Genomic DNA, 72089 nt, shown 5'->3' on the forward strand with positions numbered 1-72089 from the left:
TTTCATTTAGCGCCCCGCGAAGCTTAGCCAATGTGGGATGGGGAGGGACATACGTACTGTACATACAAACACGGGACATACTGTACGTATACAGACAAAGCCAGATGTAGGAGTGGTTGGCACCGCCCAAAATGTAAATCTTACCCTGAGAGTGTACAAAGAGTTATGGACCTGTAAGGGTTCGATTAAGACATTCTCACAGACCCGCAAGCGTCCATTTGGTTCGATTTGTACACTCTCAGAGAGTTTACGGACCAGTAAAGGCGACTGCATTCTTCACAGAGAGTCTAGTCTCGCGAGCCAGATGTTTGCCTCCCACCATTAACAGATGACAGCTTGCTTTCTCGGCTTTCTGGAGGTGTAGTTCCAGATACTATAGCATTCAGAGATTGTGGAATAGACGTGTGGCTATGCAAGAGTACAGAGAGCCCAACAGAACACAAAACTCTTTTGTCTGCCCTGTCCAAGGAAAAATAAACCTTGGTACGGGCAAATGTGTACCGGTATATTGATATACGTTCATACTGCCAACAAATTGTGAATTCCTAAACTCCAGAACCAGTAATCTAAATAAATCAGTGATTCTCAACCTGTGAGCTGTGAGGATATTGCAACTGGGCCCCCAAATAATGGGCAAAATGCAATGTTTTGATCAAATAGATTATATTAATAGTAACATAATAATAATGCATTTCTCTTAAACGTGTTTTGTTTTTGTTTTTGATCGGCTTATTTTGTTTTTCTCACTTCTCTTTCTCAGTCTGGAAATCATGCCATTTCCAATGGGCGGGAGCAGGGTGGGATGGGTCCCTAGGAGCCGTGCCTTCTGATTGGTCTGTGGTGCGGGGCGGGACAAGTAGTGGGCATAGACATAGAAAGGTAGACGCCTCCTTTGGCTCTGGGGCATATACATCGGGGGACCAAGGGAATCCGTGTGCATCGCTTCCACGTGCGTCACACATACGGAAGTTGCTAGGCCAATCAGAGGCAGGTGGGGGTTTGTCTTTACGTACGCAGCCTGTAAGAACAGCTGAGCCACGCAACATCGGAACTGGCTCTGTTGAATTGAATTGATACGTCCCGGAGAAGACAAGCTGTGATTGGCCAGTAGTCACTTGACTGGCAGCAGTCCCTTCGTTTTTACAATAATTGCACGTCGCTCCAATGAACTGCAGAGGCGAATGAGGCATCTAGCTTTTTATATCTGTGCCAGTGGGTTTCAATGTAAAGTCTGTGGGCGGGGCAGGACAGAGCCTTCCAATGTAAAATTCGAGTCTGACTTGCCTATAGCGAGTAATTGGTTAAGTTTGGAAATTCGTCTCAAACAGGAGGATAGCCAGACGGAGTAAGTAAAAAAAAAAAAAGAACGACAACAACAAAACAAACACAAAAAAACAGCTGAACTAGGATTTGGGATTTCAGGCTAGATAATTGGTAACATAAAAGTATACTACATTAGTTCAACTGAAGCTGGAACACAAATCAATTGATTGATCATTAACAATAAACATGCTTTGAAAATGTAGGAACTCGTACTCAGCCAACGTCTCTTCAAAACAATAGTCCTGCTTTTTCACCGCAGGCAGGAGGATGAAGCCTTGGGCCGAACGCCGAAACAAAACTAAATGTATCACAGCCACCTCGAGGCTGGAATGAGTGTCTGACCAATCACAGTATAGCCAGACTACTTTTTGGCTTGTCAGAACTTCTGAGAAGGGCAGCAGAACAGCAGAACGTCTGCATGATGCTGTTCAGCTTAAAGATGGGGTGCCATGATTTCTTCCCCCTCTAAGATGTGATGATCAGGTATTATGATTATACTGGGAGGAAGATTTTTTCCAAAAAAAAAAGTGTACAGAAAGTGTTAAAATTGTGTTTTTATATGGCTACACCCACCAGTTCATTAAGTATGCCTGGTTGTCAGGTGGGTGGTGAACCCTCCCTCAAAGGGGGAGGGGATATGATTTTATGATGATTAAATCTGTGTTTTTTGATCGGGCCTTTTGACTCAGTGGCTTTCAGCTTTCAGGAAGAAACCAAAAATACACAGGGAAGGCAAATGTGCAAACCATAACCCCACCCGGTGGTCTATTAGAGTAATGTTAACTCCATAGACACATACAAAACAGAAAAAGTACAAAACTATGGCACCACCTCTTTAAGTATACGCAGCTACCTTATCGTCTCTTTGCGTGGAAACCTCATATGTACACCAAACACCAGACTTTTCAGGATTCAAATGCAAAAGTAGCAGATCTACAAGCTTGTGGATCTGCTACTTTTGATGCTTTTGTACGACACTGCATGTTGTATGATCAAGTAGGGCGAAAAAACACAACACACTGCATACGGTATCTCCTTGTATGGGCCGTTCTGTCCGTGACATCAGCTGTGGTAACATCGGTCTCTGCATACCTTCTATGACGTTAGTCTTGTGAGACGTTAGTCTATACTGCATACGAGACTATGCATACATGGAGACTTACACACAAAGTCAAACTTAGGAGCGGTTAGCACCGTTCAAAAAAAACACAAGCACGTAACAATAATGGAGAATGCCCGACAGCAACGTTATAAGGGTCCATTTGGACGCCCCTGGTGGTCCCCGGACCTCATGTTGAGACACAGTGCAGTAACAGATAATGTTTTCTTTGGGGCAGAAAAGCTGGGGTTGGTTGGTTTCGCGTTAAGTTCAGCATGACCTGCATTAGGACGTAAGTGTACAGAACACTCTGTCTTTGGTCGTTGATGATGGTTTCCTCTGTGTGTGTTCACGATGAACCGTCTATTTTAGTCTTCCTAATAATAATGTCACAGTCTGTTCCAGTCCAATGGGTCCTCGATGACGACGGCAGGAACGCTGTTGATGCGTTGCCAGGGTGACGTGTGGGTCAGGGTGACGTGGGCGAGTGACCGTTGTAGGAGATCTGCGGGATGCCGTTGCTGGAGTTGTCCAGGACCTCCTGTTTGGACACATTGAACATCTTTATTTGCGTTCACATTTAACAAGAAACTCTTGAACACAAAGAAAAGTGTTTCAAATCAGGATACAGATTATGGACATTAGCGAGGCTTCCAAACATGAACACAGCCCAGTTTACATTTGTAAAGCTGTATAATAGCATCCTTAAAAAGTTGGCACACACAAAGACACGCGCACACATGTACAGTCGCACACACACACGCATGCACACACGATAGTGTTGCGCAAAAGTAGCAAAAACGTTTTCACCGTTTTCGCCATTTTGTTCTACTTCCGGGTTAGCCTGACACTCAGCCTGAATTGACATTTCGTTTCACTTCATTATTCAGTCTGAACTCGCTTCCCCCCAGGGCGATTGCAGGGATGGGCGTTGCCAAAAAGAGGCAGTCTTCAGCGATTGGTTCACCAACCAACACATGACTGGCTGGCTAGTGGCTAGCCTGTTGCTTGCTAGTGCTACTTGCTAACCAAAGAAACAGTCAGAATAGGAGCACTACGAACTAGTAATCAAACACAACATAACATGCCTGCTACTGGTGTTTCATAGTGAGATCGATACGATCGCATTTTACCGCAATTTACCGCATTTTACCGCGACGCGATGTGCGGTACGGTACGGCGGCGGCGCTGGTGTACTTGGAAACACACATGAGTTCTGGGAAACCCCCACCCACGCCGATCACAAGACGCTGATTCACGACGCTGATTCGCCGATCGGATCTTCAACCGAGGCAGGCCTCCTCAATGAGAGCGATTCTAGACCTGAATCGCCAAACAAAAAAAACAAATGGGTGTGGCTAGCGATTCAGGGTCTGGAACTAGGCTACTTCCAGGTGTCTTTCGACTTCCTTCACAGGTGTTACCGATGATACTAAAGAAGGGTCTGTTCCATTCTGCTCAAACAGAGTCAGGGTGCTGATATTGTGCATGTTGGCTCACTGGAAACACTCTGCTACACCAGTGGGTCTCAAAGTGTCCTTGAGTGGGTTCCAAATGTCCCCATACAGGTGTGTAACTCTGACAGTATAAAAGGAAGCAAATGGAACCGCAAGGGTCCATTTGATTCCATTTGTTGATTCCATTTGTACAGAGTTATGGGGGTCCTTGAAATTAAAGAACCACTGTACAATAAATCAAACAGAGCCTTCATTAGTATCATCAGTAACACCTGTGAAGGAAGTCGAAAGACACCCGGAAGTAGAACAAAATGGCGTATATGCATAGAGCCTATTGCGTGCCCAAAATAGGCCAAACACTTCTGCTGTCTAGCCTCGAAGGCTGGACACAGTGGACAGCAGAAACATTTGGCCTATTTTGGCAAAACGACCCATCACTCATCTAAATGTTATTGGTCTAAGAGGATATCTGTCGCACCAGAGAACTCAGTGCCCTGGTAAGAAAAGGTTTATGTCCAAAATAGGGACTATAGTGAGACTAAATAATAACAACATGGATCAATTTTCCATCCATACCCTGAAAAGTTAACAGTACAGACATACAGTACGCAAGTATGCATCATAGTTTTTCTATTCCTATTCCTTGTCACGCTAACCAGCAACCATTAGCCATGCAGAGTCAGCAGATACCGGTAACTGTCTCTCGGTGAGTCAACTCTCAGCCCGGCGCCGCCGCAGGCTAGAAACGTGTCACGTCGTGTCATGTTCATGTTGGTGTTGTACCTTCTCGGCCATCTCGTGGGAGTGGTGCAGCGAGTGTTCTCTCTCTAGGAACATCCGCTGCTGCTCCGAGCTGGCCAGACGGCATGTCAGCCAGGTGGACAGGGTGCAGGACGAGATGCCTGGGGAGGGCAGGGGAGGAGAGGAGAGGAGAGGAGAGGAGAGGAGAGGAGAGGAGAGGAGAGGAGAGGAGAGGAGAGGAGAGGAGAGGAGAGGAGAGGAGAGGAGAGGAGAGGAGAGGCATTTCTTTGTCACATTCAATTTACAGTTAGGCATTTAGCCGATGCTCTTAATCCAGAACGATTTACAGTAAGCAAGGTAAACACAAGGTAAATTTACAATTTTGGCATTTCGCAGATGCCCTTAAGAGACCCAAGGCTCTCAATTTAAAGGATGCCAGCAACAAATGGACCTGGCATCTGTCTAATATGCTATCTAGATTATAGCCTTTACATAAGCCTGCCAAGGCTAGGACAAGTGCTACGGGCTAAGGTGGAATCTGAAGAGGTGAGTCTTCAGATTAAGGCGGAAGATGGATAGTGAGTCTGCAGTTCTAACTGCAACGGGAGTTCATTTCAATATATTGCTTCAGTAGTGTTCAACACAATTACTCCAATAACAAGGATCGTCTGGTCGCACCCATAGTGGAGTTGGAGTGAATAGAATACACTAAGAATACGATAAGCTCGGATCGGGTTACAAAATTGACTAGGTGCAACTAGGGATACGTTACGATATTGACAGATGAGAAATGCAGCTGTGCAATATTTTCTTCCCATTTCAGCGCCAATAACTTCTGTCAGACTAATTGTTTGACCAACACAGAGTATATAGAGTTTCTAAAGAGGGTTTTCTGTAGGTTTGGCGGAGTATGTCGCTAGGGTTCTAGTACAGTAATGTTGGTTCGTACCAAGACATGCCAGGGTCATGGCCGCCAGGTGGATGGAGTGCATGGAGTCTGGACGTTTACTCAGCGCACGGACGAACTGGAAGTTGAGGATGCCGCCGATCAGACCGCAGATACAGCAGGCCGAAAACAGGATCATCTGAGATGAGAGAGAGAGAGAGAGAGAGAGAGAGAGAGAGGAGGAAGAGGAGGAAGAGGAAGAGATATAGGAGGAATGAAGAGGGTAAAGGAGTGAAGGTGAGAGGGAAAGGGGAGATTGAGAGAGAGAGGTAGGGAAAGAACACGAGAGACAATCGAAAGAGAAAGCAAGAAAAAGGAGAAAGAGTGACAGAGAGACAGAGAGAACACAAGAGAAGAGTGGGTTTGGGCAATCACAGACATCACAGACAGACAGACAGAGCTCAGTTTAAGTTATACTGCAGACTGTTATGATCTAGGCTACAGCTTGTCAACACACTTCAAAACGTACGTGAGTACTTCAATTCTCGCACAAGTAGTTGAGATAAAAGCACGCCTCCTCTCCTCCGCAGCACTTCTGATGAGTCCTGCAATCTAGACTGATGGCCAAAACAAATCCCACTCATACATTTGACCGCATTCCAAGTACTTTGTCTCATCCAGGGATATTGCAGAAGCAGAGACTTTGCTTACTCCAGAGAGGGGGTGTGTGTGTGTGTGTGTGTGTGTGTGTGTGTGTGTGTGTGTGTGTGTGTGTGTGTGTGTGTGTGTGTGTGTGTGTGTGTGTGTGGGCAGGATTAGTTTACACAACACTCTTTAACCTTGAGCTAATAGATTCTGCCTGCTCAGGGGATAATTTGAATCTTGACCTTAATGTAAAAATACTGTGTCAATTCTTGTTTTCACTAGAAACGTTGTTTCCACATTGTAACCAGTGGCAGAGACAGCGGCGTAGGAACGGCCGGGGACACGTACGTTTTGTCCCCCGTGGGCCGCGGACCACCAGTTGGGCTGCCGCGACGCTGAAATCCAAAAAGGAGAGGAAAAAAGCCTCAAATAGGGCCGGCACTAGGACCACGCGGACGATATGTGCGCACAACCGGTCTGGCCGACACGCAGTCACCAGTGACCAGTCTCACCGCCCATCGGCCCTAATAGAGACAACTGGGCCGGCCCGGTCCATTATACATTGTTATTAAGGGGGGGTGGTGGAGTGATTGTGACTGGTAGAGGGAGGTTAGGTAGAGACTCCATTCCCCCTGCTCAAGTGGTTTGCTCCGTGTCAACGTAACCCGTTCAAAAAATGGTGGCGGGATAGAGGACCAGTGTCCAGTGCTCAACCCTTAATATTATAACTCTATGGCTCAACCGTGCGTGCAAATTGCGGAGAAAGTAAGAGATAAAAAACGAAAATATCTGGAGGCAGATGCAGCCCAGCAGCAGCCAACTGTACTGAAAATAATTATTTTGTCAGCGAGGACGAGGAGGTGTCGCTACCGGCCAGTAGTGCTGTCTACATCGGATGGTCTACCCACAGCCAAATCACCTATTGTCGGGGAAGTGGAGCTATCAGACTACTATTACTATTAGTCTATTACTATTCTATTACTAGAAGCTCGGCCGCCCGAAACAACGTTGGAACGGCCGCGGCCCAAGAAGGAATAGGTGAGGTGATGATGATGATGATGAACACGGAGCTTTATGGCAATGGAAAAAGAGACTCTTGTGTGTTTGTTGAATAAGGACTGCATCGTCGCGGAGAATAGCGCACTGCTGCCACCCGTTTCGGATTATATCATTCCATACGATGGCCGCTTATCACGTTTTGTGCACCGAGCACTGCGACGGATGCTCATTCAATAAGGTAGGATATATAAACAAGTAGTTTATTATTCTATTCTAATTGCATTGTGCCTTTGGTCAATTTGTTGGGCACCACTTGGGCATGTCTAAGCAGCTCTCCACTGTGCGTCTTTACGCACAGTGCCAGCACTGTGTTGGTGTGTGCGTTGTGTTACAATGATAGTGCTTTAGTTTTGGCTGCATGGTCTTTGCGTGTGAATTTGAACTTGATGTGAGTTATGCAGTGGTCAGTTATTTCCGTCTGGTTTTGAACATGTGTCATGTGTCTGTGGTGTGTGAGGCTGACCAACACACACTGTTGGTGATATTAAGTTTAACACTGTCCTGGTAGTGTGTGTGTGTGTGTGTGTGTGTGTGTGTGTGTGTGTGTGTGTGTGTGTGTGTGTGTGTGTGTGTGTGTGTGTGTGTGTGTGACTGTCTATGTGTAGTGTGCACGTATGTACATGCTGCGCTGTGTGCTAACTCATTATTACACACCAGAACCGACCTGGAAATGCACACAGAAACCCAAACCAAACCGAATTTTCGGCCGATCCAACCCGACCCGATCCGATTTTTCGGCGGCCGACTGTGTCGGCCGCGAATGAGACCGAAGTGGGCCGTTGTGGGCTGGGCCGGTCCAAATCGGACCCCCGTACCTGGGGACCTACGAATACGCCTATGGGCAGAGACATGCATCTGTACGTAGCATTGTTGTTGTTAGCCCTTCCCTTAGTTGTTGTTAGCCCTTCCCTTAGCACTGATTAGTGCTATGCTCTGTAGCAGCAAAGTAGACTCAGCACTCAACTGCTCTCTTTGTCAATCAAAATCGCGGAGCTGGCAGCTAGTGAGTGAGCCTTTCTGCTTGAGCTCCGACGTTGTGACAGCAGTGGGTCGCCCTTCATTGATTAAAACCGGAGCGTCTCCAGCGTTGCCGTTGACGCGACGCTCGACGCGGTCGGTGGAGCCGGGGGGGTTAGACGTTGGTCGTTGACGCTAGACGTTGGTCGAATCGCGATTCGTTTTTTAAAAGATCGATTTTAACCGTCCCCCAATTAAATCGATTTAAATCGATTTTTTCGTGAATCGTGACAGGCCTAATATTTCGTTATGATGGTCAAAATAAAAGTTTTGAGAACCACAGTCGCTCTGAATTAAGAACGTCTGCTAAATGCCTAGATTGTAAACTACTGAACTCATAAAATGCCACAGTCTTGTAGTAAATCAGTATCATACATATCCTGAAGCTGAAGACGTAGGCCTACCGATTGGGTCTAATGATCAAAACGAGAACATTATAAAATCTATAAAAACATTTTATAGATTTTTTATAGATTTCCACGTTGTAAGGCCAGTAAGGGACAAGATGACCCCCGGCCACTTTCATTATCACTGAATACACCTTTAACTTATGCTCTACCACACCGTTTGGACAACATTACATTTTATGAATAAAAAATGCTCCATAAGAGATATTGTTTAAGATGCATAATTGATGATGTATGAGCGTGACGCGCAAATTTAACAAGAAACTGAAAAGACACTAGCATGGAGCCCTGAGGGGCTCCACCTCAACCCTATGGGCTTGAAGTGGTTAAGGATGTCATTTGTTACATAAGCCATGGGCATCCCCAGCAATCTCCGCAGGGTAATCCGATTCTAAAAGTCATTTGCAATCTGACTACGCTGTTTCGTACACTTGCCGATAATTGGAGTGCAGACGCGCGAGCACTTGTTTGTGTACGTGCGTGTATATGTGCTTGTGTGCGTGTGTGTGCGTGTGTGTGTGCGTGTGTGCGCGCGCGCGTGTGTGTGTGTGTGTGTGTGTGCGCTAGGTTATCTCTCCCGCGTGCCCGCAGAGCCGCTAACCACATGGAAAAAGGCCGGCTCAGGTTTCAGCCATTACCCGGGGCGAAGTGTGGAAAACAGCTCGCAGGAGACCCGCGCCAAAGCATCCCAATGCAATCAGCACCCCACACTGAGACGAGAGAGACTGGAAAGAGACAGACAGAGAGGGAGAGAGAGTGCGGAAATAAAAGGGTAGAAACCGAGAGAGGATGAGGAAATGAGAGAACGGCCAAGTGTGGAGAGCAGAGGGTAATAAAGAATGATGAGCGAGGGAGAAAGGGTGAGCGAGAGGGTGAGGATGGAGGAGGAGGAGTAGGAGGAGGGGGGGATGTCTCCGTTACAGCACAGCGTGCTGCTGACATTGATCCATCATTAGCACCCTCCCCAAGGGAGACACAGAGACAGAGACACACAGAGACAGAGACAGACAGATCAGAGACAGAGACAGAGACAGAGACAGAGACAGATCAGGGAGCAGGGACGTGCAGAGAATGTTACAGAGGCAAGGGATGAAATTTCTAAAAGGGCCTTTTGGTGAAAATATTGAAAATAGCAGACCTCCAAGCTCACAATGTGTCGCGCTGAGACACGTTGTGAGCTTGGAGGTGGGCTATTTTCGATGCTTGATTTCTACCCAGAGAGGGCAATTCTTTCAATGCTGCATTCAAGGTCAGGAGAGGCCAGGACAAGGTAATTGAATGCTGCCTTCAGGTATGGCATGGAAACGAGGCATTTTGCATTTCTTTCACCAGAGTAAAAACTGCATTCATGGTCTGGATATAGGGCACTTTAGACAGAAGGATAAAAGGGCAGGGGCTCAAGCCCCCTTTGATGTGTATGTGTGCACGTGCCTGTCAGAGAGGGGCAGGTGATGACCGGGGGAGAGAGAGGTGTTTCAACACACAGCAGTCGCTGAGACAGACACGAGGCAGAGGGCGGACGGGGAGAGACAGAGAGACGGAGAGGAGAAATGGAGACATGGCAGAAAGAGGAGAGGAGAGGTGACTGGCTGTCTCCTCAGGTTTCCCGTTGACATCTTTCAAAACGTTGTCGCGCGTGTACAGTAGCTGCTGCTCGGAGGGCAGACCACACATATAAACACGCAGCTGCACAAGCACACGCCGATTCCTCGCACAGAGACTAAGTAAAATGTACCTGAGTTGCGACTGTACTTTACTGCAGTGGTTCTCAACCTGTGGGTCGGGACCCCCAGGGGGTCCCCAAATTATTTTTGGGGGGTCCCCAGATGATTAACTTAATGTTCAACATTGTTTTCTCACTCAACAGTAAACCAACCAAAATAAGGTTTAAGTGTATAGAGGGTATCTGCACATTTCTAAAGTGACAATTTAAGGACCTTTTGATAGCTCTAAAATGTCAGATTAAACATGGGCCAAATTGTCAAATATTAGAGGCAGAAATTGTAAAAATAGATCTGCTATTTTCACAATAGAACCGTGTTATACAAAATATAATTGCTCAACGCTTAGTGCTCGTCAAGGTGGGGGGGTCCCCAGTTAAAATATGATTATTTTGGTGGTCGTGGCCTGAAAAGGTTGAGAACCACTGCTTTACTGTACCGCTTGTTCCCCTGTCTACATACACTAAATCTCTTTGTGGATCAGCTATTTTGGGCTAATGTTCCCCACAGTAATAATAATGATCGAACTCAGGCTTGAGGCCGTGCCATTGGGAGACCCCTGGGAACTCCTCCCTCATGTGAGTGGAGACTGGACTAGAGCATCATGATTTAGGAGGTTAACCAACCTCACCCCTAACACGCCCAAGTCGTTAATCACACGAGGAGAGAGATATGCCGATAGGAAGCAGAATACACCATATTTTAACTGGGCACAACCTGTCCCTGACAAGCACTAAGAGTTGAGGAACTACATTTTGTATATCACGGTTCTATTGGGAAAATAGACAAGCTCACGAGTTGGACTAAAAGATGGATATACCAAACAAACTACTCCAAACTAAGCAAAACTATGACGCATCAAGGGTTCTATTGGCTAGGTCCTAAAATGATGCCCTTGAACTCTGGGAATTATTTTGGGTTACGACTGTTTCCGGTATAGTTCCAGCCAAAGTGTAGTCTGTCTGATGGCGTCGTAGGTTGTTTCCGCTCCCGACCGGATCAGAAACCCAAAAATGCTACTGATCCCACTGTCATAGTTGAATTAACACACCAAGGATTTGACTCTGTATAGCTTTCGGACAGAGGTAGAAAGAACATGGATTGAACTGCTTAACAAGCACATAAAAAACAAACTGTTTGCGTGTGGTGTGTGGGTTTGCTCGTGAGTGAGTACGAGTGTCTACTGTATTTTTATTGTATCCGCATTATTGTACGGTTCAATATTAGGGTTAGGTACATGTATTGCTTACTTAGCCTGCTGTATACTACTACTATGTTTATTGTTGACTGTGCACTTTTAATTCTCTACTCTTCTTATTCTCCTAGTTCTGCTGTAAACACCCTGGGTTTTCCCTTGTGGGGATTCATACTGTAAAGTGTTTGTCTGCTCTGCGGAGATGCTGGATCCTTATCTAACCCAGACGTTTCCCCAGACAGAGACAGTGTGTGTGTGTGTGCAGTCCAGTACTTACAATAAGGCCAGTCCTCTTCCTGGCACACACCACTCCACACATCCCACACAGCAGGAACTGAAAGAGAGGATATATATGCTTCAATATCAGTTTTTAGGACACATTTCCATGCTGACACAACATAACATAAGGCATTTAGAATAGATGTTCTCCTTGTCTAGAGCAACTTATGATAAGCAAGGTAATCAGTAATCACATACTGTATATATACAGTATATCAAATGCAGAGAGAGAGTGTGTAGTGCGCCAGTAAACTATAGGATTGCAGGTAAGCCAGGAACCTTAGAATCATCTACTGTATCTAAAGTAAACAATATACCGGTACTGTCCAAATAATACTATATACATTGAAACTATACCAGGTAATACATGACTGACTGAATGAATGAATGAATGAATGAATGAATGAATGAATGAATGTCTTTGTTTACAACAAACCAAAACAAACGTGTGTGGACTTACATCAAGAAAATCATCATAATAAATATACTTATCCTACCAATCCAAATTCAACGACCGAAAAAAAAGGAATAGGCTGAAGCACAATGCTTATTCTTTGCCTATCCTTTACGATCAATTAAACTAGCATCAAAACAAAGCAAACACGCATGCACACATGCACGCAAAGAAACACACAACTGCACATTCACAATCCCATAAAACACACAAATCCTCCCCCAATACACACATAGACACACACAAGTACCAGCCCCGCCCCCCCTTCCTCATACACACCCATCACATTCTTGCAGGAAGATCGTTAGAACGCATTCTTTCTTTAAAACTCGGCCATTCAGCAGCTATTTTCTCTCTCACCCTATGGGGCTTTTAAGCCGTGACATCATTTTGTAGGCAGAGGAGAATCTGCCCCCAGAGCATTTTCTGTCCCTCGCTATTTCAAAAAACAACGACTAAAGTATCATTCTAACACTTTCCTTTCAATAACAAAGAGAAGAAAAATGTGTAAATAGTAAAAATAGTAAAAAGATTCACGGAAACTGGGGGCAGAAATTCTCCTCTGCCTACAAAATGATGTCATACTTAACAGCCCCATAAATAGAGAGTGTGTCAGCCTCCCAGGCTGCATTGGGAGCCATAAATATTGTCCTGAATGTCACAACAGCATCAGAACCATGCTGGAATGCAGCAGCGTTCTCCAGCGTGTGTTGTGTTATTATGGCCCGCACACCGAGACAATACGAAATTGTTTACAATTAATGTACAGGTATAGAAAATAAGTGGTTAATCAGACTAATCGATTTAGTAGTAATAAAAACAAAAGCTTTTTTTGCTTTTTTTTGGTATAATTATTATTGTCAGTTATATTGTAGTAACATACTGGACCATACTGATTGTCCAAATTATATTTCATTCATTAAAAAAGTTACGCTTTAAGTCAGTTATTGGTTCTAAATGTAGGTTAATTGCCCAGCCCTAAATGAACCGCATGCTGTAGTATTTCACTGTGAGTTGTTGTTGTTGGTGTGTGTGTGTGTGTGTGAGTGTGTGTCGCGCGCATGTGTGTGCGTGTGTGTGTGTGTTTGTGTGTGTGTGTGTGTGTGTGTGTGTGTGTGTGTGTTTTATTTGATATAATGACCATGACAAAATATTATACATAATGGTCTACAAGTAAAATGCCCTAATGGTGATTAGCGACACAAACTTGTCGTCGTCGCAGTTGGCACAATACATCTGAGGGAAAATGTGGGGGATAACTTCCTTCTTGTGTTGCTGCTTTCACACTCACTCACATACAGTAGCTCTGTGGCGCCTCCCTGTGGCTGACAGAACATGAGCGTGACATGAGGTGTGACTGACTGACACACTCAGGGACATGAGCTGGTCGTTTTCATACTAACTGCGACATGATGTATACTTTGTCGTATGTTGCGTATACCAAAAATAGCCAGATATATAAGCTCACAGCATGTTGCATCTTCCACATGCTGTTTTCTGGTATTTCCTACAGTGACAGATAATAAGAGAGTATGTAAATGGCCACACTTTTAACCACTTAAACCCGCTATTCTTTGACTGTGGTTCCCAATAGGGGTCTGTACTCGGCCCCTTCCTTTTTTCCCTCTTTACTGAAGTTTTACGGGCTTGTAAACTGCTATTCTTGCATAATGTTCACCTGTTTTTGTCAAACGTTCGCCTATTATGGACATGCCCAGAATAGGGACTCTAGGGTTCGAGTATACTTAAAAGAGGATTTAACACCTCTCGTCTACCCTGACCAGAGGGGATGCCCAATACGATCTTCTACGACTAAAGAAATAACATCAATGAATAATTAATCCTGTTTTATACGGCACTGTCTGCAGCGAGCAGTGTGTCAGCATAACCACTTCAACCGCATAATTGGTTGAGCTTGAGTCGAGTCCCTCAGGGCTCCATGCTAGTGTCTTTTCTGTTATTGTGGGTAAAGCTTCCGCTGAAAACAGCCGATCGACAAGCTCACTCATGAGATAGTCCATCTGTTATTTTCTGCGAAAGCTTTTCCCGCACAACATGGAGGAGTAGTTCACCCCCAAAATGAAAAATGTTCTATCGATTGCTCACCCAATGGAGACTTCATTCATTCATGGATATTTTTTAGTTTTTGTCGCATTCCTAAGCAGATAATTTGATGGCCAGCAGTGGTTCCCCATGGAGACACAAAGTGCCTCCTTTGTTCCCTATGGAGACACAGACAAGAGTCTCCTCAAACTATTGGCTTAGGAATGCGACAAAAATACAAAATATCCAGGAATCCAAGTCTCCATGGGTAATCCATAGAAGAAAAGTCATTTTGGGGCGAACTATCCCTTAAAGGGAGTAGGGCTGCATAGGAGCATTTCCTCAATCCCTTGGCATCTTTTTTGGAGACAGATGAGTTTATAGCAGAACACAATAAGATCTATTGAAAGGCTATGTATTCTCCCCCGGCAGCAGTTATTAGCCTATTATATCGTCACTGTCGGGGAGAAACCTCGTATCTCCAAGTTTCAAATCTGTCACACTATTGAAAATAGCAGATCTACAAGCACACAACGCCTCGTGATGCGAGGTGTTGTGTGCTTGGCTATTGTGTGCTTGTAGATCGGCTATTTTCACTAGTTTAAATCATTTTAAAAATGATACCTACAAAACAAACAGTTTTGGACATACAAGGTTTCCACCCCCACAACAACAATATCTAAGTGGAGAGAGAGAAGTGGCTCATAGTCTTACAATGTCCAGTCGGATTGAAATTCAACCTAATTTGATCTGGAAGAGCCCGTCCCTAACAGCAGGGTCTGTGAAGGAGCGTCTGGTTTTGGTGAGGTGACAGGTCTGGTCTGGGGTGGAATATAGGGCCGGCTGAGTCAGCAGAATGCTGCTCCAAGCGTGCATGGCTTCCACGCATTGCATAACTGCTCTTCAGCAACTTTATATGCATGCACGCACACGCATTGCACACGCACGCACGCACGCACGCACACACACACACACACTCTCTCTCTCTCTCACACGCACGCACGCACGCACGCACGCACGCACACACACACACACACACACACACGCACACACACACACACACACACACACACACACACACACACACACACACACACACATCAATCCAGTGATTGTTCGTGTGCAGACACATGTCCGTATCAGCAGACCGCAGTGTGGAAAGTAGCTGAATAGATTTACTCAAGTACTACTAACGGTACTTTTACCTGAGTATGTTTATCATTGCATGCTCTATTTTTGGAGTAATTTACATGCAGGCTGAGTTTAACAATATAAAGTATGCTAAGCAACAAATACATTTTAATGTATAATTATAGATGAAGATAATATCCTATTGATGGTTGAGATAACCCTTATCAGCTACAACAAATGAATGCATCAATAATTGCAATGACGTAATGGAAATGTAAATTCTTGTGCTTCAAGTATATTTTCATTCCTCAGTCATACCTTTAGCTTTTGGCTGTTTTCTGTGGTGAAGCAGAATGAAGCAGAATATCTGAGTACTTCCATCCGTACACACCCATACAAACAGTTTCAGCGTATAAATATATGTATATAATAAATAAGTGTGTTAAAGTATATAAAATGAAGGCAGATTATCTGCACATTAAAATTAATGTGCAGAAAAAAGCATGATACTTTGAAGTGTCGACTGATTTTACTGTAATTACAATCCCCCTGCATGGATTTAGGACCATGCATGTGCATTTACGCAAAACGCTAGTTATAAACGCAAGTCAATAAAGTTAATATCTCAATTGAATATCACAGGCATGTTGCTCTTGGGGCATGGACAAGGAGGAACTCAAACAAACTCAAAGGCTTTAAGCCCATTATTGGAATCCTTGCCCTGAAGGGATTCCAATATGTGACGTGATGGGGCTACCCCTGCCCCATCCCATCAAATCCCATCACACATCATTATGTAATGTATATTTTAATTGCTATAGGGTGCAATAATATAATAATGTGGAATTGTACTTGTATGAATGCGAGGAGACAGCTTCGAGGGCAGGAGTAGGGCATGCAAATCAAACATGAATGAATTCTACAGACAGTGTCCGGCAAGCAATAAGCTGATTAATTAACTTTCTGCTCAGCCAACTGGCAAAATCTAGACCACTGGGTCTCAAACTGGGGTCCAGGGACCTTCATGGTTCCTGTGCGATGTTTGCCGTTATCGGTCAATATCGGTATCTGCAAATTCAGCTGACATTAACCGATGGCAGTAGCCGATATTTAGTTGTTGATGAACATATTTGTGCTGGCTATGTTGGTATGTGGGTTAAATGCAGCCTACCAAGAGAGTACAGTTATTTCTTATACGTTGATTTATTTGTTTCCCTGGCCCAAAAGGGGAAATGATAACACCAAAAATGAAATAAACTAATATCGGTATCAGCCAGCTATCGGCTAAATTGTTATATAAACATGGAGCATCCATAATTTAAACCCAAGAAAGCACTGACTATGGCTTGTTTGCATTGGGATTTGGGTTCCTTTAGTAGTCTATACTCAATTCAGTGTAACTCTGAGAGTGTACAAATGGAACCAAATGGATCCTCACAGGTCCATTTGGTTCCATTTGTACACTCGAGTTATGGGGGTCCTTGAAATTGAAATATTTGAGAACCATTGATCGACTGATGATATCAGCTTGTCCACTGTCCTTGTGATAATCTATGATTGGGACACTTTCATTTCTCAATACACATATTATCCAAACTATTTCTAGTTAGTGTGGTTATAGGGCAACGCACTATTGTTCTCTCCCAACTTTATTATTTTTTTAGTATAAGACTTTATAGAGTAGCCTAAACCCCAAAACCCCCAAAGTCCATTGAGCTCAATGGAGGAGTGGTGCAAGCTTGAGGATTGGTCAAGCGACATCTTCCAGACTATACATAGGCAACCACACTTGCAATTTCCCAGAATCGCATCTTTCTATAGTTGCAGTTTTGTTTTGACTTCTTCAACTTTGACAAACACACATGCGGCACTGCATGCTTAAATACTTCACCCAGGGTCAACCACAACGCACACAGAGTCCGCTCCACACCGGCGACGCGTCGCCCTGCTGGGGCTTGTGCTCACCGCGCACCGAGATGATGCCCACGGCCCCCAGGACGATGCTCGCCACGCCCAGTCCCACCTCCACCACCGACAGCAGGAGCAGGCTCCACAGGATCTTGCGGCTGGAGCACATCCTGCCCCGGGCATAGCTCCAGTCGGAGGGGGAGGGGATCGAGGAGGAGACTGGCTCGGAGAGGAGCCCGCTTCTTGGCGCCTCTAATCCATACACCCTGCTGAGGAGAACGGCCGGCGGAAGGTCTGAGTGCAGAGTCAGAGTGGAAAGTGAGTGAAAAAAAAAAAAAAAAAAAAAAAAAAAGACTGAAACAGATGGAAAGTTTCAACTGGAAGGAGAACGCATGAAGATGACTGCTGGTAACTTGTGTGTGCTAAGAAAGCGCTCCTGTGTGAGACTTGCGCATGGTGAGGTGCTCTTCAAGTTACTCAAACACGGCACTGTCGCTGTCCAAGGGGCTTAACACTATGAGGTCGCTGTCCAAGGTACTTAACACTGTTCTGTCGCTGTCCAAGGTTACTTAATGCTGTGCTGTCGTTGTCCAGGCCACTTAAACAAAGTACGGTCGCTCTCCAAGGTACTTAACACTGTATTGTCGTTGTCCAGGGTAATTAAACAAGGTAGGCTACTGTCGCCCTCCAATTTCCTTAACACTGTTCTGTCGCTGTCCAGGGCACTTAGCACAGTGCTGTCGCCATCCAAGGTACTTAAATACCCGCGCGCACACCAGCGCACCTCTCCAAGTCAAAGCACCCGACCCGCCTGAAGAACTCTCTCTCTACTCCACTGTGCACTGCATAACAATACTGCACCGGACACGTGCACAGTGATCCATAGAGCCAATCACCGGAAAGATTGGCGACCCCTCTCTCTCTCTCTCTCTCTCTCTCTCTCTCTCTCTCTCTCTCTCTCTCTCTCTCTCTCTCTCTCGCTCCCTACCTCTCTCTCTCACTCTGTCTCTCCCTCCCTGCCTCTCTTTCTCCTGCTCTCTCTCTCTCTCTCTCTCTCTCTCTCTCTCTCTCTCTCTCTCTCTCTCTCTCTCTCTCGCGCACTGTGCCACATGCCGACCTGTTTCACTGAACACCAACTAGTAGCCGTCGTGATGATGTAATTGTTATGCTAATTTATCCAAATGAGAGCAGCCGATCACGAGCAGTTAGCACAATTTAATATCTATTCATAAATATTCAAGGGTGCGGCTGGTGCCTTTGGGGTTTCAAAAGCACAAGCCTGGTGACTCATATTATTATTCACTGTTCTCTTACTCTTCTTCTCCTGGTATCATGAACGGGGTGATTCAGGATCCTCAGGCTGGATGATGGCAAAATGCCCGCCTCCAGTATAGTTTATGGGTTTTATTACATTCCTGGTGAGGGGTCCACATAAAGAGCTCTCATTGAGAGCTCTTTATTAAACAGAAAATGCATTTTCAGGATAATATCCAGTCAGGATAGAGAACTCAGTCAGGATACAGATTAAACAAGTGAAATTGGAAGTGATGACAGTAACATGTATTAACTGTTACAGTAACTGTTTATTAGAGCTGAAGAGACTGAACATACACTCTATAGCAATGATAACTATCAGAATATGCTTTAATCATTTAACGAAACACACTCTTGTTTTAACCAAATATTATTTACCCTTACTTTAAATTTGTGTTACATTTTAGGTTCAAAAGGAATGTGCAAAATTGACAGAGAAAACGAAACATTGCAGAAGTGATCTATGTGTTAGTAGTTAGTGCAACATGGTAGGCTCAGCTGGATCTAGGCCTGCTACTGACATGATGACTGGCCATCAAGTATACAGGTCAGGATTTGGGTTGTTTGTGGTTGATTGGCCATTGGGGATGTAAGTTGTTGAGACACTTCAAAGGCCAGGAGAAGTTAAGCATAAAATTGTAACTGAAACTAAAGTCTACTGGTCTACTGCTTGTGATTGCATTAAACAGAAAACAAAGTCTGTAGAACTTTTGCCACAAATGCCCTTGGGAAGATAAAAACAATAAGCTTATATATATACAGTGTATATATGTGGCGGAGAGAGTCGCAGCCCCAGCCTGAAGCCTCAAAAGTCTAGTATCTGCCCTCGTTCCATGGGGATATCCCTTTGGGTTAATGGTTACGATATTGGACTTTCATGCAGGAGACCCGGGTTTGAAACTGGGTGTGGAGGTTCGGATCACCTCCGTTACATACTGTATATGTATATGTGTGTGTGTGTGTGTGTGTGTGTGTGTGTGTGTGTGTGTGTGTGTGTGTGTGTGTGTGTGTGTGTTGGATCCTATTTGGTTAATATTATTAATATAATATTAATATAGTAGTGTGTACCAATTTGTGTATAACAGTCAAATATCATAATTCTTTGTTTGTTTACGAATCTCCAGTCAGCACTCCACTCCTATGGGTGTCGCTAGCGGCAACCAAGAATAACAGAATCACTCACATAAACTCCCGTAGGACAATTCCCATTGGCCGAAGGGTATGTCCGTCAAATGACGTACCCGCCTGGAGGCGGACCCCTATAAATTCCCCATCCGCCGGATGTTCCCCCTCTTTTTCGCTTCTGCTTCAACTGGATTGCTTGTTTCACTCACTCGCTCCAACGAAGTCTTCAGCATTTAAGATTTATTACAGTCAAGTTTCAACTTTTACACTACTACACTCAGGAGTTCGTTTCGTCTGCACCGATTTGGCGAGTAAGGTCGAGCCTACCGGTTTCGAGACTTTTTCTCCTGCCTTTGTCGAATTTCTCCGCTAGCTAACTTTAGCCAGTTAGCTTGAGCGTCGCGCTACTCGCTTGTTAGCCTAGCGGCGCTAGCCTACTAGCTATCCACGGCTCCTCTACCTCGTGGTTAGCTTAGCTTCCGGCCTGCTTTTTGCAGCCCAGCGATGGCCTCGGACGTCCCCTCGCCCTCGGCCTTTCGCTCCTGCTCCGTGGACGGATGTCCTTCCCTCATGGACCCGGGAGCTCCACAACGGAGGTGCACCCTCTGCAGGGAACAGGGCCTCTCCTCCGCCCCAGGTTCCCCAGAGGGCCGTTTCTCCCCGACCTCCGTCAGGCGGAGGCACGCCGCTGTAGCGGCTAGCCTCATCGACCTGATCGCCGACTTCCGCTCCTCTTCAGAGAGCCAGGCGCCCCAGGCCTTCCCTCCAGACCCTTGGGAGGTCCCCACCGTTTCCCAAGAGGTCTCCAGCGGGGACATCGAGGTCTCCTTCGTGGCCGCGCAGCTACGAGTCAGACGCTGGCCAGAGGAGGAGGACGATACCGACGATGAGGGCTTCTCTCTGCCAGGTCCGGTGGTTCCGGCCGCCTCGGGTTCTTCTTCCCAGGCCCCGACCGACCTGCTGCCTGCCCCCCCCGTCTCCACGGTGACGCAGGCCCCCTCCCCCCCTCCACAAGTGGCGGGACCCCGGCCTGAGGTGTTCGTCTTCACCGCACAGGTTCCCTCCCGGGCTCCCCGAGGCCCCGCTTTCGCCGCAGAGGGGACCCCCTACCGGCCTAACCCCCATCCAGCGACGATGACGGCCTGGTCCGTGCTGGAGAGGGCAAACCACATACTGGGCCTTCCAGTGGCTTTGGGAGAACACGGGATGACCACGCTCCCCCAACTGCCTGGACTGCAAGAAGCCTTGCACGTTACCTGGGAACGGCACTGGGATCCCACCAAACTCGACTTCCCCACCGAGTTCGTGGGGGGACCGGAGATAGGCATCCCCACCTGCCCTAAAGTCAGTGTTCCTACCGCCTGCGCCCTCCAGGACAGGTTCTTCGAACTGAACCCGTGGGCACCTAGGAGTCCTTTCACCTTGGGACAGACCCCGAAGCTGGAGGACAGGCGGGACTCTTCCGCGTCCAAAGGAGCCAGGGACGCCTACAGAGCCATAGGTCATTCGGTCAGAGACCTTAACGCAGTTGGCCTCCTCACGGCCTATGCAAAGACCCAACTCAGCCAGGTGACGGACCTCCTCCACAGCGAGGACGCCACCGAACTGGCTACCACCCTAGAGCACCTCTCTACGGTTAACCTCCATGCTGTAGCCTGGGCTGGCCGCGCCATGGACTTCATACAACAAAGGGAGGCGCGCAGCTGGATCGCTCCGCTCTCCAACGACAGGCCTTTCGAAGGGAGAGAGGAGCTTCTCCAGCTCCCCAGCTCTCCCAGAGGTATCCTGGAGGGCGCGCTACCGATCCTGCTGAGACAGTCCGCCACACGCCGAGAGGACGCAGGTTGGGAAGAGCCTCTCCCCCGGCTCCCACTTCCCCCCCGTCCCCCCGGAGACCCCCTCAGTTCCTCAGACCAACGTTCCAGGTCGGGCCGGCGTCTCCCTACTCAGAAACCCCCAGCCCGCAGGCCCAGAGAGGACCGCGAGCAACCCCTGTAGGGCGCTTGGAACAGACTATTGGGGACCCCAGGCCTTAGTTTTCTTCAGAACTGGCTTCTCTGTGGCTTTTTCCCTTGTTTCCCTTTCGGACAGGGAATCCGGAGTCTGTGTTGCTATTATTGTTTTATTCAAAACGTGCATCCCCTCCTCTGCCTTCAGTGACTTAATGCTTTATTGTTTTATTCAAAACGTGCATTCCCTCTGACATAATGCTATGTTGTTTTATTCAAAACGGGCATTCCCTCCTCTGCTTACCTTGACGTAAAAATGTTTTGTATTCACAAAGGTTTTACTGGTCAAGTAAACTGGTCTGTCCTCCACTTTCTGTGTGTTTTTCTTCCTAGTACACCACCTAGTGGACACGAGTTGTGTCGAGTGTTTTGCCTCTTCAGGCTGTCTCTCACTTTCTCACAGCCTTCTTTCCTCTGTTCTTCAGTGTGTAGAGATTTCGCCTATTCAGGCTTATGTTTTCTCTTTGCCCTTTAGCAGTTCTTTCAGTCACCACTAGAGACCAACCTCCAGCTAAAGGTAATCTGAAGTCTCCGCCTTCCTTGTTGCTCTCCTCCTTCTAAAGGTTTCCATGAGCCCCCTCGGGACTTTTTAGACCTTATGAGCTAAGAGTAAAACCTTTACGCCTCCACGGGGTTTTTGGAGTCGTTTGCTGTAGGTTAGAGTGGACGTTAGCCCTCGCAGGCCTTTTTTAGTCCTTCTCTCCTTGTCTTCCGCTCCTGGCCACGAGGTTCGGGTTCCAGCCCTCTTCAGACGTGCTCGGTTCCTTCCTCGAGTCGTCCCCTTCGGGCGGTCTCTCGGCCACGGGAGCGCTCCTTTCCTCCTCGGCTCCTCCGGCCTTCCGGGGCGCACTCGGTTCCCTCCCCGGCTCCGCGGGGACCCGAGGTGCGCTCGGTTCTCCTCCCGGCTCGGCCCTCCCTTTCTCAGCCACGTGACCGGCCCTCCTCAGGTGCGTTCGGTCCGTCGCTCGAGCCGTCCCGCGCGGACGATCTCTGGTACTTGGGTACGCTCGTTTTCCTCTCCGGCTCCGCCGGTTCCCGAGGTACGTTCGGTTTTTCCCCCGGCTCCGCGGGGACCCGACACGAGCTCCTTCCCCACATGACCCCGCTGCTTCCGGGTTACGTTCGCTTCCTCCCCCGGCTCCGCTGGAGTCGGAGGAACGCTCACTTCTCCCCTCGGCTCCGCCGGGGAGAACGTCACGTGCCCGTCCAACGTCTTCACGTCAAGATGGGCAGACATTTGTAAACCCCTCTTGGGGCGCTTGTTTTAAGGCACCTGGCCTCCCTCGAGAGCGGTGCCGACCAAGTCTCTTCGCTCTTCTTCCCTGACAGCCCTTCTCTTGTTTTTTGGTGCATTCCAGATCGGGATCTCTCGCACCTTTTCTAGGGGTTTTCAGGCCGTCTACTGGCTTACCCCTCTGCTCTTCAAGAGTTCTCTTTGTCAGGGAGACAGGCTGCATACAGCCGCCTGCTACTCTAGGGCGCGTGGAGCTCTTTCCGTCGTAACGAGACTCCTTCCTGTCCCTCGTTCCCTACTTTAGGTAGGGTTTCGACCCGCCCTAACCGGGCCGGTTTGTTTCGGTTCTTGAAAACACTCTTTTTCAAGTTGCTGACTCCCGCCAGTCTTCTACGTGGAGGTGAGGGTGAACGCTGGTTCACCTTTCTGGTTTTAAGGGACACGTCTTCACTAGTCTCCTTCTTTCCACCTCACCGTCCTCCTTTCAGGTTCGCCTCCTAGGGGAAGTGTTCGAGTACACGGTTCTCCCCTCGGCTTGTCTCTGAGCCCCCGGGCCTTCATCCTAGGGGCCAGGAGGGCATTCGGACCCTCTGCAGCGCCAGACCGTCAGGTCACTAGCTACCCGGACGTCTGGTTGAGTTACGCGAGCTCCGTTCAGGGGGTGGCGCGTCACTTCAGGTTGGTTCGGGACCACCTGCAGTCTCCAGGGGTTTTGCTCCTCTCTAGGAAAAAGTGCCTTCTCCCCCTCTTCAGAGTGCCACTTTCCTAGGGTTATTTCTGGACTCGCTGCCTTGGTCAAACGCCCCTCGTAGGAGGGGATAGAGATGTTTCTCTCCTACACAGCCTTCTCCCGGACAGAGTACTCAGTCCGTTTCGAGAGGGCCTCACACCTCAAGGGTTTTCTTAACCCTAACCCTGCACAGGGTACAACTGGACGTCTCCATGGGAGACCGCTCTAAGGTGGTTGTTTTCCCTTCGGAGCCCGCCCACCGAGGGTCGCGCTCCGGTACAGGTTTCTCACTAGACCTTGGAGGTCTTGCTATCCTGGCAGCAAGCCGACCTTCGGTCGGCTGGAGCCAGGATGGGAGAGGTTTTTCACCGTAGGGTGATCACCTCGGACGCCAGCCTTCAGGCTGGGGCGCGACTCCGGAAGAGCGCAGTAAGGGGCCCTCGGGGCCCGGGGGTGCGAGTCCACCTTATCACCTACTCAGAGCTGATGACGGTGTTGCTGGGCCTTCGTCACTTCGATCCCCTGGTCCTGGGTGGGCACGTCCTCATCAGGACGGTCAACACCACGACCTTGTTTTTTGTCAACAAACAGGGGGGGCTGAAGTCCCGAGAGCTAGACATAGCTCGGGCCACGACTGTGGTACCTAGTCGACTACAGTCGTTCAGGGCCTCTCTTGTTCCGGGCCTCCTGTTCAGCGGGGTTTTTCTGCTGTCCAGGGGTAACCACGTTACGAGATCTGGTCTCCCCGCCCCTCGGTGGCGGAGGAGATAGGGATCGGGTCTTTGACCAACGGGTGACAGACTTGTTCGCGTCGTCAGGGAACGGTCAGTGTTCTCTGGACCTTGGTCTGAGGGGGACTTCCCCTCTGGACCTAGACGCTCTGTCTCGCAGCTGGCCGCAGGACCTTCGGTCTGCGGTTCCACCGCTAGGGCTGTCTCGTCCGACCCACGTTAGGGTCGGAAGTTACTCCCCAGAATTGCTCTGGGTGGCGCCGAATCAGGGGACTGGGAGTTCCCTGATAGCGCCTCTCCTGGTCGGTCGACCTTGGCGCCTGCCTCTACTCGGGGTTAGGGCGAGCTAGGCGTACCAGGAGTTTTCTCCCGGACCCCCAGCGCCTAGACCGGTGGGTCTAGCACTTGTAAGGGAGTGGCGGTGGGCCACCGCCCTGGCCTCTGAGGTCTTAGACGAGACGCAGAGGGCCGGAGCCCCTGGTACTCTAGAAGTGTACACGGGGGTTTGGGAGGCTTTCGCCTCTTGTTACAGGTTGAACCGCCCTTCGGTGGTTTTGGCCCGGGCGTCCTTCTGGACTTTTGGACTTTCTTCTGTCCGGTATAGTTCAGAAGCTGGCAGTCCCTACTTTTAGGGGCTGTGTGGCTGCCTCGAGGGTTGCCGCCTGGGTTTGGAGGGTTCTTAACCTTCTAAGAACCTTTGGTTGCCTCAGTTTTGACTGGTTTCAAACGAGGCGCTGCTGCGGCTAGACCGTGGGTTCCCTCTTGGGTTCTAGAGGGGATCCTAAGGGGTCCGAGTCAGGCTCCTTTGAGCCTTTTGGGAGATTTTCTCCTTGGAGCCTTTCCTAAGTAGGCTCCTTTCCTGGTTCTGTCTACAGCCAAGAGGGTCAGTGACCTTCATGCTCTCTCTGTAGCTGGGGCTGTAGGAGGTTTTCTGGGATTGACCGCAAGGTCTTTCTCTAACCTTTCCTCAGGTTCTTACTCAAGAACGGGAGGATTTAGGAAGTTCCGGTGGAACTTCTGGCCTTTCTCCCTCCTCCTTTCGCTTAGGAGGAGGTTGGGAGGTTAAACTGTCTTTGCCCGTTTAGGGCTCTGAGAGTTTACTGTGAGAGGACTGAAGACCGCAGACGGTCTGGTAGTCTGGTTGTCTCACATGGTAAGTCCACTGGCAGGATGGAGATCGCGGAGTCGTCTCTGTCTGGGTGGATTGTGGAAGCCATTGTTTTGGCTCATGACAGTGCGAAGATGGCTAGGCCCTTCGGCCTGTAAGCCTATTCGACTAGGGGAGTTTCCTCTTCTTGGGGTCTCGCTAAGGGGACTTCCATTCAAGAGGTGTGTATGGCGGCTAGCTGGAAGTCGCTTTACACTTTTGCGGCTTATTTTCACCTGGACTTAGCGCCTTCTTCTTTGGCGCTTTCTGTTCTTGAGGTGGCCGCCTCCTCCCCTTCCCTATGAGGTGAGACTCTTAGTAGTGTTCTCCCTTGGGTTGTTTTGTAAGTGTCTTTACACTTTTTCTTCCTCCACACGGACCAGAGGGTAGTGGTCGTGGTGGAGGGGGGCCCTTTTCCTGGGTTAACCCTTCGGTTGTAACTTGGGGCAGACTAGGTTGAGGTGGGTTCCGGTGGGCCTAGTCTGTAAGGGTTCCTTAATTCCTGTTGGTCGTTTCCGCTTCCGGGAGTTTATGTTTCCCATAAGAGTGGAGTGCTGACTGGAGATTCGTAAACAAACACAAGTGTTTCGTATGAAACACCTGTTTGTTAAGAATCGGAAGGAAGCACTCCACTCCGGTGAGGACCCTGTTCGTGAGTTTGCGCAGAGCTCTCTCAAAAGAGGGGGAACATCCGGCGGATGGGGAATTTATAGGGGTCCGCCTCCAGGCGAGTACGTAATTTGACGGACATACCCTTCGGCCAATGGGAATTGTCCTACGGGAGTTTATGTGAGTGATTCTGTTATTCTTGGTTGCCGCTAGCGACACCCATAGGAGTGGAGTGCTTCCTTCCGATTCTTAACAAACAGGTGTTTCATACGAAACACTTGTGATTGTGCTGTTTGCAACTCTGTGTTCCAAAACAAACCCTGTTACAGCCTTGACACTGTACAAGGCCTGATATTTAACTGGCAAACCATCTTTAAGCCTTATGGAGTGACGGCAGGAAGCTGTCAACAACAAGATTAAACTCTGTCAACAATTCTGTTGTGTTCTGACCACTGATAAAGGTCAGGTCAGCCGATGAGGTGACCACGGTCACCTATTACATCATACGGTTAAAGTAACTATATAAAACCATGTCAACTGTCTATTAGCGAGAGACGGCACTATGGGTGATTTTGCTGTACTGTACGTTGCTGTACTGCAATTTGACCTCTGCACTATTCTTTCAATACAACTAACAGAAAAACGGACTTACACTGTGTGGACTCATTTCTTGTGTGCGAGTACTTTAATATTTTGGGGGAAACTGTCTATTCATATGCAATATAATAATCTTTCCATCAGTGTGAAATAGCCATTTGGAGCTTGTAGATCTACTATTTTCCTCAAATCCTTAACAACACAAATCTTGCATGGGGGTATGCTCAAAATATGCTCAAGAGCTTGTACATCTGCTATTTTAGAATTTTGTTGAAAAATGTTTGGAACATTTTGGATCATTTTGATATCAAATTTTCACTTAAATTATCTTCTGGGGGTCCCTGGTTCAACACCTTTTCAGATGGGGTCCGCGGCCAAATACAAATTAATTTGGGAATCCAATGTGAGCCACTGTGGTGTGGGTAGGCTATACTTCAGCTTGGGATCCTCATATGTGACACCAAGCATGCATGCAGGCTTGTCTGAGAGAACCAGAGCCAATCGATGTCTGATTGATCAGGTGAACGGTAAAAGCAGCCGCTATAGAAAAAAGAGTCACGAGTTCCATGGTTGCTGTAAGCTGTAGGCTCCCAGGGGGAGCGTCTGTATACATTTAGAGCTCACATTTAGGCCAGAATTCTAAAAGGGCATTCAAGACGTTGGCTACAGCAGTAGGGGGGTGGGGGTAAACAAACAAACAAGAAGCAGGAACCAGATGATTCAGCAGGTTGGTTGAAAATAAAGGTTTATTGAATCACATGCATGGACTCATGCATGCTTTATAAGTCTTTACCATATATAATTGACATTGTATTTTCATAGTATAGCCAGTTTGCTTTTACTTTCCACCCGAGGAGTAAAAGCATAGGACTATTAAAGGACTTCGTTTTAGCATTGAATCAGCAGAGCGTTACACTTGCATGCAAGCGCTCCATCAATTAAACAGCATTGTGGGAAAGTCGCACACGCATGTACACACACTCACACCTATACCCATAACACACACACACACACACACACACACACACACACACACACACACACACACACACACACACACACACACACACACACACACAATAGGAATGCATCACTTTTGGGGACATTACATAGACTTCCATTCATTTTCTGTGGCCTTACCCTAACCTCTATCCCTAAACCTAACCCCTAACCCTAACCCTAACCCTAACCCTAACCCTAACCCTAACCCTAACCCTAACCTTAACCCTTTCCGTTATGGGGACCTACAATTTTGTCCCCACATGTGACTGTGTCCCCTGCATGTGACTGTGTGAACATGCTTTTAGTCCCCATAAGTATAGCTAGACACACACACACACACACACACACACACACACACACACACACACACACACACACACACACACACACACACACACACACACACACACACACACACACACACACAATAGGAATGCATCACTTTTGGGGACATTACATAGACTTCCATTCATTTTCTGTGGCCTTACCCTAACCTCTATCCCTAAACCTAACCCCTAACCCTAACCCTAACCCTAACCTTAACCCTAACCCTAACCCTAACCTTAACCCTTTCCGTTATGGGGACCTACAATTTTGTCCCCACATGTGACTGTGTCCCCTGCATGTGACTGTGTGAACATGCTTTTAGTCCCCATAAGTATAGCTAGACACACACACACACACACACACACACACACACACACACACACACACACACACACACACACACACACACACACACACACACACACACACACCAGGGTCCGGCGATGCTGCAGACCATCTGTTGTAATGAGTCCTCCAGGAGGTTTGCCTCTGGTCTCCACCATGGCACTGCACACTGTGCACAGCCCTGGATTGATCTGCCACGGGTTAAAGGACGTCACCCTGCTGCCCATCACTGCCCCCAACAGACATACCGGTATGTCTTTTGATTGACTGAATTGATTGATTAAATACTTTATCAGAAATGTAAACGGCATGTGGTACAGTCAGACATTTAGGCTTAAAGCTATACTGTGTAAGTTGCTCAACTTGTGGTCAGTAGCTCTATAGCAAACCTCGGTCGCGTCCGCGTCTTTCGGCCGTGTTTCGGTTCTCACACCCCCGCGTCTGCCTCCACCTCGCCGAGATCTATCTTTTGAGGGGTCCCTGGTTGCTGTGCGTTCAGCCATTCTGGAGATACACTCCTTCACCCAAGCTTCACCGTGCACCCGAGTATAGAAACACACGGGAGACTACAAATATGGCCGCCCTAGCGACCCCACTCCAAGATGCGCTGTGATTGGCCGGCAGTGTATAACCCTCGCTGTGATTGGCCAGTAGTATGATGACGTCATATTGCCGCGAAATTCTCCCCCCGTCACGGCTCATAGAAAACATATAAAGAGAAGGCTTTTGAAGCTGAAAATAACGGAGTGGGGGTTCTAAAACTTTAGCGATTTAACAGTTAGGACCATTTTAAGATTTGTTTTATAAAAAAAGTTACATGGTATAACTTTAAATGTATTTAATTTATCAACCTAGCTTGAAACGTTTTCATCAACAAATACAAACACTAAAGGAGAAAAGCAGAAAATGGCAGAAGTGAATGACACCTTATTTTGATGGGAATTTATACAGTAAATTTACCTCCCCTTGTGGTCTCCTGATATATGTTTTATCAGGCCAATTTGGAAAGAAACCAGTGTTACGCATCATTTAATGGTGTCAAGGCATTCCGCATTTTGGAGGCAGAGCAGTAGAATGACAACTTTTTATTCTAAATTCTTCATCCATGCCGTCGTCTGAGCTATAAATAGAGAGTGAGGTGTGCACAGAATCAGGGTCTTGTTGTAAGGAGTTACTACTATTACCATGCAGGACCCCAACCCCTACTCCTGCAGGTTTATTATCCTACCAAATATCTAATTACAAGTGACCTTTTTGTCATTCTGTTGTTGTCCAATAAGGGGTGGAGCTGATTTCAAGGACCAGGGTTGATGTATTGCCCTGTCCCAATATAATGTATACAGTAGGGCCTAGAAGACTGACAAAATAACCAATAGAAACATACTAGGGTGAAAATATAGATAATAGTCAACTGCGTTTCTAACCAAATTATAAATGTCTAAATGAGGAGTCCAAGGTAGTAGAAGTATAATCAATACATGTGTGTGTGTGTGTGTGTGTGTGTGTGTGTGTGTGTGTGTGTGTGTGTGTGTGTGTGTGTGTGTGTGTGTGTGTGTGTGTGTGTGTGTGTGTGTGTGTGTGTGTGTGTGTGTGGACGGACAGGGAATTACTACTTTGTGGTGACCTCATGTCCCCACAAAGATAGTACAATACTTGCACAATACCTTGTGGGTACTTATTAATAGGTCCCCACAAGGTGTTTAGGGGTTAGGTTAAGGGTTAGGGTTAGGGTTCAAAATGAATGGAATGTCCCCACAAAGATAGTAGACTATGTGTAATGTCCCCACAAAGTAGCAATTGCAAACCTGCGTGTGTGTGTGTGTGTGTGTGTGTGTGTGTGTGTGTGTGTGTGTGTGTGTGTGTGTGTGTGTGTGTGTGTGTGTGTGTGTGTGTGTGTGTGTGTGTGTGTGTGTGCGTGCGTGCGTGCGTGGGCGTGTGTGTGTGCGTGTGCGTGTGCGTGCATGTGTGTGTGTGTTAACATAGTTGCGTGTCAAAAGGCCTCCTTCCCGGGTTTTTCTGGTCTCCTTTAGTATTTTTGTAGTTTTATATTCTTTGTAATTTGACTAATGTAATCTCACAAGTCATTTGTTTGTTAGGTTTACTGACCTTTCAGGCACTTAAAAGGCCCTGAAGTGGCCTTTACTTACCGGTATGTATATAGAGTTCACTGTGTGATCATCCCACATCCTCTTTGTATTTGAGTCTTATTGCATTGCATTTCACATAGCATTTGTCCTTTCCTTAGCTGGTAGTAAGTTAATAAGCCTTGCCGAGCCATGTGGCCCATAGGGCAGGAGCCCATCAACTGTTTCTGAAGCGTGAGGCAGCTTTACTGTACAAGTTTACCCCCTGGACATGACGCTAGGACTTAATCCCCAATCCAACCCTTGATGCTGAGTGCCAAGCAGGGAGGCACTGGGTCCCTGCATTTTTCAGTCTTTGGTATGACCCAGGCGGGGATCAAACCTCCCAGTCCCAGGGCGGACTCTCTAACCACAAGGCCACTGACCTTTCCTATGTTACCCTAAGAATAATATTGAGTTTCCATTGTTAGCTTTCAAGGTGATGACAATTGGCACCTGTATTAATTTGGAATTGATTGCATCATGCACTATTTATCTGTGGCGTCAGTTCAGAAAAAGCTAAGGTATGGCAACATGACTGGTGTCTTGCACGCGCGCGAAGACACCAGTCATGTTGCCATACCTTAGCAACAGGCATGATACATCTATTTTAAGAAGTAAGCCTACCGTACGTTAACTTTTTCCCCCCATTTCTACGGTTTCTTGGGCTGGATATGGCAACCTGGAATGGTTGTTCAAGTGCAGCTAAACTTGGCATGTTGGTAAACGTGCCACAATTAACAATAATGCATTGCATCTGTGCAGCTGACGCGTGATTGGAAAGGACACCCGGGCTCCAGACGGAGCCGCTCGATTGTCCACGACACTGCAAGCGGCGCGAAGGCCAGCGGACCAGGGCCGCGCGGCCGGCGGAGCGCCGCGCGAGTTACGAAGCCGTGGTGAATGCAATCGTTATATTTATGCCCAGGCCGTAAGGCCTGGGCAAGCCCACGATAAACGCCCTGTCCAAGCGACTACAATTGAGCGCTCCCTAGCTCCGCTCAGGCTTGTCAACTCTCCTGGATTTCCCAGGAGTCTCCTGGATTGTTACCCCATCTCCTGGCATGCTCCTGGATTGGCAAATCTCCTGGATTTCTCCTGGATTTTGTATCAAACTCCCAAAATTCACCAGAACACAGGAAATGACATCTACTATGTTAAAACATTTCTGGGGGAGGACCCCCAGACCCCCCGCTTTAGGGGTGGGGGCAATGCATGCAAGAAAGATCATACAGATATTCACGTAAGTAATGACTTAAAGATGAGAACTCATTATTAAAGATGTCCTTTTGCTTCAGTCATCAAATCTGTACACCAACATTTGGCATTTAAGGGTTAAAAATGTTCTGGGGGAGGACCCGCTTTAGGGGTGGGGAAAATGCATGCAAGATCATAGATATTCACTTAAGTAATGACTTACAGATGAGACGTCATTATTAAAGATGTCTTACTTTGCTTCTGTCATCAGATCTGTACACCTACATTTTGGCATATTAGGCTGAAATTGTACACATGCTAGTAAAGTAAGCCTGATAAATGTATCAAACATGCACAACATTCAACAGAACACAGGAAAATATATCTATTAATACGTTTTGGGGAGAGGACCCCCCAGACCCCGGTTTGGGAGTTCCGCGCACCCCCCAAAAATAAATCTCCTGGATTCTGACAGTCCAATGTTGACAACCCTGGCTCCGCTTCAGCCAATCAAAAGCTTCGGTGGGCGGGGTTTCCCTGGAGCCCGGGTGTCCTTTCCAATCACGCGCAGCTGACCTGCGGAACTTGGGAATATACCATTTTGTCAAGATGGGGAGAATACAAGTGTGGAGAATATAACCTTGTTAAAGTGACCATTTAGTTAAATTTTGTATTTGTAGTTATTTTACTGTAATTTAACAACATAATAACCAGCACAGATAGACAAAGAGACATTCATGGATTTATATTTAAAAGTAACTTTTATTTCCCCCCCTGGACCCAGGGTATGGCAGCAGCATACCCCTGCCATACCCAATTGACGCCCCTGCTATTTATACCTCACTTCCTGTTGTCTTGACACAACGCTGAGGAAGACCTGATAGGTTGAAACACGTCCGTTGTTCTGTCCTTGGAGAGGTAAATAAAATGTGAAAAGGACATTTATTGCTGGCTATTCTCCCATTTTCATGGTTTATAAGTGTGAACCATCTTCAATTCTTAAACTTTTACAGGGTGTGTAATGACCCAGATCGGGGCAAAAATAAATGTCAATATTATCTCTCACGTTCATAGCATACTGTTTGCTGAAATGATCAAAAAATACCCCAAAGGTAGACACACCATTTACATGATTGTACTGTATGTGTATTCGAGAGGGATTCATATGCTTTTTTGAATAATTCAAAATTACAGACGATTGCATCATCTGTAAGCTTTCCCATGGAGTCTCATAATAATAACCTCAGCACTAATGTTGTGATGTTTTACTGTGACACCACCTCACAGTTCCTAACCAGTGGCAGACACTGACATGCTGCACTTCTCTCCCATGCTCAGGTTGCTATAGTCTGACTGGGATGGCTCAGGGTAGAAGACAGGGTTAAGCAAATATCAATGGGATCAGTATATTCTGTATTTGAGCAGTCATAAATCATTGTCCCTGTGTCACTCAGTCATGGTATTCCCCAAGGCTTGGTGCAAGGGCCTCTACAGGGAGATATGGTCACTGTGGTCTTATTATGATGATAAATATAGATTATCACCCAAGCATTTGTCTGCTGCACGAGGTTGGATAATGATCTTTACAGGGTCAGAACAATAAACAATAGGAATCAAAGAAGTGTGTATTGTAAAAAAAAAAAAAAAAAAAAAGAAACGGTCTGGAAAGTACAATAAAACTGTGAATAAAGCTATAAAATAAAAGCTATATAAAATATAAAACACAGTGATAAATATAATAAAACAAATGGTGTGGGAATAAAGCAATTAAAATATGAAGGACATATTGTATCTTTGACCTTTCAGCCCTAACAGCATCCCTTGTATACCCTTGACAAACATAAAAACTAGAAAAGAAAATTCCTATGAAATTTTAAGTGTATGCATTAGCATTTTTAATATTAGCATTTGTAGCATTAGCATTAACATTCTTTAACATTAGCATTAACATTTTAATGTTAGCATTAGCATTTTAATGTTAGCATTAGCATTTTTAGCATTAGCATTAGCATTGGCATTAGCGGAAGTAGCTCTTAGCATTAGTGGTTAGCCGTTAGGGCTGTCGGACCACCCACCGAGTTTGAGACCAGTAACATGTTGGGAACTGGAGTTATGGCTGTTTAAAGTTTAGCCAATAGGAAGACATAGGGGGCGGGGCTTATCATTACAGCTCGTCCCTATTGGCCATCTAAGTACTCACGCCAAGTTTCGAGACGGGTTGAAAAAGCTGAAAAGTCGTGTGAGCATTTTAAAGTTTAAATCACGTTGCTAGGCAAAAGTATGCCAGAGTAATCAATATGCCATTCAAAGTCAATGGGGTTTTTGGGTGTAGTTTTTTTGCAAATTATGTCGCCATGGTAACGTGAATCGGAAAGAAAAGTAATAGCACACCATTCCCGGCTGCGCGGCACGTTTTGATGCATATATTGCGGGGGTAGCGTAAATCGTACTGTAGTTATTACGTGCTGGAATTTGTGGGATCAACTAACTATGGCGGATTACAATAAGTGTTTTGCCATTGCATGGCAGGCCCACTTAATTAGAAGTTCTACAAGTTCACAACGCATTGTGGGCCTATGTAGATCAATTACTTTCGGCAAAGAGATTTGGTGTGGAGGGAATAAAGGGAGAGGACCATGTACACGTACAGACCCCTGGGGGATCCTGTTCTACAAAGATGGTTGAAGTGGTTAAACCCCGTAAGAAAACATTTTTAAAATCACCTCTACAACAAACAGTAAGCCAGTGCAAAGATGATCTCATTTTCAGGTAAAATCATAGTGGCAGCATTTCGGATAAATGCAACTTTTCTGTTCTACCCCCAGATTTGAAGTTGAACTGCAAGTGCGGATTTCTTTTTTTTTTATACCATTGAGCTAGAGCATGCCTGCTTGCTCAGGGGATAAACTGAATCGACCATCAGGTCAAAATTCCTGTCAGATCCTGATCCATGACCTTTGACACAATCTAAATGTCTCAACATAAGAGCAGGGAGACAAAATGAAACCACCGCAATTGTAAAAGTTACAGTATATTGTATTAACATACTCTAGCACAGTGTTTCTCAAATGGCGGTACGTGTATCCCTAGGGGTACACAGCGGTCCTACAGGGGGCACTTGAGAGAAAATGGGAAATGATTAAACATTGACACATGTATGTGAAAATGCTGCTCCGTAAAGCTTCAAAGTAAATGAAGTAAGAATTTTGACTAGCACAACTGTTACTGAATAGAAAACAAATACTTACTGTTATTTTCAACATATTTACATAAAAACTGGACTTTTGATGTCATTATTCTTTAATCAAAATGTTGTTGTCGATTAAAGGGGTTACTTGTATTCAGCAATCAGGAAAAGGGGGTACTGAAGCCCAAAAAGTTTAGCATACAGGACATCATTAAAGAGAAGTTACATAGTGCCGCTTTAACTGAAGAGAGGAGAGAGGCCTTTTGCTGCAGACAGAGAAAAGGGAGTTGTGATAGCCTAGAGATGTGATGAAATAATAGCATAGATCATTGTTTCAAGGTTTTAGACGGACATTTTATAGATTTTGCTAAATAGACAGAAATCATGACTGCATGATCGATTTGACCTTCAGACTAAGAGGTTTCTGTCACTTAGGTTTCTACACTTTGGGGGTAATAAGATGTACGGAGTATATGAACCTAGTAAGTTTGTAATGTGAGTGTTGGAGAGGAGTCAGTGCCAATTAGAAACTATGCCAGTCTGTTTTTAGTTGAGATGAAGGACATTTATAGCCACACATTTAGGAATGACTCGAGTGCACAGGGCGAGGGAATTTCACAGAGATTATCGCGGTCACAGCTGAAATAGCTAGGATTTATATTTAAAATGCTCAACACATTGTCATTTTTCTCAACACCCTCTCACCAAGGACAAATAAACACTGGATATTGTATCGCCTCAGTGACTACCTCAAAGATATGAAAGCCTATATACACACCAGACGACTAAGTATAAATCAGGCTGAAGTCATGCATGACTAGTACTGATAACCTGAAGCTATATGAAACTGAGATCATGCTTATTGCCAGAAATTGTGTCAGTTTTTAACCCTGTCTCCTTTGCGGTTCACAGCCTTGGGGCACACTATACTTTTCTCTGCCGCTGCTACTCGTCTACCTGCTCCCATACAGACTACTGTAATGACTAATTGCATAGTCTTCCATCTAACCCCATGAGCAAACAGCTTGATGTACAGTTTTCATGTAACGTATTGTGTGCCGAGACTCCCATGCAAGATCTGTGTTGTTAAAGTCGTGGTGAAATGTATTTTTCAGTGCCTCTCAAGCATGATTTTGTTGACTAAGGCTAGCATTTCTATATTTAGTCGACTAAGACTAGACTAAAACTGAACAATTTCAGATGACTAAAATAGGAATAAAACCAAATGGTCTGTTATTCAAAAGACTAAGGCTATATCAGAATTTGCTGTCAACATTAACACTCCTCTCAAGACATGGGTGCCTTGCCTTGTGAGAGTCACAGCCTATTTATAGAGTTGAGTCTGTCTGTCTGTCTGTCTGTCTGTCTGTCTGTCTGTCTGTCTGTCTGTCTGTCTGTCTGTCTGTCTGTCTGTCTGCTTGCACTCAGAGAGTAACCAGGAATCACTCACCTGACAACTGACGAGTCACATGTGTGCCGGAAATTCCACCTGTTCACAGTCACCAAGACAAAACCAAGGAATCCAAATTTTTTAAAGATACATTGGGGGCTTTGTTCGAGTGTAGAGTGACATGAAACAGGGAGAGAGACAAGGAGTGATGCGCAGCAAAGGTTGTCATGCCCAGGAATCGAAACTGCTTGATGCCAGGCTGCATCAGAGCCTATACGGTATATAGTATGGTCCTTAACAGCTAGGCCATGGGCGCCCAAAATAATTCAATACAATACAATTACTGGGGAAAATAAAATATAATACCGTATATTCCAATCCAGTAGAACACACACACACACACACACACACACACACACACACACACACACACACACACACACACACACACACACACACACATACACACACATACACACACACACACACACACTGTGCTCCCCCCCAGGTGGTGGTGGGAGATAGTGCAGACATATAAACCACTCTGTGGCTAAGTGGATAAAGAGGAGCGCTGGCGGACAGGGGGTGGGAGGCTGGAACCATGGGGACCCATGGGGCCCATTACAGGGGTCCCGGCGGTGCCATCCACTTCTCGCCGCGCCTCTGAATCGTTAAGAGCCGTGCGGCCGTCGGGGGCCGTAATGAGACCAGCAAGCGAGACGACGTCAATCTGTCATCTCTGCTCCTGGGAGAACCAGAGGAGAGCGAAGGGAGATCGACACAAAGAGCCAAACTCACCGAAAGAGTGTCTTTCTTTCTTTCTTGGAGATTTGCGGGTTACATCAGTTTGCGCAAACAACATGGGCTCAGACAGAGGCCGAGGTGACAAGACCTCTCCTGGTGTAGGTTCACCCAAAAAAAAAAATATATATATATATATTATTAATTACACACCCCATGAGGCCATGAATTCAGGGAGATTCTTTTCTTTTTTATGCATTCCTAAGCCAATAATTTGATGACAGGCTGGGTTTCCGGTAGGAGTAAGAAACTCCACTGGTCATCAAATGATTGGCATATAGGAATGTGTCAAAAACTAAAAAAGATCTCCATGAATTCAAGACTTCATAGGGTGTGTAATTGACAGAAAATAAGTAATTTATTGGGTGAATACTCCTTTAATCCTATTACACGTTGTTATACGTAGGTCTATACCTTTCAAGCTGGGAACGCCTCTGTGTCATTAGTTGTTGCTGCTATACCGCTGTTTCCTGGTTGGTGAATTGGCGCCCTATACTTGATCATACTATAGTGTCACACAAAAGTGTCAAAAGTAGCAAATCAAGATCAAACACTGCACAAAGAAACATGTTTTGATCTTGTAGATCTGCTCACAACTCACACATTTTCGACAAATGACGTAAGCTTATTACTGTCTCACTCTCCAATATGGTATGTAGGAGAGGTTCAGATCGACAGTATACACAGGCCAGCACTAATTGAAGTGCTTTAACACCCACTGATCGTTACGTCTGTCAACAACGTAGGTGGATAGTGTTGATGGGAGACTATAAGGACTATACTCCCTGCCTTCACTCCCTGTCCATGTGCATCTCCTCCCTGGGTTTCCAGTGGTGGAAAAAGTACTCACATTTTTTACTTAAGTAAAAGTATCAATACTGCAATGTAGACTAGAGTAGTACTCTGTTACAAGAAGAAGTCCGGGAATTAAAAATGTACTTGAGGAAAAGTACACAAGTTTTGTTGGTATCAAAATGTACTTATACCAATATTAGAAAATATCATTGTGCACAGTTTTCAAAAGCAAAACACATTACTTATACATATTACAAAAATCATTTGGAAATAGCAGCTCTACAAACTCACACTGCGTCACATTGCGACACATTGCGACACATTGTGAGCGTGTAGATCAGCGATTTCAAGTGGCCCAAATGGATATAGGCTGAAGACTGAAGTGGTTATGTACTGTATGTATAATGTAGGGTTTCATTTAATTGTAGTGGAGTAAAAGCACAATATTTGCTTCTGAGATGTAGTGGAGCAGATAAAAGTACTGAAAATTGGACATACTCCAGTAAAGTATAAAAACTGTACTTACGAACAGTACTTAGTTACTTGGAAAAACCACTGTGGGCTTCATGAACTAACAAATGCTAGGGCTGTTCTCCGGAGAGCACTTATAGAGAGCCTACGGGGATGCCCCAGAGCCTACGGGGATGCCCCAGCCAGCGTCCAGGGGCTGAGATAATTGGCTTTACTTCCTGCTTTTATTGAGGGGAATGGCGTCATGCTGTGTGGGATGAAATTCACATTTGTGACCCCTGTAATAAGTCAGCCTTGGATGGGTTCATGGATATTGAATCCCATGGATTGTTGTCAGCTAAATCACATCACGTCGTCATTCATTGAACTGCAGATATGTCAGTGAAGTGGATTACTGTAGAATTATGTTCTTCATCATGTTCTTTTCATACCTTTTTAAAGTTCTGTGATTGTGATTGATGTTGTTGTTGATTAATAGATTTTTTTAATACTGTATGACCATATCGTCTCATATGTCCAAACTGTTACTTTTCAGGGTTCAAATTAAAAAAATTGTAAATCTGCTACTTTTTATAATTTTGTGTGACGCTGTATAGTATGATCAAGTAGGGCGTTGATTTACGAAAATACACAAAAGTTAAAATATAGAGATAGGAGCATTCTGCCTGATAGCAATGATACCGGTATATTTTGTACATGTCTGTCAAAAGGATGAAAATAAGCCTGAGAGCTTTCCATTGGGATCTTTTGATTGCAAAAAACATGTGTGCAAACTGAGTGACAAACTGAGTCCCAATGTATTGGGGGTGGGTAACAGAGACACAGAAAGATATAACAAGTATTCATAACATTTGTAACATACTAGACAAGTAAAATAGAGTACTGCAAAAGGAACCTTTTACACAACTCAAAAACGTGATCTACAGTAGAAGAAACAAGAAGGAATGTGTGAATTTGTATTTAAAAACATCCAGTTAGCCTCATATTGTTGTTGATGTGGGGCAGAAACGTTTTGTGTTTTTCTTAAATTAACCGTCCGCCTACTTGATCATACTATACAGCGTACAAAAGTATCAAAATGAGCCGGTCCACTTTCGAGCTTGCAGATCTTCTACTTTCGCTACTTTATCTATCTGCTATACTTTACTTTTGTTTTTGCTTTTATATTGAGGTTTCCACCCGACAGACGACATTCAAGCCAGCGCCACAGTAATGTAACTTGGCAGCCATCACTGCAACACAGGAGGAGGAGGAGCTTGGTGATGCAGTGGTCTCCTCCCCCTCCATCAGTCACAGAGCTGTCCTGTCACAGACCAGTTACATTGATCTGACATGAATCCCGTGGCGCGGTGCTGCCAAGGACAAACGGTTTAGTGTTTAACCTGCACGGAGGAAGGTCATCCAACGTTGGTCTACTCGTCTCTTTGCTGTCACCACATCACCTGATGCTACCTTTGACGGGGCTGTGTGAACTCATCCCTTCAAGAAGATACCAGCGCTGACAGATTTTGTGAGAGAAATAAAGCAACCAGCTAGCCAGGTCTAGGAAAACAAGCATAAAAGAGGCGACTATATATAGGCCACATGAGCACTTTAAACCTACCTACCGGTATAGCCTCCTGTATAGGCTACATTGGCTATTTGAAAATAGATGATCTACAAGCTCACATTGTGTTGCGATAATAAAATGTGGAATATTTGGCAGATTTTTTAACAACACAAATCTGCTACAGGGATCCCTGTCACATACCATTTTCAGATGGAGATTAAGGGACCCGCAACTATCAATATTTACAAGCAACTTTATAGAAAAATAAGTCCATAATTGTTTACAATAAGCAGACATGGCAACACTGGAAGAAACAGATGAATCACTGTAGACAGCGTCACAGTCAGTGGGGGAATGAATGGCTGGCTGCCACACTGGAAGCAATTACTGCTGAGTGCACAATACTGGACCATTAAAGGAGAATTCCAGCCTAGAAGGTAATCTCACTTTTAGAAGTTATTATTTTCTACCCAAAAAGTGGTCCAGATGTTTTTTTCCCCTTCTTTTTTGGGCAATTATGTCAATTTGTCCAACCCGATCACGGCCGATCCCAGCTCCAAACAGAAGCGATCGGTTATATTGTTAATGCGCTTACGTACATGTCCTGCGTAATCCCAACAGTCACTATATGTGTATTCCCACCGATGCATCGCCATTGTTGTTTACAAGCCATGAACTTTGAACTCATGCATGTTCGAAATCTCGTCTCGCTAGAAATCCAAACCCTATTGGAGTCAATGGGACGTTCTGCGCACACTTCTCATGTAAACACACAATGGCAGCGCCATTGAGGAAAAAAAAACTGTTTGGTGACAAGTTTGCCTCCAATCATGGTCGAGTGAGGGCGGGCCTTATGCGCGCCAAGGCCTGCCCCCACTTGATCATGATTGGAGGAAGGCCCCCACCTGTCACCTACATGAAACCTGAAACTGAAACTTAAAGGGCCAGTTCACCTCTGGGACAACCAGATCTTATTTTATTGTTGTTTGGGACACGATCAACACAATCCTGAGTTATTTTTTGTGTTCAATCTGTGTTTTGAGATATTTTAGTATTTCAGCATGAATGATGATGCATTTTGCATCATATGAGTCATCATGCTGCATCAATAAGGATTGTGTTGATTGTGTCCCAAACAACAATAAAATAAGATCTGGTTGCCCCAGAGGTGAACTGGCCCTTTAAGTGAAATCACTTACCCTACCTTTAAGTATACAGTTCTTGAGTAAATGTATTTAGTTACTTTACAGTTTACACCACTGAGTGGTAGACAGTAAAGGCAGTGATGAAATGAATCCTGCTAGATGTTCCAGAGTTGTGCGGGGCCTGGTGACTGTCACTCTGATGGCAGGTGACTCCGGGCCTGGTGACTGCCACTCTGCTGACAGGTGTGGGTGGTGACGTGGTGAGCGCCACTGCTGCCCTGGCCTCGTTGACAGTCAAGACAATCTATTTCCACAAACACAAACAGTGTTGCCATGTCTGCTTATTATAAGCAACTTTATTGGGCTTGTTTTTCGTTTTTTTCTGTAAAGTCTCTATAGTTGCGGCCAGGTTGCGTTTCTTTGGGGCTTGCCTCCTAAATGTGACTGAATTTGGCAGAGAGAAAGGCTGACCATAATTGTTGAGGAAAGCAGAAAAACCCCAAAATGAGTTGTTTAAACCTGTAATACTCAAACAAAGTCATGTTAAGGACCCCAAAATGAATATGTTACTATCACTTTTTCCCCAAGATGTATTTTGAAAATACAAGATCTACAAGCTCACAGCGTGTCGGTCTGCATAGGTTTTAAGTGCTCATGTGGCCTATTAGTCGCTTTCTTATGGACTTGTTTTCACAGACCCGGTTGCTTTGTTCCCTCCCTAAATCTGGCAACACTCTGTACACAGACACAGGTTCAGGAGCAACGCCAACAGCTTACTGTCACATCCACACCTCTGACTGCTGCTTCCACTTGAGTGTGTGACACCTGCTACAGACTCTCTCTGATGACTCCTGCGTTGTCAGCCGCATCATGGATGACAATGAGGAGGAATATTAATACAGAGCCCAGCTGGTGGAGAGCTTTAGGGTGGTGTGTCAACTATCACCTCCAGCATCAGAGAGACCAAGGAGATGGTGGTGGACTAATGCAGTGTTTCTCAACCTTTTCAGGCCACAACACCCCCACAATAATGTCACCCCCACCTGCACCCTGATGACAACGCCTCGCAGCGCGAGGCGTAGTGAGCTTGTAGATCATCTATTTTCGGAAAAGAGCTTTGGTGTAGAGGGGAAATAGCAGACTAAGTACAGAGTGAAAGGTCAAGTGTTTTAAGTATTGACGGTTTCAAGTGGTTAATTATCTGAAAACACAAATTGACATGAATCCAAAATACACTGATGTCAAAAGATGAAAGTTTCATCTTTTGACATCAGTGTATCCATATTCCATATTTTTTCATCATGAAACAATATGGAATATATTAACAGGTTGTGGGGGTCCCTGCTTCATCTCTCTCTCAACTAAGGGGTCCTTGGCCTGAAAACGTTGAAGACCCCTGGGTTAGCCAATATGCAATGGAAGTCACAGTGAATACTTTGGAATACTTTGTCAAATCGATGTTGCAATAAGGCTCCTCAAATCTGCCTCCAGCAGCACCATCGCTGCGACTGATATTCACAGATCTTGCAGATCTGTTTTAATTATTTACCTTCAGGGACTTGGTTGCAACAACCGGACAAAAGAAGAGCCAAGAACGACCGCAAGGCTCAGGACTCAGGAGGTCCTGGGACCGTGGCCAGGCCTGGAGATCAGTGAAGAACAAAACAGGGCATTAATCTACGAGCAAACATAAAAAAGATGACATATTATGGAGAAATACAAGGTTTCTGCCTAACAGCGACAATATTCTATGCCTGGTAGGCTACAGTATACAAGTTGTTGTCAAGATCATTTCACTTTTCCTGTTTTTCTGCCTATTTAATATCACAACATTGCATAGAACTAGAAAGGTGCAATTCTGGGAAATTGCAAGTGTGGTTGCGTACAGGTACGGGTACATTTCGAGTTAAAACGTTTGGGAACAACTGTCCTACTGAATCCCCTATTGACCAAAGACCCGATCATAAAATTATTGGCTTAGGAATGCAAATAAGAAAGAAAAAAAAAATCTCCATGAATTCAAGGTTTCATGGGGTGTGTATAATTGATAGAGAATAAGTCACTTTTGGGGTGAAAGGTTCTGGGGTTACAAAAAAGGTTACAAAAAAGTCCATTGAACTCAATGGACCTTTTTGGGGTTTGGGGTTTACTCTAGATGAAATACTGTAATGGACAAGAACTATTAGTCTGGTTGCCCTATAACAACCACACTAACTATATAGGATGGAACCAGTTGGTACAGTAGGTGATCCATAGAAGGCACACTGCTTCTACTCCGAGAAGACCCTTCGACAAAGAATGTCAAAATGATGCATTAGGTTCAATATTAGCTTTAGATCTTCCAATATTGAACAATTTGTGTTCTATACGAGGTATTGTTTATGACGCATAATTGATTATGTATGCCTCCTAAGCACATGCGCAGACACACACACCTAGATGCACACACACTTATTTAAAAGATAGTAAAGTATTCATATACCCTCCCCTATTAGTTTTACAGTATTGTGTTTATACATTATCCTCCTGTACTTCTCTGATGCGCTTGCATGCACGCACGCACACACACACACACACACACACACACACACACACACACACACACACACACACACACACACACACACACACACACACACGCGCCCCCCCCCCCCCCCCCCCCCCCCCCCCCACACACACACACCTTACTGCAAGACTTTCCCCCGTGTGTTAAGGATTGAGTGAAGGGAGCAGAGCGAGGGAGATAGTATTTCACCTCCAACTGATGACTTAGAGGAAAGTCTCTGAACCTGAGAACGACAGAGCGACTGAGGAGAGGAGGAGGAGAGGAGATGGAAGGGAAGATGGAGAGAATGGGGAAGCAGTTGGGGGGGAGGAAGAGAGAGAGAGAGAGAGAGGATACGGTGTTTGAACATTCTGCACTTCTTTCTACACTTGCAACATCTGCAATGTTAATTTACTAACAATGGTTAAATTACCATGACACCCTGGATTCTGCAGTAAGGGTGTGTCCTTACGCTCTGTTTGCATGCGTGTGTGTGTGTGTGTGTGTGTGTGTGTGTGTGTGTGTGTGTGTGTGTGTGTGCGTGTGTGCGTGCGTGCGTGTGTGTGTGTGTGTGTGTGTGTTGTATTTTGGTGGTGTTGGTATTTGTACATTTTGGTGTGTATATCATATTATGTACTGTTGTTAAATAAAACAAATGAGATGAACAGAGAGAGAGAGAGAGAAAGAGAGAGCGAGAGAGAGACAGAGAGAGAGAGGAAGGAGGCAAGCGGAAACGAGAAGGGTGGAGAGACAGACAGAGAGGTAGAGAGAGAGAGACGGTCAGAGACAGAGATTATGGAGTGTATCGACAGATTCCCAACAGGGTGAAAAGGACAACATTCAATCAATTTATCAAGATAAAAGGCAAAGCCCCCCTCAGTTCTCTCTATTAGGGTGCTCAGAGTTAAAACAGGGGGACCACCAAATCTTTGTGTGGTATAAACTTATTTTTCTTACATTAACTGAACCCTAGCATCTCTTTTCTGAGAGGAACATTACCAACGCCTTGCGCTGTGGTGGCAAAGAGGTTTGGTGTAGAGGGGGAAAAGAGCACCCTTTCCAATACATCAGCTTGCATGGTGCTGATGTATATGAATCCGTTGAAAAGAGCAGACCTGCAAGTAAGTACACAAAGTATTGGCGGTGGAAGTGCATGGTTAACTGTCTGCACACACACACACACACACACACACACACACACACACACACACACACACACACACAGAATTCCACCCTAGCCGTGGCCCCCAGTGCTGCCTTTGTCGTCAGCACCTGACATCAGGTGAACAACAGGAAGCTACAGGAACAACAGGAAGCGGTAAATGCAACTCCGCGAGGGTACAAATTTAACCACATGGATGCGGATCCGGAGTAATTATAACAAAACACACGTAGGCCTACACACCCGCTCATATATTGAACATATTCCCAAGTAATAAATGAGCCGCTGAGCTAAATCATCTCTTCTTGTGACTTGTGTGCCTCACTGTCCAACACAACATCTGTGCTGCTGTGATGCTGTGTGTGTGTGTGTGTGTGTGTGTGTGTGTGTGTGTGTGTGTGTGTGTGTGTGTGTGTGTGTGTGTGTGTGTGTGTGTGTGTGTGTGTGTGTGTGTGTGTGTGTGTGTGTGTGTGTGAGGAGTCGAGGCGTCCTCTTCAAGTGGTTAACGACATTCCTTTTTCCCGTTTCTTGATAAAATATATTTATATTGGGACACACAGTTTGAGAACCGCTGTCATAGAGCAGAGTTAAAGTAACTTTCATCACTACTGCGCCTATGTTTGACAACGGTGGCCGTGGGTACTTCTTGCTTACATCTCTTGGATACATCTTGTACGTTGAGTCCGTCCAGTTGGGTGCTGTACGTAAGGGTCCGTATACGGATCTAAATCATCCGGAGTGTTACGTACTGGGAGTCAGACCGGATCAAACGGAGTAAATTTCTCTCACCCTCCGTTGCTTGTGTATTCCTGCGGTCCTTATGTACTACTATGCATATGGTACTGTATAGGTCACTGAAGGTCAAAGGTCACATCATGGTACTGCTCGTTACTTAATGAATGCTCTTGTATAGTGAGTGGTTGTCAAAGGCCAGTCAGAGATGAGGCACATATCAGGGCTCACTTGCAGTTAGAATAAGGTGATTGTTGTCCAATGTATCAAGGGACTAATTAGCACACAACTCTGTACTTAACGGACGGCTTCACCCATTTTCAACATATCTTCATATAATTGGTCCTCACTAATGCTCATGATAAAATGGTACAATTCTTTCTACTTGGTCTGGAGAGCTGCTGTGGACACTTCATTATACAAGTGATCATCCTTAGGCATCAAGATTTCAAATGTTTAATTGCGACCATAGGTCGCAGTTTAGTATGTGAATGGTCACAGCTTGACCTCTGTCTGTATCTCTGTCTGTCTGTCTGTCTGTCTGTCTGTCTGTCTGTCTGTCTGTCTGTCTTGTCTGTCTGTCTATAACGCCTGACACTGTGGTTCCCCTGACACATCACTTTGACATCACATGTGACATCAGGACTTCATATGGGAATGGCCCTATATGGAGGAACACAGCCCATATCTGTGTGGCTGGTTCAGGCAGGGATCTCCATGTATGGGCATAAAAGGGATTGTATGTCATGAGAACCACTCTAACAGAATCTCTTTTATGCCCATATATGGAGATCCCTGATGTCATCATATTAAGCCCATATCTAACAGGACTTCATATGGGAAAGCCCATATATGGAGGAAGACAGCCCATATCTGTGTGTATGATGTCAGATGTCATAGACGTCATAGGATTTTCACATAACGAATAACTGTGTAAGCATGTTTGGGGTCTCACAGCATATTTCCATACAGTACATGGATCTCCATATATGGGTACCAGGGGTCTCCATATATGGGTAACTGGTCCGATATATCACTGGCCAGACGGCCAAGACATGGTGCAACCTCGTCCTTTAGGGCGAGGTCGCTTGTCGCCCTGAGGCGTCTTACTAGTTTAGATTTGTATTATTATTAATGCGAGAACAACAGCTTTCATTACAGCAATATGTTTTTGTTTTTGTCACATTTAGCCAATGACTTTATGGCCGGTGGAGACTCCGGTAGGAGACTTGAAGAGTAGGAGACAACTGAGTCAAAGAAATTCCATAAATTATAAAACAAATTTTTAAGAAGTAGAGAAAATAGCAGATCTACAAGCTCCCAACGGGGCGCGAAGCGACGTGTTGTGAGCTTGTAGATCTGCTATTTTCACTATTTTGGGTCCCGGTTAAATTTCGAGTTAAAACGTTTGGGAACAACTGTCCTACTGAATCCCCTATTGACCAAAGACCCAATCATAAAATTATTGGCTTTAGGAATGCAAAATAAAACATAAAAAAATTTCCATGAATTCAAGGTTTCATGGGGTGTGTGTCATTGATAGAAAATAAGTCACTTTTGGGGTGAAATACTCCTTTAAGTGGTTATGGATTCGATTGATCCCGTGGGCGAAATCCAGTTGCCAAAGGCTGCACAGCAATGATTGCACCGGGGATACAGAACCATCTGGGCCTGGTGCCTTGTGGCCTTGGATCAATACCATTTGACCAAAACCACTGGTGCCGTGCACCTCCAAAATGATTCCCCTGGTTTAAAACTGGTTTAAATTGGTATATTCGTTTTGTTTATTTTGGTATAATAATCGTTTGGTGTGTTCATCTTTTATTCTAACTCGATCCAACCACCGGAACTTATGCATGTGTGTGTGTTTGTGTGTGTGTGCGTGTGTGTGCGTGCGTGTGTAAGTGCGTGTGAGAGAGACAGTTATTCAGATGATCTAGTGTATTTTGAATGTGATGCGACGTGAGATTTTGATCTCCTGTCATGTCTGTCAGGAGGGATTAAACGAATATGCGCTTACACACACACACACACACACACACACACACACACACACACACACACACACACACACACACACACACACACACACACACACACACACACACACACACACACACACACACACACACACATACTGTAGTGGTGTGATGACTTCATTTTGATGAAATGTAAAGCCAAGCACTTTTTGTCGTGCGTGTGTGCGTGCATGCGTGCGTGCCAGTGTGCGCATCTTTGGCTCAAGGGCATTCCCCCACTGCTTTCACCGACCACAGTGATTTACCCTGTGGTCAGAATAAAATAGCCTTCTTGCGCTGCATGTCATTGTTGTTGGGCAGAAACCTCTTAGTAGTACAGGCAATCTAAGAAAAAAAATGGGCCAACCTTGAACAAATTGCAACACAAACTCTTTCAACTTTTTTTGTTTCATAAATATGTTAGTAATAACATATCAAAAGTCCTAAGAAATCCAAGTGGTGGAACATAGTGAAGTGGTGGAACTTAAGTTGGGCTCCCATCGACTTTCTATACAGGAGGAAAATACCCAGAAAAAAGATCTGCTTTAAGTAGGATGAGTCATCACTTTTCATCAGTTTTGTGGGCGTTTTCTGGGGCCAAGGAATGTTTTTTGTGCAAAACAAATGCTTGCAATGGATTCAGCATCATGACAAACCCCTAGTTAGACCCCTCACATCCTACTTAAAGCAGATCTTTTTTCTGTGTATTTTCCTCCTGTATAGAAAGTCGATGGGAGCCCAACTTATGTTCCACCACTTCACTATGTTCCACCACTTGGATTTCTTAGGACTTTTGATATGTTATTACTAACATATTTATGAAACAAAATAAGTTGAAAGAGTTTGTGTTGCAATTTGTTCAAGGTTCAACCCTAGAATGCCTGTACTATAGCTCCATATTCAAACATTTAGTTCTTCCGTAAATTATCGCCTCACTTGATACAGCGTCACACAGTTTTGAGTATTGTAGATCTGCTAACATTGCTATTTTTGAATTTTAATTTAAAAAAAAAATCCTGAAAAGTAACAGTTTTGGACATAAAGTATGAGGTTTTCACCCGACAGAGACGATATATGCTGAGTGCTGACAAAACAACACTTACGCACATACCTGTACACATGGAGTTGGCACCACTTCCACTCTCCCATCCATGTCCACTGCTTTTCTGATGAAAACCCCAGTGTGATGGGAAGGCAGACAATGAAAGAGAAATATTCAGAGAGAAAAACGTAATTGAGGGGAAATACAGTAGCCTACATATAATATATTGACGAATGACAGGAACATTTTCCACAGTCTGTGTCGCTCCTACTGACCTTAAAATCAGAGTGAAACACTCCATCGGCATTACAAAGTATATAAGCAAACGTGTGACACACATTTGGATGGTGCGTACATGCACTGTACCGGTATGTGTGTATATTTAAATGCATGCGTGTGTGTGTGTGTGTGTGTGTGTGTGTGTATACGAATGCTAAGACTGACTAGGAGGTCTATTGATGGGGATCAATTCATTTTCTGCGTGCGTGTGTGCGTGTGTTTGTTTACACTCAAGATACAAGCTGTGTGTCACAACAATCATAACAAATGATCAGAACACACATCAGGAATAATTTGACCTTAAGGTACAAACCGTATAATTAAAGCATTAAAGGAAAATATATAATTGCCATACCATGACAGTCTGTATGGACACAAATCTTTGGACAGTGAAGACATCAAAACTGTCTTCTTGATGACTAGCCTACATGCCACACTAAAGGTAGTGTGGCATGTAGGCTAGTCACCAAGAAGACAGAGGCTCACACTGTGAGGGCTCCAATGCGACAGATGCTTTATTGCACCAAAGAACTCTGACTGAGGAAGAGCGTTTAGCTCCAAACATCACAGCTTTCTGTGGTGCAATATAGCATCAGTGTGCAAGTCTTTAGTTATTTACTCTTTCAATTCAATGACATTACATTTTATTAAAGTGTCAAATCATAACAAGGACAGGTGAGGACTAATTAACACTCATTCAACAAATTAATAGAGAATATTATGCGAAAACAAACAAAAAATATTAACTAGACTGCACTCTGTCGAGGTGCCAACTTAAGCCTGGTGCACTTGTGGCCATATATGGTCAAGTAGGTTCTGTTCGGTGCTGTCTGTATGTATGTGGGTGGGCAAGTTGGCACTTGATGGTGACGTCACCGAGAACGCTGCTCCCTCATTGGCTAAAGGCCCTGCCTTTGTACTGTCGGCTGGAAACAGACAGCACCAAACACAGTACTTGCGCGCTTGCCTGGTGCTAGTAATTAACACAACACTGATGATAGTCATGTCAAACATGCCTATGAAGCTGTCTATAAAAATCATCTATTGGGTATGTCTCTCAGTTAAGGGGACCTTAATTGGCCTGAAAAACGACTCTCTAAATAACAAAAAACTTGTTTTAAGCAAAACAAAATCACTTACGCTACCTTTAAGGCTGGCTATTAAATTCACAGATGCATCTTGTTATTTCATCAGCTCACCCGTTATGGGTGGGGCTCTAAATGCTGCTTCTAGAGTCCTTTTGGCCTGACAGAAGTTTTTGTTTCTCCAAACAGGTTGTTGTGGTTGATGCTTTTCTGGGTGCTGGTGTCCCAAGTGGCTTCTCATGTTTGCATATTTCTCCTTCTCGCCATCCTCAGTTATTGAAGCAGGAAAACAGTTGTTGGAGCTTCTGCAATCTCTCCACCATTTTATTACTGGATCTGGAGGTGAGCACGCCTAGAAAAGACACACCCTGGCTTGTACATAAAGAAAGGACAGGATTTTACAACATAAATTGGGGTCTCAGAGATAGAAATACCATTAAACGGGGGTCCGTAACCTAATAATGCATGTCAAACTGGGGGTCCTTGAAGTTAAAAGTAGTTGAGAATCACTGCTAGAGCCTTAAAACTCTTCTCTTATGGGGTCCCTGGCGTATATTTTCAAATGGGGGTCCTTGACATGAAAAGGTTTGAGAACCACTGAACTAAAGGACACAGGCTCTACAAATGAAGCAGGCATGTCTACATAACATGCTTTCTAAATGACATTTTAGCCGTTGCATAAGCCTGCAAGGTCATCAAGGTTAGGGCAAGCACTACAAAAGGTTCCCAGTTGTTCTCATCTAACATTTGTTTCATGAAGTCCTCTTCCATAAATGTCTGTTCCTTTGCCCAAAGCAGACCTATTGTTTCTACATTTACTCAGAGTGAATGTAGAAACACAGAAATCAACTTGGCAGAGTTTCTACATCTTCTCCTTTGCAGCCGCGTCTGTCCTGACTCACTTCCGATGGTAATATGCTATAGTTCTTTATTCTCCTGTATGACACGGCTTAGTTCCTTGTGGGTATTGCTGAACATGCGAGTATTCTGCGTTTTCCCTCTTTAAGGGTGATCTCCTTCCTTCTGTTCCATTGTCTGAAACTTGTTCTCTCTCTATTGTGATCTTATCTTTTGTATTGTTCTATTTAGTTATTCTCTTATTGGTCTCAGGGTCATTTATTATTTATAATTTTTATTCTTTAAGTCAGCTATGTTCTTTGCTCTGATGCCGCTGTTAGTCATGGCTGCCAGTTCCCACCTGATGGCGTGAGGGAGCCCAGACTGCTCCAGACCGTGCTGAGTGACTGCCAGCTTGCACAATGTCTTCAGACTAGGCCTAAAGTCTAAGATATACAGGTCATCGTCGGGCGTGTATAACCCAGAGAGGATGATACGATCTCCCACCATGCAACAGCACATCCCAAACCTCCAACACGGGCCTTTCCCCTTGGGCTCCACCTTCTTCCATGCGAAGGTCTCTGGATTGAACCTCCACAGGTCATAGAAGGTCTGGTCAAAGTTATAGCCCCCGAATATGTACAGCTCTCCGTTGTAGGCAAAGGCAGAGTGACTCTTGCGTCCTTCTGGAATGAGCTTCGCAGACGGCGTGTTCAGCCAGCAGTTGGTCTCTGTGTCAAACACACTGATGTTGTTGTTGTCCTGGCCCCCGAATACAAACATCTTTGTTCCAATGATGGTGGCAGAGTGACATGATAAGATATGTGCCGGAATGCCTTTGGTGTTAATCAAAGACCAGACCATTACGGTGGTGTCCAACTTGTAGATGTCATTAGAACATCCGGTCACCCAGTTAAACCCTCCGAAGACATACATGACCTTCCCCAAGGCGCAGGCCGAGTGGTCGCGCCTCACCCCCGGAATGGTCCCGGAGATCCTGGGCTTGAACCATCTGTGGGTGTCCACATCAAATTCATAAAGCACGTTGCTGTCCTCCCCTATGTAGCTAAACCCGCCCCAGATGTAGATGATGTCATCTATCAGCACAGCTGTGTGGCCGTGGCGAATGGAGGGAACCCCGCTCGACGTCAGCGGCAGCTTCAGCCAGCGCAAGGACACTGTGTTGAAGACGTGTACCTCGATACGATCCATGTAGGTCTCCCTGTAATAGTTGCCTCCGAAGGAATACACCTTGTGTCCAACCGCCACGGGTGCATGATGATAGTCTCGTTTCGGTCCCTCTTTCAGGTGCACCGCCCAACGCAACATTTCAGAGACAATCCACAACACTGTGTACCAGATGGAGATTAATTGAGTCTTGCTCTATAAAAGAATGGCACAAATGTCACATGGAGCTTGGCCAATCCGCTGGCCACTCAGGGAAGCTGATGCCCTAATATGGAATATGTATAGGTTTGATTGTGAGCATTGTGAAGCTTGACCTTCCTTTGAGACATCTTTGTCTCAAAGTGCACTTCATAGCATTATTCCAGTGTGCATTATTGACATAACATGTTAGTTATTTCTGAACAATAGTTTGTGAGCTTGCTCTAGGAGACCGCCCATTCATATAATTTCCACTATTTATTGTACTATTGCATTACTCGTCCGTCCGTCTGTCTGTCTGTCTGTCTGTCTGTCTGTCTGTCTGTCTGTCTGTCTGTCTGTCTGTCTGTCTGTCTGTCAGTCTTAGCAGTGTGCCTGCAGTGTTAGCAGCAGATCTGCCAAGTAAAGAACTCCCTTATCAACTATTTAACACCACTCACTGGGGACCACCACAAACACACAAACACGCACGCACGCTCGCACGCACGCACACAATCCACACACACGTACACACATAAAATCCCATATTATGTCAAAATCAGGTAGCCTACTGTCAAATCCAAAAATATCACAAGTTGCTAAACGCATCACTTTGCACTTGAAGATCTGCTACTTTTTATTCTTTTGTGTGACACTGTACAGTAGGACATTCATTTACAAAAACAGAGAATATGGGGGTTTCTGCCCGACAGCAATGATATGTGTGAGCAAGCAGTGTGTGTGTGTGTGTGTGTGTGTGTGTGTGTGTGTGTGTGTGTGTGTGTGTGTGTGTGTGTGTGTGTGTGTGTGTGTGTGTGTGTGTGCGTGTGCAGCAGCGGTGTGTATGTGCATTTGTGAGTCATACACGTGTGTATGCACGTGTGTGTGTGTGTGTGTGTGTGTGTGCGTGCGTGCGTGTGTGCGTGCGTGCGTGCATGCGTGCGTGCGTGCGTGCGTGCGTGCGTGCATGCGTGTGTGTGCGAGCGTGCGTGTGATTGTAAGAGTGTGAGAGCCCCCAGTGCAGAATCAGGGCGTGTGTGGTGTGGTCACTTTTCTTCCACTCATAGTGAAATGGGATCTGTCTCTTAATCAGCTATAAGGAAGATGTCCACTTGACAAATTTGATAATTTGACTAATGTTTGACCAGATGTATGGTATAGGCCTAGTAAAAAGCCCTTAATTTGTCAGTTTAGAAATGTGCAGATGCCACACTTATTATAGGCCTACTGTATGTTGGTCTGTTTATTGTTGAGTGAGAAAACAATGTTAACATTAAGCTTAACATCTGGGGACCCCCCCAAAATAAAATTGGGGATCCCCCTAGGGTTCCCAACCCACAGGTTGAGAACCACTGCAATACAACACGGAATTATTTGACATCTAGGTTACAGATAAAACAGCTGACACACGTGCACAAGACAGAGAAAACAAGCAACAGCTGCCATTAATGTTGGGCTGTTGATTGCCTGTATAATCTATCTGGGTCAAATGCGCATTTTCAAAGAGGAATCATTAAGCTAATGTCATGCCTGGCAGTGCCGTGCGGTCTTTCATCTGATCCAAGTAAGTTTGGAGCACCTAGGCCAGCACACTAACAACATCGCGGATTTTAGGAACAGAGGTAGAAGTAGGCTAGACTATATATTTTTTAGATGTATTGTATGATGATCAGGTATTATTCCAGTGAATGCTCTAAATCCTGTTTCACTTTGAAACCGCAGCTCTGAGCTCTCCTCCGTCTCTCCCTCGCTGCTGCAGAGTCAGACTGACTGACAAGACATGCTCGTGTGTAGAAAGGGGAGGGGGGGTGGAGGAGGAGCAGTGGCAGCGCTATAGGCTACAGTAAGACAGTGTTCCACCACCGGTCATTCTGCTTTTGGATTAATTGCGTTAAATATTTTAACGCAATTAATAAAACAATTTAATTTACCGCCGTTAACGCGATAATTTTGACACCTTTAATATATATATATATCATCAATTGTGCTTTCAATGGAATAAATAAGCACATCCAGCACTAAAGAATGAGTTTTTTTAGCCAAAACAAGTGGCGTGCAAGGCTCAGCAAACCTATAACTTAAAATATATCAAAATGATGCCAGCACAAATTATAAAATGTACGGCACAATTCAGCGCAAACACTGTAACAAATAAAAGTTGAGAAAACTCAAAATTTTAAGGCAACAAACTTCAGAAAACTTTTAAGTTAGACAATCAAACATAAAACTTTAAGTTTTGCTTAAATTGGTTTAGTTGGTGTATCTTAACATTTTAAGTTGCCTCAGCTTTTATAATTTTTGCTTAACTTAAAATTTTAAGTTGCCCTAAACTCAAAGGTTTTCTGAAGTTTGTTGCCTTAAAATTTTGAGTTTTCCCAACTTTTTATTTTTTACAGTGAATCCAGCACTAAAGAATGACACAATTCTTATTCATGTTTTCATCATATGGGGTGCCAACTTCACGGGGGTAGAAATGTCCAATAATTAAAAAAAAGTCCAAACCGATACAGTATATCGGTCTGAATCTGTAGTGGAGAGGAGACCTTGAAACATGCTGTGTGCTTGTTGTTTGCTGATGGGAGGTGGGAAGCTCATTAGAAGGAGGTGAGATGCTGACTAATGGAGGTGCCTCTTGTCCTCCTGGTTGCATGTCAAAGCTCATTTTAATTAGCAGTCAGCAGAGAGAGAGGACCCATAGATCACTGTAAACATGATGGAGAGAGGAGGAAGAAAGAAGAGGACACAAAAGAGTCAGGGTTCCAGTTCAAGGTCCCATGGTGCTCACTTATAGAACTCTGCATGGTCAGGCCATGGAATACTTCAACTGACCTGCTCCCACGTTATGTTTGATTGATTGATTGATTGATTGATTGATTGATTGATTGATTGATTGATTGATTGATTGTTTGATTATACTTTATTAATGGTTTGCAGAGACAGGTAAAGGGAGTACATTACAGTACAATACAAGGTCTGCCAAAAGGATTTTTCCATGAAAGCCTATGGCTTGTTTCCATTGGGGTCCTTTGTGTACTCAATTCTTGGACGTTTACTTATGTATTTCATCCTGTTCTGTTTTGGTCTTCTAGTACTCTGTAGTTTGTTGCCTTTTTTATGTTTTGTAGTTTTTTAGATTTTTTACTTTTAAAACTTCATTGATTTGGACCCTTCCTATGTCATTTGGCACACCTCTTGGACTGGCATTATGATAACTTCAAATCGCAAATAATATCAAACAATGCTTTACTTGTATATACTGCCATAGATCCCTACTGCTTTGCTTTGCATCTTAAGCCATAGATAGTGATATTCAACTCGAGGCCTGTTGGTAGGTAGGCGACTATATATAGGACCATATACTGACTGCTTCATACATTTTAAAGTTTGAGAGGATAATATCTGTGCCAGATCATTTTAGTGCGCAATAGGAGGTATGCATTTCAATGTGTTCTTCTGTGTATGGGTTCCTGCCACGGAAGCATCTTGGTGAGTAGAGCAGAGGGGGCAGGATGACATGGTTCTGAAGTGTTTCTATGTTTAAATGAATGAATGGTTTTTGGTTTGTATTTGAGTACCTGGCTGATAAGGGCAGAGGAGAGGATCTTATGTGTTTCATGAACCATTAGTTGGGGATTAGTGCATCATTGAGTGATTGGGTGAAACACATTACGGTGTAAAAACTAATGGATGTGATGGAGAATTCTTTCTTTGGTGTGATGGACCAAAACTCAGAATACAAAAGGAGGGAGATGGCATGGACGAACTGCACTCAAAACTCAGCCGTTTCTGTCTGTTTTTTTTTTTGCACTATTAAAGCTAGATACTTGTACTTTTACTTTAGATTCTTAATACTTATACTTAACTATGTTTTAACACAAGACAACACAAGTAACAATTTGACTCAAGTGATCTTTTACTTTGATTAAAATGTATATTTTTAAGACATATGCATATATGCCTCAAGTTTACTTTATAAATGATTGTTTATTTCTCTATGTATAACTTGTAGCAGAATTGGCTACCTGGAATGTTAGCATGCTATAATATCAGCCATCATTCTTGCACTTAAAATATATAAAATAAAATAAAATAAAATATTGAATGGGTGAAGTAGTCCTAGTAGTAGTTAAACTTTTATTTATTTATTTCATTCTTCTTTTTTTCCTTTTTGTCTGGTAGCCCCCGGCTTCAAGTAATTTTACAACTGTGGCCCCCACTAGAACTCAAAGTCGAAGAAGAACCATCTGTGGAAGCTCCTTGAAACTGAGATATCCCGCAGATCATCTGTGGGATATCTTGTGGGATATATCTTGTTGGTGACATCTGTGACAGATGTCCCCAACTGTTCCTGCTAAGATGTGTTGAATTTGGCAGTTTAATCAGGATTAGCCCAAAAGTGTGAAACTGTGGATAGAAAAAGAAAAGGGACACACAAATGTAACATTTTGCATCGCTATAAAGCTTAGTTTAAGGGCTACATAACATGACATCTTGAACCACCATATACCGGTATTGTTGCTGAGGTGCAGAAACTATCTCCATATTCAAACCTATTCTCATTGTATAAACTAGAAGCTCGGCCGACCTTCGGGCGGCCGAGCGTCTAGTCGGCGCCCTGGCCAACTCGGGAACAATGTAAATAGGGAATGAATGCCCCGCCCTTTAATGTAAACCCCATTATACCTGTTGTCATAGGATCTGTTTTGACAATCTGTTTGCGTGTGTCCATTTATGCCCATATATGGAGATATCTGTCTGTCTACGTCCATTTTATGCCCATATATGGAGATGGGCGGCCGAGCGTCTAGTGTAAATAGGGAATGAATGCCCTGCCCTTTAATGCAACCCCCATTATACCTGTTGTCATAGGATCTGTTTTGACCATCTGTTTGCGTGTGTCCATTTATGCCCATATATGGAGATATCTGTCTGTCCACGTCCATTTTATGCCCATGTATGGAGATGGGCGGCCGAGCGTCTAGTCGGCACCCTGGCCAACTCGGGAACAATGTAAATAGGGAATGAATGCCCCGCCCTTTAATGCAAACCCCATTATACCTGTTGTCATAGGACCCGTTTTGACCATCTGTTTGCGTGTGTCCATTTATGCCCATATATGGAGATATCTGTCTGTCTACGTCCATTTTATGCCCATATACGGAGATCTCTGTAGGACCCGTTTTGACTATCTGTTTGCCTGTGTCCAGACTCCATTTATGCCCATATATGGAGTTATCTGTCTGTCTGTGTCCATTTTATGCCCATATATGGAGATCTCTGTAGGACCCGTATTGACCATCTGTTTGCCTGTGTCCATTTATGGAGATATCTGTATCTGTCTGTCTGCATTCATTTTATGCCCATATGGAGATCTCTGTATATGTTTGTCTGTGTCCCTTTATGCCCATTATGGAGATCTCTGTATCTGTCTGTGCCTCCGATTGTGTTGCAGACACAGTGCCGGTTCCCCCTTTAATGCAAACCCCATTATACCTGTTGTCATAGGACCTGTTTTGACCATCTGTTTGCCTGTGTCCATTTATGCCCATTGACTCATGTGGCGTACGTGATGTCAGAGCCTTTTATGAAGTGATGTCACAATGAGTCAGCGCTTGCGCCGATTTCCTCCGGAACACCCTGATGTCAACAATCAGCCCGGCATAAGGAGATTCCGAACATTTCGCGCCGGTTAGGGAAAACCGCGCGTCGGGTCGGGTCGAGGCCCGGCACTGCACTCCGCGCCGCAGCGGGGAACGCGCGTGCCGAACGGTTCTCGAGATACGCGGATTACAGACAGACAGACAGACACGCAGAGACTTCTCGCATTTATAGATAGATTAATTCCCTGCTTAACTTGATCATACTACATCAAAGGTAGGCCTACATAAAAAGTAACAGATCCACAAGCTCAAAATGTCACATGTTTTGAGCTTGTAGATCTGCTACCTTTGCTGTTTTTGTATTTGAATCCTGAAAAATTCAAAAACTGCTTAGGACATATGAGGTTCCACCCGACAGATAAGCCCATGTCATGATATAACTGTAGAGGTAATAAGCTATACTTATAGAGTATAGCCTAAGTACAATGTAAGTCTGCAAAATTACAAAGCAGTAATCAGGGACATCTGTTGTTACTGTTCTGAATTGGGTTGTATTCGTCAGTTTTCGTCACAAGAGGGCGATCTCACACAGTGAGAACTGAATGTCTCCAGTTTAAAGTGCAATATGATGACTCTTCAGGCATTCTCTCACTTATTTGCTTTGGATACATTTGATCCAAAGTGAATAAATTAAGAAATAATTGAATCAATGAAAAAATGTGTTTTCAATTTGGAATTTTGTGCTGATCTTTTAATTAACTGTCAGAATGTGGTGTCTTTCTTTCTGAAAGACAGAAGGCTTCTTTAGGCTCTATATTTCCCTGTAATTGTACCTCCGAATATACAGACGTGCATACAAATACAGGCATACATACAAATACAGGCATACATACAAAGAACAGGCCAAAAACAATATGTTTGAAAGAATGTTTTTGTCCCCGGAAATGAATTTGACAAATACAGTGTGTTTATGAAACATTTTTCTTTTTGGAGTGGGTGGGGGGTACTTGCATGGGTGGACACTGGACAGTACACTGGACAGGAACCTTTGAAGCTACAAGGTTATTAATCCACCCACGTTTTCTGTCAAGATCAAAGAGTGCATTTGGTAATAAACTTTGTTGTGTGTTTGTGTCCACCCGAAGGGGTCCAGAGAGAGAGAGAGAGGGGGGGGGGGGGAGAGAGAGAGAGAGAGAGAGAGAGAGAGAGAGAGAGAGAGAGAGAGAGAGAGAGAGAGTGCGTGTGTGTTTGTGTGCTCAGCTCTAACCAAAGCAGTACACTCAACCCTGTGAGGAAACTCCCTGAATCCCCAAGGAATTATTGACCAAGGTCAGTTCTGTGTGTGTGTGTGTGTGTGTGTGTGTGTGTGTGTGTGTGTGTGTGTGTGTGTGTGTGTGTGTGTGTGTGTGTGTGTGTGTGTGTGTGTGTGTGTGTGTGTGTGTATTAGAGAGAGAGAGAGAGAGAGAGAGGTAGAGGTAGAGATAGATGGATAGATAGATAGATATATCGAATCGATCTCCTTTGTGTTTTGTATTTGTTGATGACATGTATTATGTTTTTTATTCTACAGTATGTTGGTGAATTGAATGCACAGGACCACAATGGTCCTGCATTTCTCACAGCTGTATATGCACACACACGCACGCACGCACGCACACACGCACACACACACACACACACACACACACACACACACACACACATTCAGTAAAAGGCCCAGTGCTGCTGATCCGGTGGAAATGGGGGGATACTGAAAAGCAGAGCTTGCAGATGAGTAAAGCTATTGAATGACATACTGCACAGATGAGGCATGTGGGAGCACACACACACATACACACCCACATACTGTATGCACACACACACACGCGCAAACACAGAGTTGTAAGAGATGATGTAATAGCTGAGTAAAGTCGTCGGTTCCCAGAGAGAGAGAGTGAGTGAGTGAGCGATCAGCAGAACAGACAGCGGTTCAACGTTGGGCCAAACTGTGACACACCCTTCCTTTAGCTAAGAGCACTCCAACCTCCTTCATACCTTTTTTATCTGTGGGGCTTTTCTGCTCCCGTTCAGTGTGGATCACAGAAAAAGAGCTGATCTGTTGGATTATAGTCCAGTGGTTCTCAACCTTTTCAGGCCGCGACCTCCAAAATAATCATATTTGAACTGGCTACATCATCTGGGGACCCCTCTGGGGGTCGCAGCCTGAAAAGGTTGAGAACCACTGGATCTGTCAGGAGGGGGCAAAGACCCCAATATTAATTAATATGTATTTGTCCGCGGACCCCCATATGAAAGGATTTTGTGCCAGGAACCACCAACCATTTGCAAGTCCCTGCCACCACCACGGAGGTTGTGCAGTTCGAATCCACCGTGGGCCAACCGGCTCGTTTTAGGGCGTCTACACAAACACAATGGGCCCGTGTTCAGTGGAGGACGGGAAGTCGGGCGGGGTGATAATTGTCGTTGCACATAATCCTACACGCTGGGCGGGAGTGTGTTGGACGGGAGGAGTAGGACGAAGGCCGAAGGCCCCTGGTGGGGGCTCCTCACTCACTGACAGACAGGTGAGTCAGTAGGATACGACAGTAGTGACAACACAGAAATATCTGCGTGGAGGAAACAATCGGCATAACGATTGGTGAGAAAAAGGGGGTAAAAAATGATGATCTACTAGCCTGGTTCCAGACCTGAATCGCTAGCCACACCCCTTTAAATGTTTGTTTTGGCGATACAGGTCTGGGAGTGCTCTCATTGAAGCCATTTTCCTCGCTTGGAAATCCGTCCGGCGAATCAGCGTCGCTTCAACTCGATGACGTCAGGGCTTCTGAGCAGAGTGGGTGGGGTTTTCTCAGAACTCATGTGCGAACTCAACATAACATGCTGCATTCAAGTTCAGGAGAGTTTGGACAAGGCAATTCTCTTGAATGCGGCCTTCAGGTATGGCATGGAAAGAGGGCATTTGCATTTTTTTCACCATAGTAAAAAAACTGCATTCCTGATCTGGAGAGGGCATTTTTACAGATGGGCAGGGGCTCAAGCCCCCATTTGATGTCTATGTGTGCACGTGCATGGCAACCAGGATTTATAATCTGATCTTTTTATTATTGTTCCCTGCTCATAACCACTAAAACCCAATATGATTGAGCAGAGTCCATCAGGGCTCTATACTAGTGTATTTATTGAGGGGAAAGCTTTTGCATGAAATTGCCAATCAACAAGCTCACAACACGATGCAGCGCAACGCGCTGTTGAGCTTGTTGATCTGCTATTTTCTTGGAAAGCTTTCCCCAAAATGTTTCAATATGCTGTATACCCCTTCGCACTTTGATGATTCTCCTAAATTCGTTCCATTAAGCCTCACATTCAACAATATTAATGGACATATACCATCGATCTGAGGGGATCATTGTGGTGTTTGATAATGGAAATGTCTTGAGTGCATCAGCTGTTTTCTTGTCGATTATATACGGTAGTTTTAGGTAGCCCAAATTATGACTGCGGTGAGATCTTTGACAATAGAATGCAGTATCTTTTTTGTATTTGCCACAAAGAAAACAATGCGGTTGTGGCGTATATCCATGGACGTCAAATGTATTTTTCATCAGGCTCCCCTGAACTGAACTTGAATCCAGAACGACTGCAACTGGAAGTTTGGGAAATGTATTTATCCACGTTCCTAGTTGGTTTTAGTGCAGATTTGACCATGGATGACCCTTGACCGAGGGGGAACTAGTTCCGGCAGGTCACACACACACACACCTTTGTAGAAATGGACTTACTAACTGGAATATTTTCACATTATCTTTTAGGACAGTGGTTCTCAAACTTTTTAGCTTAAGACCCAGAACGCACGCATTGTGAGATTGTAGATCAGCTATTTTCACCACTTCTTTGTACAGTACAGTACAGTACAGTACAGTACAGTACAGTACAGTACAGTACAGTACAGTACAGTGATGATCCGGGCAGGGTATACAGGGGCCACAGACTGACCTAGACTACAGGGTTGGATTACATCCACAGTACAACTTATTCACCTGCCAACACACACCACACTGTTGTGTCAGGGAAATCCAACCTGGGTGGAGATGAAGTACAGTGGTGTGCGTGTGTGTGTGTGTGTGTGTGTGTGTGTGTGTGTGTGTGTGTGTGTGTGTGTGTGTGTGTGTGTGTGTGTGTGTGTGTGTGTGTGTGTGTGTGTGTGCGTGCGTGCGTGCGTGCGTGCGTGCGTGCGTGCATGCGTATCCTTGTGCATTTATTTGTGTTCATGTGTACTGTGTGTGTGTGTGTGTGTGTGTGTGTGTGTGTGTGTGTGTGTGTGTGTGTGTGTGTGTGTGTGTGTGTGTGTGTGTGCGTGTGTGTGTGTGTGTGTGTGTGTGTGTGTGTTTGCAATACAATACATACATATGCAACCAAACATGTGTGTCAAAGCATACCGTATGTCCGTATTTTGCAGAGACTATATTCTCATGTGCGTGGCTCTGATTATAGTACATGTCATGAAGGTGTGTGTGTGTGTGTGTGTGTGTGTGTGTGTGTGTGTGTGTGTGTGTGTGTGTGCGTGCGTGCGTGCGTGCGTGCGTCCGTGCGTGCGTGCGTGCGTGTGTGTGATAAGTATAACCCTGGTGAACCACATGGATCCAGTGACAGTGTTCCTCCTCCCTCCTGCCCTGTGGTTCAAACGTGTCATTTCCTCTACTGTAGTGCACCTCCAGAGGTGGAACAGAAACCTCATATCTCCATATTTTACATTTTTGTGTGGGTTTTTTTCCCCTGTAGGTTAACGCCCTACTTCAGAGGTCTTCAATGTTTTCAGGCCAAGGACCCCTTAGCTGAGAGGGAGATGAAGCAGGGACATACTGTATGAATGTGTGATGGAGATTTTCATCGACTTCATAGATAGATTCATAGACTTGTTTGACGCACTGTCATCAGTCTATTTTGGATTCATGTTAATGTGTATTTTCAGACATTTAACCACTTAAATTGCATATTTTGTAAACTTGACCTTTCACTATGTACTTGGTCTGCTCTTTTTTACCTCTACACCAAACCTATTTGCCGAAAATAGCCGATCTACAAGCTCAACGCCTCGCGAGAGCTTGTAGATCTGCTATTTTTGGCTAAAGTTCTAAAAGAGTTATCCTATCACACAAGGATTTGGCGGCCCCCCATAGTAACTCTAAGGACCCCCTAGGGCTCCCGGACCCCCTGTTGAAGACTCCTGCCCTACTTGATCATACTACCGCAGATTTCGTAGATCTGCTACTTTTGAATTAGAATCCTGAAAAGTATGAGTTTTGGACATAATGAGGTTGACATCCGACTGACTGATTGATTGATTGAGTATTTTATTAGACAAAAGTGGAGAACATAACAAATATAGTCGATACATTAAAATAATGTAGTATAACAGTACAAGTACAGTTAAACATCCTGCTTAAAAGTGAACATCCCAAATAAGTCTTTTTACGGTCTTCCTAGGTACAAGTCCTAGGTATTCAACTCATGGATATCATCGACATAGACGATTTACTCAAGTATTGTACTTTGCTTGAGTATGTACATTTTCCAATAAGTTATCGTTCTACTTCACTATATCCCAGACACAAATAATACTTTTTACTCCACTACAATTATTTGTCAGCTTTAATGACTAGTTACAATGCAGATATACTGTAGATTATTATCAGACAAAATACATGAATCACTTATTACCGTATTTAATATTTTGACTATACTTGAAATTAGTATTGATAAATGTACTTAAGTGAAAAATCTGAGAACATCTTCCACCAGTAACCCTCTCTCTCTCCGTCTCCCCTCTCTTTCTTTATTATTCTCTTTCTCTCTCTCTTTCGTTTCATCTTTCTCCCTCCCTGCTTCCGATCATTGCTTATCTTTCTCTCTCTCCACTCTTTCTCTTTCTCTCTCCTTCACTCTGCCCCCATTTTAGCATCTCCTTCTCCCCCCCCTCCTTCCCTCGCTTTCTCTGCCCGCCACCCTCTCTGTCTCTGTCATATAGTGAGACTGGCACAGGGCCAGAGAGGGCATCAGCTCTGCCAGCCTTGAATTACAGCCCGTCAGCGGTGGCAGCGGGCACCCAGGAAGTGGATGAAAATCCCAGGGACTCTCCAAGACTCCCCGGGGAGGAGAATAGATAACAAAGTGTTCTGTCTCACTCTATCTCTCTGTATTCCACGGTCCACCTCCCCACTGTGTGAGACTTTCACTTTCTTCTCTCAAGGACAAAATGTGTGTGTGTGTGTGTGTGTGTGCGTGCGCGCTTGCACGCAAACGTGCTTTTGTGAGTTTCTATTCCCAGTAGTCCTCACGTGGACTTTGGGAACAAACGAAGGTTCTTTGAGGTTGGACAGCGCAGGGAGATACCATGCCAGCCGTTGTGCTTTAATCACAGATTGCTCTATCAGTTTCAAACTATAATGCTGATCACCGATGGCTTGTAATGAAATGGAGTTCTCACTGCAGCAGCCGTGTCAACAGTTGGCGGCGTGCCCGTCTGCCAACAGTCACTTCTCTGGAAAGGATGTAGCGCTTTAAAGTTCCATGCCAAAGAATACAGTCAACCATCTGTCCGTCTGTCTGTCCGTCCAAACCAGTGATTCTAAACCTGTGGATCGCAAGGATAATACGATTTTACGGATAATATAACAATATTATCATATTACAATGATAATGTAAAAAAAACTTGTAAAAACAAGTTAAACCTTGAAAATGTAGATAATTGTGATACAGATTAATAGAAACTTGAAGTATGCTGTGTTAGGTAGGTCCACTGATCTGAGCCAGAACACAGTCGATCCATTGATCATAACATGCTCTGAAAATGCACGTTGCCTATCTGACCACTCAACTAAGGTCAGATCCAGAAAAGGGTAACAGGAACCCTTGCCCAAAACACACTCACCCCCATTTGTTTTGCACGGACCACGTACGTACTCACCCCCCAGGTGTTTTTCTTCTTGGATTTATTTTACTGAGGTTAAGTTTAGGAATAAGGTTCGGCTTAGGCATAGTTTTACTGAGGTTACGCTTAGTAATACGCCGTTGACGGGTGGAAACCTTGTATGTCCAAGACCGTTCGTTTTGTATTTATCATTTTAATAATGAACTAAACTAGTGAAAATAGCAGATCTACAAGCACACAACGCCTCGCACCACGAGGCGTTGTGTGCTTGTAGATCGGCTGTTTTCACTACTTTTGTGCGACAGCTTTGTATGATGAAGCAGGGCTTTACTCGGTGAAAAAACTTGGAGCTACGAGGTTTCTGCACGACAGTGACGAATACCTGGTGGCGACCGTTCCGAGGTCGCCGGATTTGACCCAGGGCAAGCGTGTTTTTGAGGCGAGCGTTCTTGTCCTCATCCAAACAGATACAGCAGTGGTCCAGGGTTGCTGGTGACCATTGTTGAATTTCACTCCAGTCAGCTTACGTATGAATTGAGTAATTCTGGTGATTTGTTTTCAAATCACTTCCTGAAAGTGAATGAAGTCAGAAGTGTGGTCCAGTGAAAACTACAATTACACCGGTTTACTGCGGTCTCGGCTGTACTGTTATGTGCTGACAATTGGGATGGTGGTGGTTGAGCTTGGCCTTGGCCTATATGTGTGTGTGTGTGTGTGTGTGTGTGTGTGTGTGTGTGTGTGTGTGTGTGTGTGTGTGTGTGTGTGTGTGTGTGTGTGTGCGTGTGTGTGCGTGTGTGTGCGTGTGTGCGTGTGTTTGTGTGAATATGCTTGCGTGCATATCATTTAATGTGTGTGAGACATACAGGACAGTATATGGGTGTGTCTCTGTTTACATGAGTGTATCCTCCTCATGAGCATATCCATCTGTGTGTCTTTGTGTGTGTGCGTACCGGTATGTGTGTGTGTGTGTGTGTGTGTGTGTGTGTGTGTGTGTGTGTGTGTGTGTGTGTGTGTGTGTGTGTATGTGTGTGTGTGTGTGTGTGTGTGTGTGTGTGTGTGTGTGTGTGTGTGACCACATGCATGGCCACTAATTGAATAGTTAGTGTACAGCACTGACCTTGTATAGACCACGGGGTTTCCTTGGTCATGTCCAGGGGCACCAGACGGAAGTTTTCTTCATCCCTGCCACGGAACCGCAGGAGACATATTTTGTCTTGTTTGCGCCTTCCGAATGCCCAGCTGGTTCACAGCGCACGATCTAAATGCAAATATTTAAAAGATCATTGTATTTTTTCCACCTTTCTGTTATTTCCTGTTTGTCCTGTAGGCATTCTAGGCGTGTATTCTATGTGTATTGCTGGAAAAATACAGTGGGGATGGAAAAGTACTGGAGAGTATGCCTACTGTTTCTTAAAGAAGTGGTTCTCTTATGCACTGACCTTGAAGTCAAAAAGTAGCATATCAAATAACGCAGTACTGTCAGGCCTCTGAAGGTGTGCTCTGTCTGTGACCTTGTCAGAATATTTCATCGCCCAGTGCATCACAGGGTAAGTTTGCGATGGTTGACCACATAGCCATGCAATGTTTGTTATTGGTTGACATTTTTACAGTCTGGGAAACTTTTTGATATTGCAACCGTTTGTGCCCAAACTAACCCCGCCCTCCAGTCTGCGTCACAATTATGAAGACATCTGATTTTAATTATAACAGTTTAACGACTATATACAGTATATTTATACAGTTATACTGTAACATTTGACACTGAAAGTCTACAAATGTACCCAAATTAATGCAAACTGGTCGGTCCATTTGGACCCATTTATTTAGGTCCATTTGTCACATAAATGTGACCCGAAATACCCTTGGTTGACCACGTGACCAGTTAGTAGGCACAGGTACAAACATACATGTTATACTCATGACAAAATAATGACCTGTGCTGAAAATGACCTGTGCTGAAGGTCAACTCTTTTTTCTTCCACAATTAAAGCTTGATATAGCATGAGCAATATAGCAAACTAAAAATCCTGTAACTTTTCTCTTCTACCCTGGATTTCAACCCAGTTTCCTGCACAAGTGCTGACATTTTTGCCACTGAGCTGGTAAAGCCTGCCTGCTTGCTCAGGGGATGAATTGAATCTTGACTTTCAGGTCAAAGTTCTTGTCAGATCCTGTGTCTATAGATGAGACATGAGCTTTGTCACAATCTAAATGTCTCAATAGAGCAAGGGGACAAAATACAACCACCCCAATTGTATAAGAACATACAGATAAGACTACATTTAATTGTATTCATTAAATAGTGTCGCTTTAACTTTTTTTAAATTCTACAAATGTAACCAAACTGACCTCAAATTCAAAGTGTGGACGGTCGGTCTGATTAAAATATCTTGTAAGGGATTTCTTCTTTTTGGTTTCCACAGACACGCTTTATTACGTCGTTTCTACACACAGAAGACGCACACACAAAACAGGAACTGACGCGTGTAGACAGAGACAGAGAACTAAAAATGTTTTATATTGCTATTCTTAGACTTCCATAACGTCTGTCTGTCTGGATATTTGTGTTTGTCTGTCTGTTGTCTGTCTGAATAATGAAAGTGAGCAATTTCATTTCAACTTTCTGTGTCAGAACGTTCTTGTTTTGGAGCCTTTGGAAAAGGGAGATCCATTCAGAATTCTAACCCCGGTTGACTTATGAGTAACGATATGAAGCATCTGTGGAACAATGGGGGCTATTGAGAGAGAGAGGCATCTGTGTAGGTGTGAGGAGCTGGTATGTTCTGATCAGGGGAATTCACCAAATAACAGACCTACACATGTAAAAGTGGGGAATTTGGCTGTGTGTGTGTGTGTGTGTGTGTGTGTGTGTGTGTGTGTGTGTGTGTGTGTGTGTGTGTGCGTGCGTGCGTGCGTGCGTGCGTGCGTGCGTGCGTGCGTGTGTGTGTGTGTGGCGTGATTATGAATTCAACCAACATTATGTGATAGAGCCACCTCACCTGTGTCTTTATTGTCTCCCTGGCAAGCATAGTTTTAATGAGGTTAGGGTTAGGGTTAAGGTCTAGGCATAGTTGCAAAAATTCAAACTGTCAATCACTGTGTGTGAATTCTGGCCAATCACAGCGGGGTTTGTCTAGAACTGCGATGGGATCCATAATAACGTGTGCATGTGTGTGTGCGCGCGCACGCGTGTGTGTGTGAATAAATGACTGATGATGAAATTCACAGATGTGCACACTGCACAGTCTACACACCCAAGCGAAAATGTAAAGACATACGTACAGTACACATACGAACATGGGCATATGCCATTATGCACACACACGCGCACACACACACACACGCACACGCACACGCACACACACACGCACACACACACACACACACACACACACACACACACACACACACACACACACACACACGCTCTCTCTCTCTCTCTCTCCCTCTCACACATTCACTCAGAAACCACCTGTTTTGTGGCACAGAGAATATAATATGGGCTCCTGGTGGGTGGGTGTCTCAACCAGTGAGGGCACACAGACCGTATGTTCCTAGTGAGCGCGAGGACTGAATCTGACACCCGGCTGGACACCTGCTGTGGTTCCAATCTGACACCTTTGTCTCGTCTCACAGGTGTCTCCCTCTCCCCTCTCTCTGCCCTTGGTATCCTCTGCTCTCTCCTCTGTCTGTCCTGACCTCTCTGAATTAAATAAAGCATCAAATGCATGGGGGAGGGGAGAGAGAGCAGTTGGAAGGTGACCTGCACTGACAGCTTGCTGTAAAATGGGGTCAGTGCAGGTGACTCGCGGTTCCGCTGAGTCAGGACAGCCTCGTCTGACTGAATTACATTATTAATGTAATGATTAATGTGGTTAAAGATAAGATAATGCTGTAGCCTTTTTTTAATACCGTCTATAATTTAAAATGTTTTTTCTATTCTTTTTAATTAAAAAAGTAATGATAATGAAACTTTTTTTTTTTTTTTTTTGGATTGAGGGGCAGATCAAAAGGGCATGGGAAGGCCTGCGGTGGTGATTCTGGAACATCTGTGTGGAGGCAGCGTGTGTGGGAGAGCAGCTACTGGAAGGTTGTGGAAGAGAGGCTGGGCAGCAGGTGTGTGTGTGTGTGTGTGTGTGTGTGTGTGTGTGTGTGTGTGTGTGTGCGGCGCGCACAGCCGCGCGCGCGCGCAACACACACTCACACATATGCACGCGTGCGCGTGCATATGTGTGTGTGTGTGTGTGTGTGTGTTGTCAGAGAATGATGAGACCAGACCAGCGTGATGGAAAGCCCAGCCGACCGCTAACACAAACAGAGAGCAAGAGAGAGAGAGAGAGAGAGAAAGAGAGAGAGAGAGAGAGAGAGAGAGAGGACAGGGACATACGTAGAATTTCGGGGAAGGAGTAGGGATGGAGATAGAGAGAAAAAAGACTAAAGACTAGAGAGGGAGAGGACAGAAGAAAGAGAAAATTACAAAAGGATACAGTGAAGAAAGTACAGTATGAGAATAGAGAGAGAGTGTGAAGTATATTCCAGACTAAAAAAAGTCTAAAACAGACATGGAGTAATTTGAAGTTGGGTTAACTATACCATTCTCTTTGTTACTTGGAGGAGAAGTTAAAGAGGAGAGATGCAGACAGAGAGATGGTTCGATCAGAGGTTCCAGCCAGGATTATTGTATTGTACAAGCAGCCCTTCGGCTCCTGGTGGAGGACACACCATACATTAAATTTAGCTTACTTTTTATAATAAAAACCTACTGTATCCCGAGGGGGAAATTCAGTATTTTCAGCCCAACCCAGCTGATTCGCTACCCACAAGGAGCTCGTGAGCAATTAAGGGTTAATGGTCTTGCTCAGGGACACACATCGACATTGCTACCCTGGCCTGGAAACGAACGTGGGACAACCAGGGGCTCTGGTTCCCCAGGTGGGCTCCCTAACCATTTAGCTATGCCACCCCTAATACTGTTTCAAAGTAGAAAAGAGGTGGATCTGGGGCACCTTCTGTCGTTCTATCAGAGACCCTCAGACTTTCATATCTATCTTGAGATATGCTGAAGCCTACAAGCAGATGCCTTTTTGTTTACAGTACACAAAGTAACACCACAGGTGACATTCCTTCAGAAACCTGAGGAATGCTACACTAGGAGCCCTGGGAGGTAAATGTAAATATGCCCCATTTGTTGCAGTAAGACTTAAGACTTAATTGAGTTAAACCTATGCAAATAACAGCCTTCTGACAAATGTACAGATATACTGTATGACCTACTGAATATATGGGAATATCTGAATGGTTTCCATTGTACACAACATGTGAAAAAGAGCGAGAGAAAGTCGGTGTGTGTGAGTGTGTGTGCGTGCGTGCGTGCGTGCGTGTGTGGACTTGGGATCAAGTTCAGCTGACAGCTGTCATTGGGGGGGCGTGGGGAGGCGACTGATGTTGAACAGTATTGACAGACTTTGGGCGTTTGTTTACATTTAAGTCCATTATCAAGTCTCCCTGCGGATAAAAGATCCATCTTCTGCCTCTACAGACATCCAACCTCCAGGACCCCACCCTCCCTCCCCCCCCCTATAACCCCCGCGTCCCTGACGCCTTCACCCGGAGACCAAAAAACTGATTCAACCCCCCTATAAATGTGACACATATAAATTATGTTTGCTTTATTTAATTACTTCACTTCAAGGCATAAGCATATACATTTAATTGATATAACTCAAATATTATTAATAGTGCCAGATGTGATACATTTACATTATGTTGGCTTTATTTAAATGTATTTAATTATAATATATGCAAATGTATTGAATTGATGTAACTGAACAAATATTAATCGTGCTTACCTTAAATATATACATTTACAATATATGCATTTTTATTAAATTGTTCCAACTCAAATGTAATTAATAGTGCTTATACAAAATCTATTCATTTAACATTATGCATTTATATTACATTCATGTAACTCAAATCTTAGTAATGGAATTTAAAAACACATTGAAAATGAGTTCCAATGAAAACTCCCAGAGTCCCATAAACCACGCCTCTCACCAATTTTATTGAGTAGTTTTTAAGGCTGAAATCATTCTGAGAATATTGTTTGAATCCAACTCAATTTTATTAAGTACATTTTACAGATCTGAGAAGTGACTCCAGCCCTTTCCCTTGATTGGTCAAATAAGTTGGTCACATGTTATGCAAAGCATGCTGGGAACAGCATTTTTCTAGGTTTTCAGGGAAATGTTTAAGCTTTCGGGAGCTAAAAATGCTAAATGTATCATATCAATGTGTCTGCCTTGGCAAGATGACTGTCATATGTCAGAATTTGATTTGTCAGTATTTGAGCCTTAACCCTAACCCTAACTGCTAGGCTGCTAGTTTAAGCTTGAGCTCCCTCCCCATGCTAGGCTAAAAGAGAAGAACTCATGGTAACTTTGAGGTTATTGCGTTGGTTTTCTCTTAAATGTTCTGATTATTCAATAATCACTGCTATTGCATATATCCATTATGCATCTGTATGTTGATATTGTAAAACTTGAACCAAATCATCCAGAAGAAAACCTGAAACCGAACTCTTCTTATGTAAATGTAAAAGTATTTTATTTAACTTAGCTTAATTCCATAAAAATGAGTTGAACCAACACATTTACGTTAACATTTGTTTGAGTTGGACAAACGTAAATTAATTAAGTTCATATAATTAACTTGGCTTAAGTTAATGAAAATGAGTTGGACTAATTGAACAACATGCATTGCATTGAATGTAGATTTGACTTGGGACTACATATATCCCATATATAAATTTACTCATATAAAATGGGTGGAAAAGTTTCACACATTTAAAATGTGTTCAACTGAGAGATTATTTTTTTGGGTGCAGGAGATCTGGCCTGGGTAAAGTGGTCTGAGCCCAGAGCCAGTCTGGCTTTTTCAGATGGACACAAAAAAACAAGTAGTATGACCACACACACACACACACACACACACACACACACACACACACACACACACACACATACACACACACACACACACACACACACACACACACACACACACACACACACACACACACACACACACACACACACACACACGCAGAGCACTGTGGTGTGTGCACACATCATTACCATAATTGAGAGTGACTGCTACAAGGAGGGGGGCATGTGCTGTAGGGAAGTGTTGGCGCTCTGCACCAAGTCCTCCGATTCACAGATTATATGGGAATGAATGAATGAATGAATTAATGAATGTGTGATTGAGTGATTGAGTGAATGAATGAATGGATGAATGGATG

General features: G+C 44.7%; 2 protein-coding genes across 2 annotated transcripts; both read right to left on the bottom strand.

Annotated features, from left to right (window-relative positions):
* Window positions 1-2891: 2891 nt before the first annotated feature.
* On the bottom strand, window positions 2892-17534 carry tmem196 (transmembrane protein 196; the record flags this gene model as incomplete). Its single annotated transcript, XM_080734407.1, has 5 exons — window positions 2892-2963; window positions 4663-4781; window positions 5570-5705; window positions 11828-11884; window positions 17370-17534. The coding sequence occupies 5 exons, from the start codon at window positions 17532-17534 to the stop codon at window positions 2892-2894; spliced, it is 549 nt and encodes a 182-aa protein (XP_080590533.1).
* A 33641-nt stretch (window positions 17535-51175) lies between these two features.
* Window positions 51176-52222, bottom strand: LOC308293056 (kelch domain-containing protein 3-like; the record flags this gene model as incomplete). Its single annotated transcript, XM_080735486.1, has 1 exon — window positions 51176-52222. The coding sequence occupies one exon, from the start codon at window positions 52220-52222 to the stop codon at window positions 51176-51178; it is 1047 nt and encodes a 348-aa protein (XP_080591612.1).
* Window positions 52223-72089: the final 19867 nt, after the last annotated feature.

The sequence above is a fragment of the Nannobrachium achirus genome (assembly GCF_963921795.1).
Source record: "Nannobrachium achirus genome assembly, chromosome: 10".
Lineage (NCBI taxonomy): Eukaryota > Metazoa > Chordata > Actinopteri > Myctophiformes > Myctophidae > Nannobrachium > Nannobrachium achirus.